Source organism: Vicia villosa, linkage group LG5 (assembly GCF_029867415.1).
Source record: "Vicia villosa cultivar HV-30 ecotype Madison, WI linkage group LG5, Vvil1.0, whole genome shotgun sequence".
Taxonomy (NCBI): Eukaryota; Viridiplantae; Streptophyta; class Magnoliopsida; order Fabales; family Fabaceae; genus Vicia; species Vicia villosa.
In genome coordinates this window covers 170088214-170160302 of record NC_081184.1, presented here as the reverse complement: position 1 = coordinate 170160302, position 72089 = coordinate 170088214, and the positions used below count along the sequence as shown (strand labels likewise).

The 72089-nt window shown below is 35.2% G+C and overlaps 4 protein-coding genes across 7 annotated transcripts; 2 read left to right on the top strand and 2 right to left on the bottom strand.

The window, feature by feature from the left end:
• The first annotated feature begins 33984 nt into the window (after positions 1–33984).
• On the top strand, positions 33985–36510 carry LOC131608193 (protein WALLS ARE THIN 1-like). Its single transcript, XM_058880119.1, has 5 exons — positions 33985–34272; positions 34448–34510; positions 34797–35361; positions 35446–35597; positions 36115–36510. Exons 1-5 carry the CDS (start codon positions 34052–34054, stop codon positions 36326–36328), a joined length of 1215 nt encoding a protein of 404 aa, XP_058736102.1. The 5' UTR covers positions 33985–34051; the 3' UTR covers positions 36329–36510.
• A 2071-nt stretch (positions 36511–38581) lies between these two features.
• LOC131603880 (uncharacterized) lies at positions 38582–46230 on the top strand. Of its 3 annotated transcripts, none has more exons than XM_058876326.1 (13): positions 38582–38840; positions 42787–43025; positions 43306–43379; positions 43612–43771; positions 43859–43883; positions 43986–44075; positions 44347–44518; positions 44613–44686; positions 44817–44886; positions 44965–45036; positions 45113–45246; positions 45534–45607; positions 45708–46230. In XM_058876326.1, the coding sequence occupies exons 2-13, from the start codon at positions 42833–42835 to the stop codon at positions 45770–45772; spliced, it is 1203 nt and encodes a 400-aa protein (XP_058732309.1). In that variant the 5' UTR covers positions 38582–38840; positions 42787–42832; the 3' UTR covers positions 45773–46230. The 3 variants fall into 3 exon arrangements, with proteins under 3 accessions (XP_058732309.1, XP_058732308.1, XP_058732307.1); XM_058876325.1 differs by having other exon boundaries at positions 42739–43025; XM_058876324.1 differs by having other exon boundaries at positions 42734–43025.
• Positions 46231–55648: 9418 nt separating this feature from the next.
• LOC131603879 (leucine-rich repeat extensin-like protein 4) lies at positions 55649–58302 on the bottom strand. Of its 2 annotated transcripts, XM_058876323.1 has the most exons (2): positions 56461–58302; positions 55649–56403 (listed from the first exon to the last, which is right to left on the bottom strand). In XM_058876323.1, exons 1-2 carry the CDS (start codon positions 58142–58144, stop codon positions 55982–55984), a joined length of 2106 nt encoding a protein of 701 aa, XP_058732306.1. In that variant the 5' UTR covers positions 58145–58302; the 3' UTR covers positions 55649–55981. The 2 variants fall into 2 exon arrangements, with proteins under 2 accessions (XP_058732306.1, XP_058732304.1); XM_058876321.1 differs by having other exon boundaries at positions 55649–58300.
• A 1749-nt stretch (positions 58303–60051) lies between these two features.
• On the bottom strand, positions 60052–60507 carry LOC131606005 (uncharacterized). The gene has a single exon (XM_058878293.1). The coding sequence runs from the start codon at positions 60505–60507 to the stop codon at positions 60052–60054; it is 456 nt and encodes a 151-aa protein (XP_058734276.1).
• Between the last annotated feature and the right edge of the window lie 11582 nt (positions 60508–72089).

Here is a 72089-nt window from a genome sequence, read left to right as displayed (position 1 = left end):
ATACTCCTTGAACGATTCTCTTTCCTTTTGAGACATGTTTTGAAGTTGACGGCGATCAGGAGCCATGTCCAGGTTGTACTTGTACTGCTTCATGAAAGCATCAGTCAGATCTTGGAAGCAATGGATACGACTCTTCTCCAGTCCCATATACCACTTCAGGGAAGCGCCAGTCAGACTATCTTGAAAGCAGTGAATCAGCAGTTTGTCGTTATTGGTATAGGCAGCCATTTTGCGATAGTACATGGTCAAGTGACTTCTTGGACAAGTGTACCCTTTATACTTTTCAAACTCAGGAGTTTTGAACTTGGCAGGTATGACCAGGTCGGAAACCAAACACATGTTCTCAGCAGCAACCCCAAAGTAATCAGCGCCTTCCATAGCTCTAAGTCTTTTCTCCAAGACTTGATATTGTTCTTTGACTTCATCAATGTCACCAGCTTGGTACTCGAAGAGAGGATTTTCATAAGTGGTTTGGCCAGCAGCGTGCACGATTGGCTGAGACTCAGTCATGATTGGAGCTTGGAATATTGGTCGTGAAGTTTGACCAACCATAACAGCAGTAGCGTGAGGTGGAGAATAATCCGGAGGTAAACCAAACTCAGGCCAAGTAGTGGCTGGCCTTTGAATAGAAATAGGGTCTTCAACATTGTTGGCGACCTCTTGAATAGCAGTCCTTTGAGGTGGCTCTCCTCTAGCAATCAGAACTTGCAACATCTCGGTGAGCTTAGTCATTCCTGACTTCAGATCCTCAATCTCCATTCTAACTTCAGCATTGTGTTGCTCTTGATCCGCCATTCTTCGTCTGACGTTGGCTCTAGTCTCGTACTCGTGTGGAGGAACCAGTTTGACAGTTGACAGATAACTGAATGAAAGAAATAGTTGGAATGAGGTACTTGCGTGATGCAAATGATATGCAATGTCATGCAATGTTGGATGCAAAGCGTGATAACAAAAACAACCTATTGAGGAAGGCTCCCTAAGTTAGGACAGTTCTAAGTTCTTTACCCAAGAATCCCCTCACAAGGTTAGCTCTAGAGTTTTTGGATATAACATAACCTCTACAGATGGAACGGGTTCTAAAGGTCCTTGGAGTTAACGACGAAATCAGATTTCTGCCATGCGATGGGCGAACCATCTTATGACAAATTTCATGACTAAGTCTCCTCCAAGTGGGGTTCTCGTATTAGCCATTCAAGGTGTTCACCTTGGGGACTAGCACTACACAACCACCTCCTAACTTATGTTTTTCTCTTGTTTTTCAAAAGCTCGGGTTGAGAGCTTCACTCAAATATCATTCCCATACCCACAATTAAGTATATACAGAAATAAATAAAAAGCGGTAAAGCAAGAGTAAAGAAACATAAATAATACAAGAATAAATATAAAGAACACAAGCATAAAAAACACAAGAATAAACAAACAAAATAAAACACTCAAGCATAAAACAAACTAAACTAGGGTTGACTCTCTTAGGATCTCCCCAGCAGAGTCGCCACTTTCTGTAGCGGTAAAAATGTGACTCGACGCGTTTTCGCGCATTCGAAGTACAACAGAGTCGCCACCGAACTTTATTTATTCCGAGAAGGAAAGGGAAAATATCGATAAAACCCACAAAGAGAAAAGAAAAGGATAAGATGGTCGTTCGTAACCAAATTAGGGTTCGGGAGTCGGTTAAGCAAGGGGAAGGTATTAGCACCCCTCACCTCCATCGTACTTGATGGGACCCATTTAGTTAGTTTCGTGTTTGAGTGTTAGTGTAATGTTTGCGTTCTTTAGCTTATTGATCGAGAAAAGATGAAAGAAATGTTTTTCAGGGTTTTTATTATTATGAGGAAAAAAGAAAAGATTTTTCTTATTATGCTCGCCAAGACGTTTGTATCTTGTGCCTACGTATTCCCTAGTGCAATGGGAAAGTCAGAGCAATCGTAGTTCGGGCAAAGAACCACGAAAAGTTTTGTTGGTTGATTTTGGCGAGAGGTACTCGATCGCTTTCAAATGGAAATACTACGCGCACATGGATATGAGATCACTACAAGAATGGATAACTAAATCAAGATAAGACATGATTTTGGCCATCATCGCATTCGAGTGGAAGATATTCGATCTTCACATGTGGAAGTATGTTCGTATTGAAAATTGACTAAGTGTCTCGTTTATGAGAAAGAGTTTTAAAAGCCCTAAGGCAAACAGGTTGAATGAAATTGAGATTGTGTTTTAAGCGGACATTTAGCAAAGGATTGAGCATAGGTGTTCACCTAGCGCGTCTTTACCCAAGGTATTGAACAGGAGCTAGCCCCATTTTCACTTGTTGTCCAAATTAATTAATTTTGGTTCGAAAGATCAGGGTATTCAAGAGGTGTGCACTTCTTGTCACAAGATCTTTCGGTTTGATTAATGTATTTTAAATCAAAAGATCAAGGTATTCAAGAGGTGTTCACCCCTTGTCACAGGATCTTTTGGTTTGATTAAGTGTTTTAGATTCAAAAGATCAAGGTATTCAAGAGGTGTTCACCCCTTGTCACAGGATCTTTTGGTTTGATTAAGTGTTTTAGATTCAAAAGATCAAGGTATTCAAGAGGTGTGCACCCCTTGTCACTCAATCTCTTGGTTTGATTGATGTATTTTGATTCAAAGGATCAAGGTATTCAAGAGGTGTGCACTTCTTGTCACAGGATCACTTTGATTAATTAAAGAGTTTTGGTTCAAGAAAATCAAGGTATTCAAGAGGTGTGCACTTCTTGTCACTTGATCTTTTTGATTTTATTAATGTGTTTTAGTTTCAAAAGATCAGGGTATTCAAGAGGTGTTCACCCCTTGTCACAAGATCTTTCGATTTAATTAAAGAAAGGTTTTAAAAAAAATGTGTTAGTCCAAAAGAATCGAGGTATTCAAGAGGTGTACACCCCTTGTCACACGACTTTTCGGTATGGTTTAAAGAAAGTTATTTTGTAAAGAAGAAACTCGACGTTGGATCGAGAAGTTTATTGTAACAACTTGGCGTTGGACCAAGTTTTATTGATTTTTGGATTGTGATTAATCTAAATATTTATTGGTATTTTAATAATAAAAGAGAAAATTAAAAAATCTAATTAAAACACTTTTTTTTGTATTTTTAACAATAGAAGAGAAATGAAAAGTCTAATTAAAACATATTTTTGTATTTTTTAATAAACCTATTTTAAAAAAAAATAAAAATAAAAAGAACATAGAAATATACATAACAAAAATATAATTAAATGGGCTAGAAAAAAGAAGTAGCATGGGGGGTGTGAGTAAAAAGCAGTTCGGTTGGGCTTTGATAGCTGAGCCCAAAAATCAATTGACTACAAACATCCAATGAGGGGTGCAGGCGCAGAAGCGGATGTGCTGAATGGAAAATGGATTGGGCCGCTCCAGCTTTGGCCCAAGACAGAATATAATAACATAACAAAAACCCTAGGAGGGACTTCAAGTCCGCCTCCCTCTCTCTTTCTCTCACTCGGCCTCACGATTCTGCACTCTCTCTGTTCATCTATCTCTCTCGCGCTCTCACACGAAAACAACAAAATCCATACACGGCAGAAATCAAAACAATATCATAACAAGTTCCAGATTGAAGAACATAAGAGCATGGTCATGGAATAAACAATCATTATAGCAACATTTAACACACATTGGCAGCAAAATGCAACAAACGGTAGAACGTCTAAATCATCGACTAAATGCAACAAGTATACGGTTACCGTCCGGAAGTTACCGGGAGAAGGAATCCACTCAGATTTTGGTTGAATCTCGCGGAGAATTTGTCGAAGCCGTCGGAAAAATGTTAACAAATGTTGCTGCTCTGCGTGAAATCCCTCGAGCAGCGTCAGTGTTACGTTTTGTGATTGGAGTCTAGAGTCGATGTCGCGAAGCTCGATTGCGTTTTGGTTGGGTTGCGCTGTTCGATCTGCTTCTGCTTCGTTGCTTGAAAATCGATGATGCGTTGTTGTGATGTGATGAAGTGATTGTTCGTTGAACGTGACTGAGGTTCTGAAAGTGGATGAAGGTGTAAGGTATGATGTGAGAGTTGAGATTGAATGAATGTTGAGAAGGTGGGTATTGATGTGGTTTTGAGTTGATGGGAGGGATTCACATTGGTTTAAGTATGGTTTTTGGTGAAAGTTCTGGTAATGAAGGTTATAGTGTTGGTAGGTGTTGAAGGTGAGGTAGGCTGCTTCTGTATGAAGGGCAGAGGTTATATGAAAAGGTATTTTTAGGAAGGAGTTTAGGTTGTTGTGGTAGTTTAGCGAGACTGTAGGTTTGAGCTTGCAGAGGCGATGTTAATGGAAGCTAGGAGATCACGGTTTGGTTGGATTGAAGGAATTTTATGCAGAGTTTTTCTGGAGAGTTTTTATGTTAGTTTTCCGGTGGTTCCCCCTTCTATGTTGTTGAATGTCTGTTTATATAGAATAGAAGATTAGGGTTTAGATGAAAATTGGGGGGGAATTTGGTGAGGATTTGAACATTTTTGGTTAACTGATTTTGTTGCTTTTTGTTGCAGGTTAATGTATGGACATTTTGGTGAAAATTTTGGCCTGTTTTGCAATGCTTTTGTGCAGGTTTTGGAGTGTTTGAAGCAGCATAGTGGTAGCAGGACAGAATAAGAAGACAAGCTATTGTGCAGAATTTTTGTTTGTATTGGATTAGGGTAGCAGAGAGATTGCAGTGTGAAGATGTAGTGGGAAATGAAGAGTTATTACTTTTTTGTTTGACTTTTTCATGTAATGGGCTCTAGTAAAAGAGAATAGGCCTAAATTAAAATAATAATAATAAAACAAACTATCTATTTTTTTGTTTCTATATTTTTGGACTAAGAGAAAAAAAGATTAATCTAAATATAATAATCTAAACTACTATAGTAAATATAAAAATAAATAAATGAATAATGTTAATAAAATAAATAAAATTTAAAACTAAAACTTAAAACTAAACCTACATTTTTAAAATAGAATTAAACTAAGAATTAAAACACCTATTTTTGATATCTTTTTAAATTGAAATGATGTGAGACCTAAATCTAAATGAACTTAATGAAAGACTTAAAAAAATGAAAGGATGAATAAAAATCGAGAAATGTACAAGAAATGCGACGATTAAAATGGAATGGGAATGCGGCATGACCAGATGAATAAAATGCGCAGGTCAAAAATTGGGGTGCGACAGAAGCATGTCAAAAGGGCAAGTTCTCCAGACCAGCATTCAAGTCTAAGAATGTTGTTTCTACCTCAAGGCCGTTAGAACTCTTGCACATTGATATGTTTGGCCCAGTCAAAACAGCATCTGTCAGAGGGAAGAAATATGGATTAGTCATCGTTGATGATTATAGCCGCTGGACATGGGTAAAGTTCTTAAAACACAAGGATGAGTCTCATTTAGTGTTCTTTGAATTCTGCACTCAGATCCATTCTGAGAAAGAGTGCAAAATCATAAAGGTCAGAAGTGATCATGGTGGTGAATTTGAGAACAAATTCTTTGAGGAGTTCTTCAAAGAAAATGGTATTGCCCATGATTTCTCTTGTCCTAGAACTCCACAACAAAATGGAGTTGTAGAACGAAAGAATAGGACTCTACAAGAAATGGCCAGAACCATGATCAATGAAACCAATATGGCTAAGCATTTCTGGGCAGAAGCAATAAACACTGCGTGTTATATTCAGAATAGAATCTCTATCAGACCTATTCTAAATAAGACTCCTTATGAATTGTGGAAAAACAGAAAGCCCAACATTTCATATTTCCATCCTTTTGGATGTGTTTGTTTTATTCTAAACACTAAAGATCATCTTGGTAAGTTTGATTCTAAGGCACAAAAGTGTTTCCTTCTTGGATATTCTGAACGCTCTAAAGGCTACAGAGTATACAATACTGAAACATTGGTTGTAGAAGAATCAATCAATATCAGGTTTGATGATAAGCTTGGTCTTGAAAAACCAAAGCAGTTTGAGAATTTTGCAGATTTTGATATTGATATATCAGAAGCAGTAGAACCAAGAAGCAAAGCTGCAGAAGCTGGCAATCTCAGAAGCAATGGATCAGAAGATCAAGTTGCTGCATCTTTAGAGAATCTCAGGATTTCTGAAGAACCAACTATCAGAAGATCATCTAGACTCACATCTGCTCACTCAGAAGATGTCATTATAGAAAGGAAAAAGATCCTATCAGAACAAGAGCATTCCTCAAGAACAATACTGAATGTCAATTAGGTCTGGTTTCTCTGATCGAGCCAACTTCTGTTGATCAAGCTCTAGAAGATACAGACTGGATAATTGCCATGCAAGAAGAATTAAATCAGTTTACAAGGAATGATGTTTGGGATCTTGTTCCAAGACCTAAAGGATTCAATATTATAGGAACAAAATGGGTTTTCAGAAACAAGCTGAGTGAGAAAGGTGAAGTGGTAAGAAACAAAGCCAGACTGGTGGCTCAAGGTTATAGTCAGCAAGAAGGAATTCACTACACAGAAACCTTTGCACCAGTGGCCAGGTTAGAATCTATTCGTTTATTAATTTCTTTTGCCACTCAACATAACATCACTCTTTATCAGATGGATGTCAAGAGTGCCTTCTTAAATGGTTATATAGATGAAGAAGTTTATGTCCATCAACCTCCTGGTTTTGAAGACTCCAAGTCTCCAAATCATGTTTTTAAATTAAAGAAATCATTATACGGATTGAAGCAAGCTCCTAGAGCTTGGTATGAACGTTTAAGTTCTTTCCTTCTGGAAAATTGTTTCACTAGAGGAAAAGTGGACACTACTCTCTTTTGTAAAACCTTTAAAAAGGATATTTTAATATGTCAAATATATGTTGATGATATCATCTTTGGAACATCTAATGCTACACTTGGAAAGGAGTTTGCTGAGTCTATGCAGGCTGAATTTGAAATGAGCATGATGGGAGAACTCAAGTATTTCCTTGGGATTCAAATCAACCAAACTTCTGATGGAACATATGTTCATCAAACGAAGTATGTGAAAGAACTTCTGAAGAAGTTTAATCTTTCTGAAAGTAAAGAAGCCAAAACTCCTATGCATCCAACATGTGTCCTAGGTAAGGATGAGGTAAGTAAGAAGGTAGATCAGAAGTTGTACAGAGGTATGATTGGATCTCTTCTATACCTAACTGCTTCTAGACCTGACATTCTCTTCAGTGTTTGTTTGTGTGCTAGATTCCAATCAGATCCGAGAGAATCTCATTTAACTGCGGTTAAGAGAATTCTGAGGTATCTGAAAGGTACTACTAATGTTGGTTTAGTTTACAGAAAATCCAAAGACTACAACTTAGTAGGATTCTGTGATGCTGACTATGCTGGAGATAGAATAGAAAGGAAGAGTACTTCTGGAAGTTGTCAATTTCTTGGAAGTCACCTAATCTCCTGGTACAACAAGAAGCAAGCAACCATTGCTCTTTCAACAACAGAAGCATAATATGTTGCTGCTGCTGGTTGTAGCACACAAATGCTCTGGATGAGAAGTCAGCTAGAAGATTATCAGATATATGAGAGTAACATTCCTATTTTCTGTGATAACACTTCTGCTATATGTTTATCTAAGAATCCTATCTTACATTCAAAAGCTAAACATATTGAGATTAAACATCATTTCATAAGGGACTATGTTCAGAAGGGTGTTATATCTTTAAACTTTGTGGATACAGACCATCAATGGGCTGATATCTTTACAAAACCCCTTGCTGAAGATAGGTTTAAGTTCATTCTGAAGAATATCAGTATGGATTTATGCCCAGAATGAGAAGATCTTATGTATGAGTATCTTCTGAAATGTGATTAGATTTTTTTTAAGAAGTTCTGATTGTAATCAATTAGAAGTAGTGATTTTGTTATTACTAACGTTTCATTGTCTAAGTTGATTCAGAATCTCTTTAAAAGTAAAACAGCTGTAACTGGCTATCCAGATGGTAAACACGTGTTCACTATTTCTGGACAAGCGTGCGTGCAGTTGAGGGGACGCCTACTTAGGTATCTGTGCTAATCACTTCTTTTGTCATTATTATCTCTCCTCACGTCATGTAACATTAAATGCTATCCATCATTTCCTTTTATTTCTTTTTCTTTTAATACTCTTCAAACGTTTCTTTTCCCTCTTATATTTCTCTCTCTTGCATTCAGTTTCTTTTTCTCTCTCTCTCTCTCTCTCTCTCTCTCTCTCTCTCTTTGCATTCATATCATAAACCCTAGCAGTTTTCACTATCTGCAACTTCATCATGAATCCCTCGTCAAGTTCTGCAAATCAAGAAAATGATCGTAAACAAAAGAGAAAGGCAACTGATGAACCAGAAAACAAACCAAAAAGAGTAAGGATCACCTATGACCCTCTCAAGGTGAATCCCTTTGAAGCTATGATGTCTGGAAACTACTCTAGACGTGTGTATCAACCCCTTGATGGTATCCCTCAATCACCTCCCTCTTCACAGACTTCCACCACCTCTTCCTCTTCTTTCACCTCTCTGGAACCACCATCATCACCATCTGATATCCTTTCTCCTGCAACCCATCCCACAGATATCTCCTCATCTCTCTCACACCCTTTTCCCACCAGAACACCTAACCCCTACAGTTTTGTGTTTCCTGACTCCAGATTCATAGTCAACCCTCCTACACCTACCACTCATGCTTATCTAGAGCTTTTACACTCAGATGTAAATAGCTGGTTGGAGATTCTGAGTGCTGCTCACCTTAATCATCTGGATGAGTACGCTACCTGCAACCTCTGGGACACCTTTCGCCAGGATTTTCTGGTTAGGGCTACGGATGTCCAGAGAATGATCATGACTGAAGCACCTGGGGCTCGTGGTCGTCTCTTGGAAGTTGGTGAAAGCAGCTATCACCATCTCATCAGGAACAGAAGAGTTCTTGAAGAGAGGATACCTGCAGATGAGATGGTAGAAGAAAATCCCTGCAGAGACATCGTGGTATGGAGACCAAGGTATCTTGTGCTGACTGGAGATTTTCAATGGTTGTTTGATTGGTTCAGAATGAACCCTTCTGAAAGTGCTCCTCACATGGTCTTTCCAGAAGTGGTTTATCCTGCTGAAGTTGCTGGTCCTACTCCTCCAACAAACCTAGCAGCTATTCTTCAGGCGTTGGAAGTTGGAGCTTCTGAGTTGCCTGAACCAGAATATGTTGAGGCTGCTCCTGAGTTAGACTCAGATGTTGAGATGGAAGGTACAGAAGCTGAAGACCTTCCAGAAGATCGTCCTGCTGAGATTGCTGTCCCTGTTGGCAGAAGTTCTGGTGTTTCTTCTTCTGGTGAACCCTCAGCTCTAATGAAGACCTTGGAAGCTCTGCATCAGAATCAAGCTATGCTGACTTCTCGTTTGGACGCGCAAGAAGCAGCCAATGCTGAGTTTCACTCCTTCATGGCAAGGCAAACTACAAGCACTGACGGGGTTCATGACATTCTGGCGCAGATTATGTCTAAGCTAGGGTCTTAGTCTTTGGTCTTTGTAGTTTTCTTTCCTTGCTGCATCTGTTTTCTACATACATCTTTTGTAATCCTGTTTGCTTAATCAATGAAAAGTTTAATTCTGTTTCTTTCCTTTGTCGTTTTCTACACCTGAATCTTTTATATTCTTTTTGATGTTATGACAAAAAGGAGGAGAAATATGTGATAAATGATTTGATTTAATCAGTTGCTTTACTAACAGAACTTGCAAAGTTCTATGCTTTTAAGTTGTGTTGTTGCAGGAACTGAAGATCCTCTTTAAAAGATCAACATAAGAAGCAACAAGATGAGGAAAAGTAATTCTTTAGAGAATCAAGTTCTTTGATTCATGAAGCAAACTGAGTGCTATGAAGCTTCAGGATCAGAAGCAAGAAGGAAGAATGTTCAGATATTCTGATGATAGAATATGATTTGAAACATTATGTTTATGTGTTCTGACACATACCATATGGCTCTGATACACAATATGTGTTATGAAACATACTCTATGTTCTGACTCATTCATGCTGACTTTTGTCGTTTAGTTTTGTTCTGTAACATTTCAGGATGTAGAGATGCTCTGATGATGCTCTGGTACATTCAACAATGTTCTGATACAATCTAGCATGAAGTGATGTAAGAAGAAATTCAAGCTCTGAAGCTGTCCCAAAGGAAGCAGAAGTCAGAAGCTGTGAATGTTCTGAAGATCAAAGAAATTCAAGTTCTGAAGCTGTCCTAGTGGAAGCAGAAGTCAGAAGCTGTGAATGTTCTAAAGATCAAAGAAATTCAAGTTCTGAAGCTGTCCGAATGGAAGCAGAAATCAGAAGTTGTGAATGTCCTGAAGATCAAAGAAATTCAAGTTCTGAAGCTGTCCGATGGAAGCAGAAATCAGAAGCTATGAATGTTCTGAGGATCTAAAGAAATTCAAAGTTCTGACGCTGTCCTATGGAAGCAGAAATCAGAAGTCATGAATGTTATGAAGATCAAGCACATGTGAACGTCTCTACTGAAATACTCAAGGAAGTCTTTTATTTATAAAATTCTTCTAGTATTAATTTCAGGGGGAGATCATTCATCTCAGGGGGAGATTGTTAATCTCAGGGGGAGACATATTCACATGCTTATGCTATAGCTGTGTAATTGTCTTTAGCCGTCTGCTCTTTCTGATCGCAAATTCATATCATTTATATATGTTTTTGTCATTATCAAAAAGGGGGATTTTGTTAGAACAAGATTTGTTCTGATCAATATTCTTAGTTTTGATGATAACAAGGATATGAATTTTGTGTGAGATAATGTGGTACTCTAATACATTGCAATTTCCCTTTCAGGAAATATATAAAGAGTATGCACAAATCAGCGCTCAGAAGCTTTGTCTTAGAAGGTTCAGCATGCAACATCAGAACATGGTCTGGCAAGACATCAGAAGATGGTCAAGGCAGAATCAGAACATGGGTCTATGAAAGCATCAGAAGAACTTGAGATCAGAAGCAGAAGCACTGAAGTTCTCATGGTATCACGCTCAGAAGCACTTCAAGGTCAGAAGACAAGAAGATGCTATGCACCAAGCTGTTTGACTCTGATGATATTCAAACATTGTATACACAAACATCAGATCAGAAGAAAGTACAGGTGGCAGGCTACGCTGACTGACAAAAGGAACGTTGGAAGCTATTAAAGGCAACGTCAGTAGACACAGCGTGAACAAGGCTCGAGGTAGTTGACAAAAGCGTGAAACATTAAATGCAATGCTGTACGGAATACGCAAAGCATTAAATGCTCCCAACGGTCATCTTCTCAAAGTGCCTATAAATATGAAGTTCTGATGAGAAGCAAGGTTAACCAATTCTGAAAGAACTTACTCTGAAAAACTTGCTGAAACGCTGTTCAACTCAAAGCTCAGAAACTTCATCTTCATCAAAGCTCACTACATTGCTGTTGTAATATATTAGTGAGATTAAGCTTAAACGTTAAGAGAAATATCACTGTTGTGATTATAACTTTTCAGAAGCATTTGTAATACTCTTAGAATTGATTACATTAATTTGTAAGTAACTAGAGTGATCAAGTGTTGATCAGGATACTCTAGGAAGTCTTAACTTGTGTCTAAGCAGTTGTAATTAGAGTGATCACGTGGTGGTCAGGATACTCTAACAAAGTCTTAGCTTGTGTCTAAGCATTTGTTCCTAGAGTGATCAGGTTGTGATCAGGATACTCTAGAAGACTTAGTCGTGGACTAAGTGGAAAACCTTTGTAATCTGTTGCGATTAGTGGATTAAATCCTCAGGTGAGGTAAATCACTCCGTGGGGGTGGACTGGAGTAGTTTAGTTAACAACGAACCAGGATAAAAATAACTGTGCAAATTGTTTTTATCGTTCAAGTTTTTAGATTACACTTATTCAAACCCCCCTTTCTAAGTGTTTTTCTATCCTTCATATATTTTCTATTCATGAAACAAACACACCCAAAGACATTGAATTTGCAGTTAAAGAGTCTGTAGTGGTGGTTAAAGAGGATGAAGTGGTAGTTGTAGATCCTAAAGTGTTAGTTGGAAATGACGAAGTGGTAGTTGTAGATCCAAAAGTGGTGGTTAAAGAGGATGGTTGAAAATGATGATGTTGCAGTTGAAAATAAAGGTGATGCAGATAAAAATGGTAGTCAAGATGATGGATATATTTTCAATAATCAAGATGATACAAGTGAAGATGATGCTTTGATTTAACCTAGTAAAGTTGATATTGGAGTTGATAGAAATTTAAAATGAACAGATATGATAACATCTCAAATTGAAGTTGTAAATTTTTCGAATGGATATTCTAATATTGTAGCAGATTTTGAAGGTGACAATGGTGACTCGGATCAATTAGAAACTCTTCCAGTATGTGAAGTTGATGAAGAACCAAGGTCTAAATTTCCAGATTTTAGGATGCCTGAAGGTGATAATGGTGAAAGAGACGGTTACTTCATATTCTATGAAAAGCAAGAAAAAGTTATACTTCAAGAAAAACGATAAAAAAAATAATGGCTGTCAAATGCATGAAAGACAATTATTTTCATATGATGCTTAGTATGAGGACTGAAAGTCATTATTGGCAAGTTGAAAATTTCAATGAAGATCAAATAGGCAATAGTTATCAAGGAAGTTCATACTGTACCTTTTTTTTGGGCATAATTATGATATTAAAAGAAGGGATTTTTTTTTATAGACCTCTTAAACTTCTGAGCGGCCTCTTATAAAATTTCATTTTTAATTATTGTTTTTGGAGATGCATTTTTAAACGAAATACAATTCATTTTTTTACGGAGTTTTTTGAAGATGCATCACTGAAACACAATTTTTTCAAAATCAAAACTGTTACGAAGATGTATCTCCGAATTAGGGTATATAGATTAAATTCACGATAGAAACCCCTCATTTCTGTCTTTTTCAAACCGTCACTCTCAAATACCAAAATACTCTCAAAATCTCAAATTTCATCAACTCTAAGTGATTTCAACAAGCGGTAACTCATTTCAACTCCTAATAGAAACTCATTTCAACAAATCTCAAAGCTCCAAATATGAGTAAGTTTCTCAAAATTCATTTTTCTACTTTGAATGTTTATAATAAGTTGTTTAGAATCATTTTGAGTTAATAGGTTGAAGTATAACCGGTATAATATGGTTGTTTGGTGCAAAAAATAAGGTTTTTTTGGTGATTGACGGTGAAGTTCAAAAATAAATGTCGTAAGTGTTTTCAGAAGTGCATCACCGAAAACACCTATGAGAAGTTTCGGAGATGCACCTCCGAAATGATGCATGAGTTGTTTTTTTTTTTTAAATTTTTTTCTTTGCTCTTCTTATTCCTTCCCTTTGAGTACTAATTATTTTTTCTAAGGAACATGGCTGACAACCTGAACTGAGTTAGACTCGGCAGGCTAACCCAAACTGCTTCCGTTCGACGTGAGAGAGTAGAGCAGGCTGCTAGGGGTCGAGAACACGGTCGGGTACTGCAGAAGGAAGTAGAGGGAGCATCCACTTCTGCTCCCAGGAGTCGTCTATCCCGTGCGTCCTCATCTAGGGATAATGAGGACACACCATAGTAGGTACATGTTCCTGCACCCGAGGAGGTTCGAGTTCAGCACCTATGCATGTTATCCCAACTTACCCAAGAGGGTCCTCTAACACCTTCCTATTGATATATTACTCTGATCATGTCGGCCGACATATTTCTACTAGAGAGGTATATTTTTTATTACACTTTTTTATAACACTTTTACTTTTTTTATTACACTTTTTTATTACACCTCCATCTTGATATTAATTTTTATTTTAAGGAAAGGACGGTACTAAAGTCCGTGAACCGCGCCCGCAAAATATTCACTCTGCATCATCCTACTGCGAATTGGTTCAAGGATGTTTTTATGGCCTCCAGACTTTTCGGGCTTTGTTGTTCCGATTACAACACCATTAGCCACGGAATTCAGGGGGCATTCGTAGAGAGATGGCACAAGGAGTCGTCATCTTTCCACTTTCCGGTTGGAGAGATGACCATCATTCTGGATAACATCGCCTGTCGACTACACCTTCCTATCAGAGGGAGGCTTCTTAACCACTCATGCATCACTCGTGATGTTGCCATTGAGTGGATGATTGAGTATTTGGGTGCTCAACCAGAAAATGCAATTTAGCAGTGTTCCTCGACTGATGGGGCACATGCAAAGTTCTCATTCTTGAAGAACCTTTATCACGACCATCTCATTGCGGCTGCTAATTTCGAGAATGATGGCGATGACTTCTTTGTTCAGTATCACCGTTAGTGTGTTTTGAGGTGTTACCTCATGTTCTTGGCTGACACATCCCTTTTTATGGATAAAAGGGCTAACTACGTGGATGTAACATATCTACGGTACTTCATGGATTTGGATACGGTGAGGGAGTGGAACTAGGGGCCCGACTGTTTGGTATACCTATACCAATAGCTGAATGAAGCCTCTAACTGGAGGACGAGGCAACTTACAAGCTCTTGCACATTGCTGACAATACCTTTCATTCCCACTATTAAATTTATTTTACTATTAATATTTTTTTCTTCCATATCTCTTATTTGTTTTCCAGGAATGGATCATTTTTTACTTCCACCGCATTCATGGCTATGCTCTTGATATTGACTATACGGAGGAGATGCCGAGGGCTGCCATGTATCTCCCCCACAGAGGGAATCAAAATGTGCAACCGTTCCAGGTGTATCTTGATCGGACTGTTCATGATGACATCCAATGGACGGCGTTCAAGGATCACAAAGAGATTATCCCATTCGAATCTATCTCTTTGTACTCCGGGTGATTGGTATGTGGGACCGGTACTATGGTTCGGTATCTTTCAGAGCAATGCATGTGGTAGCTTGACTATGTCCATACGATACCCAAATCTCCATCTCAGGCTGCTCCCGACATCTTTTACCGCCGGGATCTCGATGACATCTTTGATGATTGTGAGCGTTATATGGTGCCACATGACTATCGGTTGATGCTGGCATATAGCAGTTGATATTGTGTAGAGGGATACGTGACATGGTTCTACATAGTGTCACACCCTATCATGACACCGAATGCTCTTGGATGTCCACCTAGGCCAGCTCATTAGGAGATTTTAGAGAACCAACAGGCTGAGGATGATCATGCCACTGATGTCTTGCCGATCTGCCAGCGGATACAGCCGATTGGGCAGGAGGCTTTGGACTTAGGGATCATTGAGAGGGTCGAACTTAAGGCGGTGGCCATCATGGAAAGGGTGGTTAGCAAGGCAGCGACTGCAGTGGGATATAGGAGGCAAGGATGGGTCAGAGGGTGAGGATTAGGCATACGCAGTAGGCTATGTTTCTTTTTATTCTAGAATAATTTATGTATTATATTTTACTATTTTCAAAACAACATTTTGTGCTTATTATCATTTTTATTTCTTTTCATTTTCTGTTTACTTTTTATTATCGTTTAAATCTACTTCCGTACCAAAACTTGGTTGATTTTTAAAAAAAAAATCACTGTCAGGAGTGATTTCAGAGATGCATCTCTGAAATACCTTTTTCACGCATTAAGGGTACCTTCGAAGATGCATCTCTAAAAACAACTCTTTTGTTGTGCGGAGATGCATCTCCAAAGGGTATTTTATAGTTTTCAGCGGTTTTTTCCACCCCTACAAGGTGGAAAAAGAAATTCCCTTAAAACAAAAGGTCTAATTTTAGAGTCTTCAAAAATAGGATGTTGATTTTTCTCATAATCAAACATACATGGACAAGAGAAGATGAATTGAAATGACACAACCCTTATCCGGTTATTCATTTTAACGGTGATTTGATTCCCCAATTTCTAAAAAAGAAAACAAAATATGTGTATCAAATAAAGAATTTTTAATCGGAGTAAATTGAACAACTCTAAACTGGTTGTTATTCCTAAAAGTTAGTTTATTCCTGAATCATTGTATAAACATAAACTTTTCTTACCCGAAGCACTGCATGTATATTGTGAAACATGAGTAAAAATATATAAAATGTTTTATTGTAATCATATGTGTGTATGAAAATAAAGAGTTAGGTAGAAAGGTTTAAGGTCAAATTTACACTGGAGTTGTTATTTTTGAAGGAGGCTCTAGAACGCATTTTTACAAGACCTTTAGCACTAATCGAGTATTAGAAAATTTGACCTTAGGTTTAGTGAATCCTGAATTTTATTGCGACTACATCTGTTTACGCTTTCTTAAATTTTTCTTTGAAAAATGACAGTGTCCAATTCTTTGAATGCAAACAAATTGATTGAGGACAACCAATATTTTAAATATGTGGAGATTTGATCAATGGTATTTTTAGTGTTTTTAGCAACACATTTTTATTGTCTTTCTTAACATTTTTATCCATTATATTCGTTTTTACTGCCATATTTCCATTTTGTGTGTGTTTCAGATACTCCAAAGGTATAGAATAAATTACGGATGTTTAGGACAAAAAGCCAATAAAAATCAGGTAACAAAGGAAATTATGGTTAACACGTAATCCTATATTATGACTGTAGTTTATCTTTCTTCAGGATTTCATTTATGAGCTAATTACGCTATGGGCGTAATAGGGAATACGACCTATTGCAATAATTACTGTCAGTTTGTAATTTCCATTATGACCGTAATTCTTCTAGTAACAAGCGTGACTTTTCATGTTTTGCAGTTTCTTTTGGCGACCTCTGACATTTTCACTCGTTTCTCTTCATGAATAAGGGATTTTAGTTGGAAATTTTTGTCTCAGGGTCTATATATTTGGCTTGTAACTCAGAACAAAATACCAGTTTTACATATATACAATCTTTCTCAATTTTAAGAATTTCATGCTTTATTTTTCTTTTTGAAAAGCTAAGTTTTTGTTGTGTTAGAAACCTCTACGCAGCACATGTATTACATTGTTCACTAAAATTTATAGGTTTAATATATATCATTTATCATGTTTATCTTTACATAATTATTATGTGTGTTTTGATTTCCTTCACGCTTGAGTATATTTTCATAGGATTTAGGGTTCACGAAGATTGTCGTATAAAAGACCTCATGTAGATTTTCAGCCATTCGGTTACGTGAAAATCATAAAGTTTGTTATGGATTTCTGTTATAGATACCGATCACATACTGAAAGAGTATGAATTGATATCCGAACGAGAAATACCAAACTACTAAGTTTGAGCTTTCAAAAGTGTCTCAAACTCAATTGATAAAGGTTCATATTTAATATATGCGTTTAAAATTAATACTAAACAAGCAAGCTACATTGACAAAAGTTGATAGTTTGTTGGTTTAGGACAAAACAACACGCTAATGAAAGTAGGACAAAACAAAACGCTAACGAAAGCGTATAGTTTATTGATCATCTTAAATTAACATAGAAATAATATAATTCAGTAATCAAACTGGTCTATGAGGACGATAATCTTTTACTACTTTGATATAACCATACGCTTGTGACAGGTTACATATTTACTTGAGAGGTGTTTGGGCTATAGTTTGGCTATGTTCAGGACATTCCGGACATTCCTAAATCAGTCATTGTTGTACCATCTAAGGGTATTGATTGATAACTAGTGGTTGTTCTTTTTGTGTGTCATGTTTTCCGGCACTTCTTTTTTTTTGTGTTTGTTTGGTTTTCCTCCTTTTGTGATGCTTGGTTTCTTCTGTAACTTTTGTCTTTGTTTTTTGGTTTAGTGAGTTGCCTTGTAGTTCTTACGCACTTCCGGTGCTATTAGGTACTCTTATTATCGGTGTTACTTTTTTTCCTTATTAACATATTTGATTCTGCTTTGCTATTTAAAAAAAATGGTTTAGGTCTAACATTATGAGTAATTCTCGTGCTATTAGAAAAAATAAATTAGACGTGTCTTTTCTTGGACGGTATTTGGATGATTACTTAGAGTGCTACTTAAGAGTTTTTGGTATATCAAGTGTGAGTATGAGTCCCATATTGGATGGAAAAACGAATGTTAAACACTTTATAAAAATGAGATGACCCATAAGTCCAATGCCTTAAGGTTTTGGGTTAGTATGTGGTGTCCAACCCATTTAAAGTGAATGTTAAAAGCCTAATGTGATGATACCCAGACCCCCTAATGACTCAACAGTGGTATCAGGGCCTAATTTGACTAGGACTCCTTGTATCGAAAGTCATCCTGACATGGATTTAAGCAGTGTGTTCTGTTGACACCATCCAACGGCGGTGCAAGTAGATATGGATGAAAAAGCTTCTATTTGAGAGGGAGAATACCCATAAGAATGGATGGACTCGCACTTGAGGGGGAGATTATCTGTATATCAAGTGTGAGTATGAGTCCCACATTGGATGGAATAGTCGATGTTAAACACTTTATAAATGAGAAGACCCATAAACCCAATGCCCTAAGATTTTGAGTTAATATGTGGTGTCTAACTCATTTAAAGTGAATGTTGAAAGTTCAATTTGATGATCCCCCGAACCCTTTCATGACTCAACAAGAGTATCATACCATTTCATCATCCCACTTGTTGAGCCTAGAGATGATACTAGACATTTGCATAATGATATTTAGATGACATGCCACCGTCTCTACGTGGTGTAACTTGCCAACAACAGATGCAAATGATAACACTACTTTATGATAACCTCATGGTTTGATAAACTCAGATGGTGAGGTATATGTAGGGTTATTGTAGATATTACATATTGCACATGGTAAATCAATTTTCCCTTAAAATATTATTTTGGATTATTTCTACTATTTTATATGGTATTGAATTATTTTATTTTGTTGAGACTTTAACTTAACATTACATTACATGAAAATTAAAATTACATCGCAACATGAACATAACTTGACCAATTCAAGAGGTTTCATCATCTTCCAAATATCGTAAGTAGATCGCTCAAGCTTCACATCCATCTCAATTGAATCATTTTTGCATAATAGTGACATATACTCCACATAACTCTTAGATATTCATTCGTCTTCAGCTCAAACTCACTGAACTTAATCTTCACTTGATTATCAATTAATGGTGAACTGTAATACCCCAGATTGCTTTCAGGATGGTCGACTAACCCCACAGACCAACACAGGTCTTTTCAGCATGATTTGTCCTCACTCACAAGCTTTTCGGGAAACTTCCCAGAAGGTCACCCATCCCAGAATTGCTCCAAGTCAAGCACGCTTAATTGTGGAGTTCTTATGGAACGGTCTACCGAAAAGAAGATGGGATGGGTGACCTTCTGCGAAGTTTCCCAAGCGCGCGAGTGAGGTCAAAGCATGCTGAAAAGACCCGTGTTAGTCTGTGGGGCCAGTTGATCATCCCAAAAGCAGTATGGGGTGTTACATGAACGATACTCGATCTTAACCACCCTTCAACGATACTCGATCTTAACCACCCTTCAATTGTTTGAGTAATGCAAAAGATTCCCCCGTTTGAATTTCAAATCTACAAGATAGGTGTTTACTGTGACCCTAAATTCAAAAGGAGGACTCACGTCGTTAAAGTAAACAAATGTGACATGTCAAAATTTAGACATTGCGAGGTATATTTGTTAGCAACATATCATGCATATTTATAACCAAACTTATATAACCTCCATATTTTCAGGGGTGGAGAAAATAATTAGTATATCATATTTTTTATAAACCAAAAATACGCACCGAACATTTTAAAAAATTTGATAAAAGCTCGCATCAAATTTTTAAGAAACCCGATAAAAATGTCTTTTTTTTATCAGTAAAAATTTACCGAAATATTATTAAATTTTTGTGTTTTACTGGTTTTTTAAGATTTTTTTTTTTTTGTATAAAATATAAACTTTTAGAAAAGTATTTTTAACATTATTGAAATATGTGAGGGTGGCATAAGTAAATAAGGGAGGCGGGTAGATTTTTCATGAGGCTATGATTATGTTTTAGGATCTCAACTCAAACAATTCGACGATAAAAAAGAAAGGGTCATGCTAACATGTGCCCTAAGGGCACATGTTAAGAGCTAAATGTAGAAATTATTTCTAAGAAATTGTGCATTGTTTTCATAAAAAATTTATAATTAATGTGTTTATTACGTTTTCCAATACAAATTTACTATATTTAGGTTTTTTAACATGTGCCCTTGGGGCACATGTTAGCTTTATCCAAAAAGAAATTCTCGTGCAGTAGCAATTTCTTTTTTCTTTTCTAGGCAAATGGCAAATGTTAGTGGGGGTTATGTTAGTTTCGAGGATTTAAATTATGAACCTCATGATTAATACTCCTTGGAGGTCTAACAATTCACCAACCAAATTGTCTCCTTTAGACATTGAACAATTTATTTGTCTAAAGCAATCATTCATATTCCTCATTTTCATTTTGATGTTCATACTTGGCCTGTTGCTATTTTTGCTATTATTGACAATGATATGTTATAGGTAGTCTTTTTTTTTTTTTTAATCAAATGTTATAGGTAGTCTTTAATATAAGAAAATAAATTATTATTTAAATTTATTAAAAAATTAATGTTTATATATAGTATACATAAATTAATTCTTCAATAAATATATGTAAGAAGTTAGTAGAGAATTGTTGGTTGGTGGTTAAAATTTGTAAATTTGTATTGTTCTAAGAATTTTTTGGTTCTCTACTATAAAAAAAAATTCTCACAAAATTTATGTTTTAATATATAATGACACTACAAAATACCCGTACGTTTGTACGGATAAATTTATTCAATACGATATAAAATTTATTTAAATGCGTATTTAAAGTTAAAATTAACTATTAATTTTAAAATAACTAATGATTATATAAATTAAATTTTACTCATCATTAATTCATTACGGTGTCAATACAAACCATTACTATACCTCCCCCCCGGTTACATTTATAAGAAAAAAATGGTTTTCATGATTATTAAGAAATTCAATCAAGTATACTCCTTTTTAGATTTTATACAATTTTTTTTATTAAATTTACTATAATATCCTCTTTATTAAATTAATGAAGTGTTAGAAAATAAATTGAGTTTTGAATGGGGACGCGCGGGAAGCGAGGGCGAGGGAGGCCAAAATTGGTGCCTTCGTCTCCGGCAACGCAATCTTCTCCGGCTCCGTCCACGGCGGAGAAGGATCAAGCTGTTCAGATTGAGGAACCTGTTGTCCCGTCGGGAGAACATACACAGACGTTGAAGACGACACCACCACCGTTAGGCGATGAAACCCTAGTTTCAGACGATGACCGAATTGTGAAGGAGAAGACACAATCGGATCGCAAACTCTGGGTTGATGTGTTGACTGAGAATCGGAATCCTTCTAAAGGTTTATCAATCCAGTACGTGGCTCCGAATCTGGTTGATGGCGAAGTTGAAATAGAGATAGAGGAAGAAGATGTCCAATCGGAGATTCGATTTTGGGAGAATGCTCTTATTCTCTATGCGCTGGGAGAAAATTTCAGCATGAACATGATCAAGAACTTTATGGTGAAGACATGGAATTTTGTCAAGATCCCTGATTTGTATTACAATGATGAAGGCTATTTCATCCTCAGATTTCAAACGCATGAGGATCTTGATGCTGTGCTAATGAGAGGGCCTTACACGATGAGGAACGTTCCATTGTTGATCCAAGAATGGCGAGCTGACTTCAATCTGAAAAGGGATATGCTGAGGACGCTTCCAATTTGGATCAAACTTCCCCAACTCCCACTGTACCTATGGGGGGCTAAGAGTTTGAGTAAAATTGGTAGCGCCATTGGAGTTCCACTGGTCACGGATGAATGCACGGCAAGTAAACATAGAGTTTCTTATGCCAGAATCCTGGTGGAAGTAGACATCACAAAGGAAATGGTTAAGGAAATAGCCATTAAGGATAATGAAGGTAGAAGATTGACACAATATGTGGAGTATGAATGGAGGCCTATGTTTTGTGACAAGTGCAAGAAACTTGGACATCAATGCAAGGAGCCAATGAAGAAGATAGAGAGGAAATGGCAACCTAAGCCCAAGGAGCCTAGTGTGGCAGTATAGGGGAAAGAAGGTACCACAGTTCCTGAGGAGGTTACAACACCTAAAACTCTATTTGTGCAGCACACTGAGGAATCCAAGGAGGATGAGGATGATACCTGGACCAAAGTGATCTCTAGCCGTGATCGAGGTAAGAAAGCTGTGTCTGCTAGAACCTCTGCTGTGATTAATTGCCTTAATGGGTTTGAAGCACTAGGTATTTCGAAGGATTCTCTAGTGCCTTCAGATGGTGACCCATGTTAGCTTCTTGGAACGTTAGCGGGCTCAATAATTCAGGTAAGATTCGCGAGATTAGCTCCCGTCTCCGACGTTTACAACCTGATATTATGATTTACATTGAAACTCGTGTTAAAGAGAATAAAGCTAAGTCTATTAGAGAGAAGCTCAATTTCCATAATAGCTATGTTGACAACTATGATAAGCACACTAACGGTAGACTGTGGATCTCGTGGAATGCAGCCAAATATGATATCCAAATTGTTAGGTGTTCTGATCAAGCTCTTCACTACAAAGTGTTTGATAATCAGGGAGTTCTTAGGTTCTATCTCACTGCAGTCTATGCCCATAACCTGTTGGCACAAAGGAAGGTACTTTGGAATACTTTGGAACAGATACATGCCACTATTCAAGGACCTTGGTGCATCCTTGGTGATTTTAATAATGTAATGACTGCACAAGATAGAATAGGTGGCAAACTTGTTTGTGAGTCTGAATACAAAGATCTTCATGAGATGATGAATCAGACTGGCCTTAGTGAAATAAGCAGTAGTGGTGATCACTTTACTTGGAGCAACAAGCACACCACAGGGACTATCTATTCTAGGATGGATAGAATGCTTGGTAACACTGTCTAGTTTCTTAATAATTCTGATAAAATTTTGAAATGTCTTGCTCCTAATGTTTCTGACCATGCCCTTCTTAGTTTTGAGGAGGAAAGGCCTAAGAGTTCTAAAGTGAGAAGATTCAAATTTTATAACTGCATTACTGAGATGCCAGGTTTTCAGGAAGTTGTTATGCAGAGTTGGAAAAAACCCATCACTGGTAATGCCATGTTCATTCTTTGGAACAAATTACAGAGATTGAAACCTATTCTAACTCAGTTTAGTAAAGAGGTGAACAATTTGAGTGCCCAAGTTAAGCAAGCTAGAGTTGATCTTGAAGAAGCTCAATCTGATCTTAGCCAGAATAAAATGGATGCAGCTAGAATCATGAAGGTTAAGGATATAACTGACAAAGTTATTCACCTTAATAACTTGGAGGATAGCATGCTGAAGCAGAGATCTAAAGTAGATTGGTTGACCAAAGGGGACTGCAACTCTGCTTACTTTTATGCTACCATAAAGGCTAAGAAGCAACAAAGGAGTATGGACTGTTTAAAGAAAGAGGATGGAACAATTCTTACTGAGCAAAGGGATATCAAGAATGAGATTCTCAATTTCTATGGTAGCTTGATGGGCAGTAAAGCTGGAAATTTGAAGAATGTGGATATTGAGGCTCTTAGGAAAGGCAAACAGATAAACATCCATCAAAGAGAAAAGCTTGTGGCACATGTTACTGTTCAGGAAATTGAGGAGGCCCTCAAGGGTATTGGAGATCTTAAGGCCCCAGGCATTGACGGCTATGGAGCTAAGTTCTTCAAGGTGTGCTGGCCCATAATTAAAGAAGATGTTATCCAGGCTGTTCAGGAGTTCTTTCAAAAAGGCAAGCTTTATAGAGCCTTTAACAGTACGATTGTCACCTTGATCCCTAAGCATGCTAGAGCCAGCACCATTAAGGAGTACAGACCTATAGCAGGGTGTACTACCTTCTACAAGATCATCTCAAAGATTATGACTCAAAGATCAGGTGATGTTCTCAAAGATATCATTCATAATAGCCAGGCTGCTTTCATCCCTGGCCAGCAGATCCACCATCACATCCTGCTAGCTACTGAACTCATGAAAGGTTATGGAAGGAAGCATGGACCACCAAATTTCATGATGCAGCTTAACCTTCCGAAGGCATACGACATGGTTGACTGGAGCTCTCTTGAGTGCATCCTGAATGAGATAGGTATGCCCAAAAAGTTTGTGGATTGGATCATGCTTGTTACTTCCACTGTTACTTATAGATTCAACATCAATGGTGATTATACTGAGATATTGGAAGCTCAAAGAGGACTCAGGCAAGGGGATCCAATCTCCCTCTTGCTTTTTGTCATCATTATGGACTACCTTCATAGAGTTATGGTGAAGATGACTAATAATACTTCTTTCAAATACCATACCAAATGTGCTAAGTTGGGAATCACTCATCTTGCTTTTGCAGATGATGTTCTTCTATTTAGTAGAGGAGATCCAAACTCTGTCCATCTCATGATGCAGGCTTTTCAATCTTTTCTGAATCCACTGGCCTTTGTGTGAATCCCCAAAAGTGCAAGATTTTCCATTGTGGAATTGAGGAAGAGGTGTGCAATAGAATTCAAGAGATTACGGCTTTTGGGAGAGGCTCACTCCCAGTCAAGTATCTAGGAGTTCCTCTAGCTAGCAAAAAGCTTAGCACCATTCACTACCTGCCTCTGATTGAAAAGATACTGAGTAGAATTAGTCACTGGTCCTCCAAACTCCTTAGCATTGCAGGCAAAATTTTACTGGTTAAGAGCATCTTCCTTGCTATAACTCAATACTGGATGATGTGCTTCCCCATCCCAAAGCATGTCATTCATAAAATTGAAGCTATATGCCGTGCTTTTGTTTGGACAGGTACTGATAAAAGTCGCAAGAGTCCCATAGCCTGGTCTCGTGTTTGCAGTCCCATTAAAAATGGTGGCATGAACCTTATTAACATGGAGGTTTGGTGTAAAATTGCCATGTTGAGATGTCTTTGGAATCTTAGTATCAAGAGGGACAGTCTTTGGGTGAAATGGGTTCATACCTATTTTATTAAGCATGCTAATATCTGGACTGTTACTCTGCCTAGCACTGCATCTTGGATCTTAAAAGAGATCATGGCCCGGAGAGAAGATGTACAGGTTCATAGGCAATTCTGGAGTGAGATGGAAAATCGAGGTAGATTTACCATGAAGAAGCTGTATGATAAAGTCTTGAAGGAGGATGCGGAGGTGACTTGGAGTCACCTGATCCAGCACAATGCTGCCAGACCTAGGGCAGTTATTTTCTTGTGGATTGTCTGTCATAATCGACTTGCAACTAAGTGTAGATTGAAGAGACTTGGGATGTTGCAAGAAGACACGTTCAGTCTGTGTATGAATGGAGTGGAAGACACCAACCATCTGCTGATTGAATGTCGTGTGGCTAAGCATATATGGCAGGACGTGTTAACCTGGCTAGAGGTGCAACATTTACCTGTTCAATGGCATGAAGAGATTGATTGGATTTGCAAGCATTCACGAGGTAAAAGCTTCCTTTCCCATGTGCTGAAAATAGCTATAGCTGAAACCATTTACGGTATTTGGCAATATCGTAATGGAAGGATCTTTGGAACTGATACTCATGAAGATACTAGCTTTGTTGTGAATAGAATTATAGATACTATAGTGTTTAGAACTTGGCTTAAAACCAAGCATAGGAAAAACATAGCTTTGCTTATGTTGTGATTGTCCTTGTTTGGAGGGACTAGTTTGTACATGTACATATATTTTTTTGAAATAATATATTCTTCTTTCAAAAAAGAAGTGTTAGAAAATAAAATATAAGAATATATATGAAATTACAGAATTAAAGGATTCAGTAATAATTGATTTTTTTTCTTATAATAGTGACCAATAATTAAAACATTTTTTTACTTTTAATAGTGACAAGAGGGTGTACTCATTTTCCAAGACAATTATTAGCCTAAACACATGGCAAACATGAATCTCATTAATCATTATTATTGGAACATGTAAATATTTTAATAGGAGATAAATTTTAAAAAATGTCTAAAATTTCACGTTATAAAAAATAGATTTGAATGCAATTTTGACCCCCCAAATTTCTCAATTGTTTGATTTTGGTCCTCGTGTTTCAATTGTTTGATTTTGGTCCCCAAGTTTTATAATTTCTTGATTTTGGCCCCTAAATTTCAATTGTTTGATTTTGACCCCTCAAGTTTGTCCCCTTTTGCATTTGATAGTCCTAGGGCCGGTCCCGATTATTTAGAGGCCCGGGGAAAAAAAAACCCCTAATAAATAATTATTGAAAATAAAAATCTCAATTTTAATTGATTATATAAAAAAATAGACCCCTAACCAGAAAATTGGCTTGATAATAAATAACTATTGAAAATAAAATTTCTTTAAAAATCTTAATTTTAATTGATTGTATAAAAAAATTTATAATTAAAATTTGAGAAATATAACTGTTTATGTACAAAAATTAATAATTAAAAGGGAAAATACCCTTTTTCATCTCTTAACTTTAACTCGGGGTCCATTATGGTCCCTTAACTTTTAAAAAGTTCAATCAATCCTTTAAGTCTTAAAAACGGAGCACGTTAGTCCTTTCCGTCCATTCTGTTAGTCAAAGTCAATTTGTAAGCCCATGTGGCACTGACGTGAATGACACATGGGTTAGATCAATTCTATGACGAATTTAGCGACGCAAGATCCATCACTATTTTTTTCTGGGTTTTGATAATGATTCTTCATCTTCTTCCACAATTTTTTCTAATTTTCACTAACAATTTTTCCATTCTCACCCACATCCACGTACCAATTTTCATCCACCATGTACATATCACTACCATTAAATTTTCACTAATTTCAATCCCTCATTTACAATAACAAATATCATGGTGAATAATCAAACAACTTCCTCGTTACTCATTAACACAAACCAAACATAATCCATGAAGCTACAACATAAAACCAAACTCAAAATCACCAATCAAAACCTTAAATACAAATTCAATCTTTCAACAAACTAACTGGTAATTTTGAAGAATAAAACAAGTGAAATAAAGGAAAGAATTGGAAAAGAAGAAAAAGAGATCGAAGCAAGCTGCCGCAACCCCGACTTATTACCGAAACGCGGCATCTGCGACAGCGATAACAACACCAATCTAGCACCTCTTGTTTTTCGATGAAACACCATTACAATTTCAAGTTCCAATCTCAATTGAATCAAATATGTGAAAGTTACATAATAAAAACGAGAAAAGAAATTTCAGGATAACAAAGAATCCCAAATTTTCGTTCTTTCACAAATCTGTGTTCTTCCCCAAATCTGGGTTGATGAATGTGATGAAGTAGTGCTTTATGGGTTTTTCTTGATTGAGTTCATATAAAGCATATACAAATAAATAATACAGGATATTAAATTGGGATTTTTTTCAATCACAACCCTAAATCACCAACATCAAGCAATCACGACAAGCCATATGAAGAGTTCAGAGAGAAAGAAAAGGATGTTTATGGAGAAGAAAAGGCTGTTTATGGAAAGAAAAGGATTTTTTTCAATCACAACCCTAATTCTAATTTTATTTTTAACAACATGGGTTCTGGGTTGATTAATATGAATTTCTAGTTTTTGTTGGCATTGAAAGGAAGAAGATGATGACTAGATGCAAACCAGAATGTCACGTATGCAAAAGTAAACACGGTTAGTTGAAAATGAACGGAAAGGACGTAAATGAGACGGTTTGTAGAATTAAATGATCTAATTGGTCTTTTTAAAAATTAAGGGACCAAAATGGACCCCGAGGTAACATTAAAGGACGAAAAAATGTATTTTGCCTAATTAAAAATATCTGAGTAGTAGAGTTTTGAACCAGTAACAATAAGCTTTCTAAGCAAAGTCTTAACCACTGGATTAGAATCAATGAATTGTGTATTCATTTCGGTAATAAATATATATTTTAATATTATTGTATTGTAATTTTTTAATTATACCTCCCAAATTGAGGTCCCCATTTTTTTAGACCCTGGGCTCTAGGCCTGTTTGCCCTGACCCAGGGCCGGCCCTGGATAGTCCCCTAATGACATGTGGGCTAAATTTTTTTGTTGATTTTTCTCTTTTCTTTTTTAAAATTTTCTTTTCTACTAATAGTTAAACTTTGAATGTAATATTTAAAAAATCTCAAATATTTCATTCAACTTATGCGTAATGGAAAATTATTTTGACAAAATAAAATAGACCACTACCTAATTAAAATAACAAACTCTTTGGCCAATAACTCCCTCATAGTTAAGCATAAAGTCCAAAAATATAGCAATTCTATAATTCTATTAGTCATATAGAATTTCAATTTTTTATAAGGGATATTGCATGCTTGTCCGTATATTCTAAGTTGAATGAAATATTTAAGATTTTTAAAATATTACATTCAAAGCTTAACTATTAAAAAGAGAAGAAAAATAGAATTGAAAAGAAGAAAATTAAAAAAAGAAAAAGAAAAAAAAGAAAAAAAAAAGAAAGAGAAATTTAGTCTACATGTCATTAGGGACTATCAAATGCAAAAGGGGGCAAACTTGAGGGCCAAAATCAAGCAATTGAAATTTAGGGGGCCAAAATAAAGCAATTAGAAAACTTAGAGGACCAAAATAAAGCAATTGAAATATGGGGCCAAAATCAAGCAATTGAGAAATTTGGGGGGAAAAATTGCATTTAAGCCTAAAAAATAAATATTATTGTGTTAGTTTAAAAAAGTTATTAGTCTCTTTAGATTAAATATTTTGTCTAATTTATTTAATTATATAAGAGAATCATTTGTTTCATTCTAAAATACACCAAAAATTTCTGTTGAATTTTTCCATTTTCACTCTCATAACTCCGCGTCTTTCGAATTGTCGAAGCGCCAACTTTTGTCTCTTTCTTTCTACTCGTTGAATTTTAAAAATATTTTCTTGAATTCTCTTTAGAGAATTATGTTAATTTCTCCTCGTTTGAGTTGAGAAATTATCAAGTATTACTTTTTTGGATTCTCTTTGGTCAATTATTTTTCTCTTTGTTTGAGATATTATTTTTATTGATCAAATGACCATTATTGATTTCTCTTTGGAGAATTATCTGAATTTCTCCTCGTTTAAGAAATTATTACGATTGGTCTTTATACGAAATACAATGACTGATTTTTATACCATATTCGAATGATCTTTGAACCATCAGAGGATGTATTTCTAGACTGATTATCTACCGTGCAAGTAGTAATCGTACAATATAGAACTGAACTATTTTATCTTGGAGGCGTCGTGGTTGAGTGACTGTTTTGCATAATTTTGGGCAGCACCGCGAAACGTCTTAAAAATAACGACCCAGTCTGTGACTTGATCTAATAATTTCTTCTGTAAAAAATTTTCAAAATCGTAAAACAATAATTTTAAAACGTTCCTAAAACTACCATGACTACCGAAGAATATTAGGAAACAAGCTAGCCAGATTTATAGAATAATCAATTAAAAGGGCTCCTAATTGATTAGGTTGCGATATTGCTCCATAATTTATTAGATAAATGTTCTAATCAATAAGACAACGAGATTTCACTTTCCTAATAGAACAAAATGGCCAGTTAACAAATGGCCATAAATGATTTTAAAGAATATTTTGAAAGAGATAAAGTTTGTAAAATATTTTTAAGTTAGTGTGTGTTCTGGATTGGGCCGACGCTTGGCCTAAATAGGTTGCGAGGCCCAAATCAAGCCTAGCCAAGGATAATATCCAATCAAGCTCCTGCTCGCATGAACCTGCACCTGCCCGACCACCGAGCAAGAGCCACACTAGGTTAAAATTGGTAAGTTCATGCCCACACTCGTACTCGCCTACGAACGAGCATGACCACCTTCGGGGTGTCAGACCGACTTATCATGAGAAGGCATCTACCCGCCCGACACCCACGAAGACCCTCATCCTTGTAGGGTTCCTTCATCTTCAACCCTCCGAATAATATAGAGTCTGTACACCTCGGAGAAGACCGCATCTCCCTAATACTTCAGAGCAGTTGACCCAGGATGGAGACTATGTGCTGGTCTCCGCTACACATGTAGATTCTGGCAGTCTCTATATTGGGCCTGGGCATCTAGTCCAATATGGAGATCTTGGCCCAATGCTGGGGACTATAAATACACTCTTTCGCTAAAGGGACAAGTATTCATTCATTCTTACTCTAACCTTTATACTTGCAATCTAATTGCTCTTTCTTCTCACTTTGGCATCGAAGTACCTTGCAGGTACACCCCCCGTTCTCAGAAGTCCAACAGTTTGCATGTCATCGACGATCCATTTTGATTAGGTACGATCAGTGTATATATTACTTTACTACTATGATAGCTAAGCCTTTATAAAGGAGAAGAAATTTTACCAATAAAGGAAATATTCCATGGGTCGAGGCCTCTCTAATCGATTAGCCTGCGATGCTAATTGATTGAACCTAGATAATTAGGAAACAAGCTAACATGATTTAGAGAATAATCAATTAAGAGGGATCCTAATTTATTAGGTTATGATATTGCTCTATCATCTATTAGATAAACGTTCTAATCAATTAGACAATGAGATTTTGCTTTCCTAATCGGTTAACAAAATGGCCAATAACTAATGGCCATAAATGATTTTAAAGAAGATTTTGAAAGAGATAAAGTTTGTAAGATATTTTAAGTTAGTGTGTATATTACTTTAGTACCATGAGAGCTACTCACACTTAATTACACATTATTGATCCTAAATAGGTAACATTATATTAAGGCACAAGATTATGATAACTTTCATACACTATGGTTCCTTTGATGTTGATATTTTCATTTGACTATCTTTGCTCTCACCAACGAATTATTCTTAGCTTCTATTTTTGACAACTTTAATCCTTTTATACTTTGATGATTTTCATGATTACATTGCAATCTTTTTGTTATCACCAACATAAACATAATCTTAGTTAATTTCACATAGAGCAACATGATATTCCAAAAGGTGTAAAGATAATCATGTGTAGTCTTCATCTGAATCATATGGGAAAACAAACTAAGCATATATGGTTTGTTGTTAAAAAACATACCCTTAAATTGAAAAGAGTGCAACCCTACTACTTTATTTATGTTTCAAACCATAAGTACAAGAAATTAAGTTATGGTTATTTGCATGCCCACCTTATTAACATGAAATTAAATGTTAAACTAAAAAGCAAGTGTTAACTATAGTAGTGTCTCAAATTTAATGAGTTCCAAGACCTAAGGATGACCTCGATTTTGAGTTCTTCCAATTTATAGGAAACATGCGACAACTTCTCGCATATTCTATAGGGACCTCACCACTTGAGAAATAGTTTCCTGATTATGGTCGATGCCAATATATGCTATAATACCAAGACACCTTCGTCATTTCTCTTATAACTACATGAGATTTGTACCTCATCGAGGATATTTGTTTTTCTGTGACTTCTGGGATGTGGGTCATTTAGCGAGCTTTGTCGAGTAAATCTGCATCATATTTCAGGTCTATTTTGTTCTCTTCTAAAATGAAATGCTCATCACGCAAAATGGATGTGTCAATTTCCAATATCACCATGGTGTCTAATCCATACACCATTCTGAAGGGTGTCTCATTTGTGAAGGAATGAATTTTCATGTGGATTTTCCCATATTATATGGTTTACTTACGACTAGAGTGTATTTTTAGCTATCGTTTTACCTTCTTTGCCTTGTATTCATCAGATGGAAGTTGTTCATTTGCCAAGTATTTCATAATGGGTGTAATGCAGCCTTAGCGTCTAATGTGTCTATGGTGTTGAAAACTCTATTTTTTTTGTTCGGGGAATAGTATTTCTTGTATCACCATCTTATTGTGTCTTGGATTTTTGGTGCTAGCATGTTTAGTCGTAAAATCAACTCTAGAGTTTTCCTCCCTAGGCACGTAAGTTACTTAAAAGAAATTGAAATGCTTTGCTAGTTCTTGAACCTTATGCAAATATTTCACAAATTACTGTTCTTTATTTTGGTAATCTTTGACGACTTGACTGGTTACAAGTGGAGAATCACTCCTAACTTTGAGGTTGAAAGCACCCACTTATCTAGCCAAAGTTATTCTTAAAATCAGAGAATCATACTTCATTTGATTATTACTATCTTTGAACTCAAATCTTAGCGTGTACTCGATAATGATATCTCTCATGCCATATAGTATAACTATGGCCCTATTTCTCGTTATATTAGATGCTCCATCCACCTATAGGGTCCACTCGTAGGGAGTGTTTTCTTGTTGGGGAGGTGAATTCGGTCAAGAAGTTAGCTAAACTTGGGATTTTGTACTACCTATGGGAAGGAAATGTATGTAATATTCTAGCAACTCTATCGACTACAAGATCATTCTTCCTGCTAAGTTTGGCTTTTTAACACTTGGCGCATTGGGTAATTGGTTTTACCATGATTTTATGGACTAGGAAGTAAGGCCTTAACTTCCTTGCCTCGTGTTTGGTTTGGAGGTTAACCCATGTAAAAATCATGTTTGGTTGTAAGAATGATTATGGGCATAACCTATTAAAATATCACATTTAATATACTAGAAACTCTCTTGTCACCCATTATCCGCAACTCTCGCTCAATTTTCACATCACTCGTACCCTATTATGCTTGGGTCAGACCGTCCCTCATCAACTTACGAAGCATAGGGAATATCGCGTCCTTAGGAACTAATGGACTGTAAAGATCAGTGAAAAGTGGGAAATCATATTCTATTGAAAAATAGGTGGAATAACAGTTTCTACGTCCCACGTTCTTAAGAGGTGGAAAACAGGCATGCCCACCCCATTTAGACCCGTCCCGAGAAAGCCCATAAAAAATGGGACGTGGAATACATAGTAGAGGATGCAAACCTAAAACCTGAGACCTCTTGCGTGCATTGCACATTTTAAGTCTAAAAATGCATAAAATTATGTTAATACTCGTGCCCGCAAAAGCCCACAATAAAAATGGACTGGGGCGCGACAGACATATTAGAGGTTGAGGGTCTAAATCCTTTGTCTGCCCCGCACTAAAGTGCGGAAAAAATTGGCATGCCCAACGGGCCGGGCCTGTTTTGCCACCCCTAATATATATTATTAGTCTTATTTTTTACCAATGGATTTGAACATATATATGAGGCTTTTAAGACATATTAATTGCCATAATTAGTCTGTCTCATACAAGATAACAATGAACTTGATTTTCATTAATTAGTAATATGCAGACAAGTAGACATTGTTCTTAATGACCATTAATTGATCTTGATGACACATAATGTTTAGGTCCTATATATTTTGTTAATCATCAAAGGAGTAAGGGGAAAACTCATACGCATTTCACCAATTGGAATCTAGTCCTACACTAGTGAAGTAACAATGATTTACTTTTGCGAGCATATTTGACGCCCACCATGGAGTCTTTGTAAAAATGACCTAGGCTTCAAGTTCAAGCCACATGACGCTACTACTAATGGATATGATTAAAAATAAGCTATTTTAGATGACAATTGGTGACGATGATAAAGAAGATGATGCGGTGATGATGACGTATGAAAAGTATTTGTTACTCCATCTAAAATCACATGTTTGTTCAAAAAAAATCTAAAATAATTGATCAAGAAATTAATTATTAAATGAACATTCAAATAACTTAAATTTTGCCGGTATATATCTATCACTCACTCATGAATATTTATTCTTTAAATATTAATTTGATATGACTTGTTATTAATTAATAGAGGAGAAAGTTGTAGGATGTGTATAGTCTATATCAATTTCAACATTTTTATCTAGATACATTGTCATTTATTTACAATAATGCTATGAATGAAACAAATTCTAATTACGACGTCTTTTTAGTTTAAAAAAAATACCGGAAATGAAAACTATAATATGATTTACCTGTTAACAAGTTTTAGTTTTAAAAACGGTAAAAAAAACCTGTTTTGGAAAACAATTTCTTAAAGGAAGTTCATTGAACAAACTCTAAAGTTTTTATTTTTTAAATATAGAGAAAAACAGTTTTTAAAAAACCTTTCAAACAAGCCTATATATTACCTCTACTTTCATCTTCTCTTCACCACCTTCTACCTTTATTTTACTAAATCTAAATTAATTGTTCCATATTCTATATACTTTTTATTGATAGTGTGACAATTATTTTTCCAACAATGGCTGATTCAGGTTCAGTTTCTACAAAGAGAATGTGGTGTTCAATTCCTGAAAAGTTTCAGCTGCATGCAGCCATGTTGGCTTTACAATTTGGTTACGCTGGTTTTCATGTTGTCTCAAGAGCTGCTCTTAATATGGGAATTAGCAAATATGTTTTTCCTGTCTATAGGAACATTATTGCTCTTCTTTTACTTCTTCCCTTTGCATATTTCTTCGAAAAGTTAGTTCCATTAAATTTTTGTGTATATTAATTATATTAATAAAATGATAAAAGTTTGTCAAAAATACAGTCACATGATATTAATATAACATATGTTTTTTTAAGTATTAGTACTATATGTTTATTTTATTATAATCTATAATTCTAACCTTTTCTTTCTTTTTCTTTTGTTCAGGAAGAACAGACCACCGATTAATTTCAACTTTCTCTGCCAATTCTTTTTTCTAGCACTTGTTGGGTATGTCTATATATATTGCAATGGTAAAAGAGTATATATATATATATATATATATATATATATATATATATATATATATATATATATATATATATATATATATATATATATATATATATATATATATATATGACGTATCATATGAGAATGACATTTTTATATGAAAATATGAGAATGAATCTGAACCATTAGATTTTAAAATAAATGATGTAGATTATGTGTCAATCTTTTTTTCTCTCTCCTCCATCGTATGTTTGATAACAATTTTGTATGTTGTATAAAATAGGATTACAGCAAACCAGGGTTTTTACTTGCTTGGTTTGGAGAACACAAGTCCAACCTTTGCATCAGCAGTACAAAACTCTATCCCTGCCATAACATTTCTCATGGCAGTAATTCTAAGGATAGAACAAGTGAAACTTAACAGAAAAGATGGATTGGCAAAAGTAGCAGGAACAATATGCTGTGTAATTGGTGCAACAATAATTACATTATACAAAGGTCCAGCAATATATACTCCAAGTAATCACTTAAATAACACTTCAACAATGATAAATGAAGTAACAACAACAACACCAATGATTGATTTTTGGAAAATGTCACTTGGTGATGCTAAGGGAAAAAACTGGATACTTGGTTGTGTTTATCTTTTTGGACATTGTTTATCTTGGTCTGCTTGGCTTGTGTTTCAAACACCTATCCTTAAGAAGTATCCAGCTCGTCTTTCTGTCACTTCTTTTACATGTTTCTTTGGTCTCTTGCAATTTCTTGTTATTGCTTTGGTTTGCGAAAGAAATGCTCAAGCTTGGTTATTTACCTCAAGAGGCGAAATTTTCACTATTTTATATGTCGTAAGTTATCATTATTATTATTATTATTATTAAGTTTAAATATAGTTTTAATCATCCAGTTTTAACATCTATTGATAATTGCAGGGAGTGGTGGCATCTGGAATTGCATTTGCAGTACAAATTTGGTGTATTGATAAACAAGGTCCTGTATTTGTTGCTGTGTATCAACCTGTTCAAACTTTTGTTGTTGCTTTCATGGCTTCTATTACTTTAGGAGAAGAGTTCTACTTGGGAGGGTTAGTCTTACACCTAATTAAGTTTATTAATTTGAATATTTATGGTAAATTTACATATCAATTATACAATTTATCATAAAAACTATACAAAATTTTCATCTTATACAAATTATCTATTATTTGTTAAAGAGGCTCACATAAAATAAGATAAAATATAATAGGTATATATAGTTGATAACTTTGACCATACATATTTGTTAAGGTAAACACTTTGGTATCCTTAACGTGTTTGATTGGGTAGTTATCCATAACTTTATTAAAATAAATTAGAACTCTAAATAAATTTCGCTTACAGGTACTTGTACGTACTAACTAAAACTCATAGATAACTAAGAATTTATCTTCTTTTTTTTTTTTAATGATAATTTTTGTTCAATTTTTAAAACATTGACTCATATATCATTTTGTACAAGTTTTTTTTACCTTCCATCTATATCTATTCATTAAAATATACTTTACATTTTCCCTATTTATTTGTTGTATTTTATTCATATAATAATGTTCCTTTATATTATAGGATCATTGGAGCAATATTGATAGTTGTTGGACTATACTTTGTTTTGTGGGGTAAAAGTGAAGAGAATAAATTTGCAAAGGAACAACTTGCAATTGGATCATCCACTACAGAACATAGCAACATTAGGTCCACAAGTGATGCTAAAGAACCACCACTTAATGAACCACTTCTCTCTTCATCATCGGAAAATGTTGGAATTAAGATATTAAATTAAGCACTACTTTTTTTGTCATGAAGTTTGTGTGTGATGTGATCCAAAGCTTTTTATTTAGAATGTGAGTTTTAATGGAAATATTGTAAGAGTATAAGTCAATTAAAATGGGGCCTTAGAGCTTTAGGAAACTAGCCTCATATAAATTTATATATGTTAGTTGATAAATTTATGGTTTGATTTAAGGAAAGAAATTGTTTGAGATTTTCATATGTTGTTCATAATTATTATCATGCATGACGTGGATAGGATGACCATAGTGAGGCATATAGTTTCGTAAGGCTTTAATTGGTTACTAGTCTAGGCTGATCACAAACCCAAGAATAGAGAAGTCCATCCATGGTAAGGCTCAGTCTAAGAGCATGCATATTAAGAGCTCATTGCCACTACGAACTTAAGATCCACACTCAAGCATCGCCCAGCTCAGAGGATTGTCCATTGTCAAATATAATCGAATGGTCTCTGGCGTGTCATATTTTATCGACTTAGACGTTGGAGTAATAACCTTATAGGTCTTCCCCTTTCGGCCCCACCATAGAAAACATGTCGTCACACCATCCAACCTCACACATGCACATCTATTATTTATAGTTCTTGATCGGAACAGTGGCACTGTCTATAAGATTTAACTTTAGTTTCTCGCGAGTTCCCACAATCAAATTTTTCTGATCCCAAAGTCACAAATCACTATAATTATCTCCCTTAAAAGATGATGAAGACGTTTGATCCAGCTGTTGAGATAACCATAGGTTTCCCAACTCCAAGATAATCCCTTTTTGTTATTGTCAATCCAATTGACATTGGATCATCTAGCAAGAAAGAAATGGACAAAAAAATCCACCATAAAACTATTTGGAATCACTAATGTTAACATGGAAGAAGGAAGAGTACATACCTATGTTAGGGTTTTGAGATAATGAGAAGATGGATGTGATTCCCAATGTGACGCTTCCATTGGTTATAAATGTTAGGGTCTTGAAAATTGTGTACATCGACATCTTCATATAGCTAGGGTTACATGATCACAAATGTTTTTACCACTCTTATTTGTTTTTATTTTCACATTTTTCGTATGTTTTTATTTGTATTTTATTAGGCATGGCAACAGGGTTGGGCCAAGACGGGTATAAACATTACCAGCTCTGCCCTAACCCCAAACCAAGGCAGGGGTAACAATTTATCTCCCGCCCCTAATAAAGAACGGGTTTCCCCGCCCCGCCGCTAAACAAATAAATTATATTTTTGTTTTAAAATGTATATTTTTTTATAACAATAAAAATCAATAGTTAAACTAAATATGTTTTCATTTTAAGAATAATCATAATACTTGATCATTTATTTTAATGTGTATTTTAAAAAATTGAATAATAGGCGGGGTAGGGCTGAGGCGGGTGCGAGGCGATTACTAGTATCCATCGCTCCGTCCTCGTAATTATAAATCGAGTTTTCCCTGCACCCGTCCCAACCCAACCCCTAATTAAATCATTTTTCAAAAGTAAATTTTTTATTAAACTATTATTATTTTATTTTAATTGTGAGACTCGTGCATTGTAAAAAGAGTTATTGCACATGTAATGTTAACTAATAGACCTACAATTTTTTCTTCGTCAAATCGAAATTCCTATTAAAATAAAGTCCATTTTAGATAAAAGCATACTTAATGCTGCCGATTATATTTGAAATAAATTAATTAAAATATAATGACACGGTGTAAAACTTTTTTACACATTCAATAAATTTCAACTCTTGATTTGTTAAAATTATTTGATTTTCATTTCAATTTCTATTAAAGTAATCCATTTGAATGATGATGATTCATTGATGATCTATACTTTTTTACACGGAAAATCCATACTAATTAATCTCTATTTAAAAAGGCATGCACACATGATTAAATTGATGCAATTATGCTTTTTTTGGAATATAATTAACTTTATCATAATTTAATAGAATTTATAAATGATGATATATTTTTTTATGAGATTAAAATGTTAGTGTAAAATAATTTTAAACCATCATTCAATAGCATTTTATTATTTAGACATATTATATAAATATTTTAAAAATAAAAGAATAATTTAACAAGATACATATCCTGCAATGATTAACAATTAGTGCATTTTTTTTTCTTCTTATTTTTATTCTACTCTAAATGAAACTAAATTATTTAGTAAGTTGTATATATAAAAAAATTTAAAGGATAAAAAAAAAACTAGAAACACATAAAGCTTGCAGCGGGAAATTAAAAAGCGGAGAAAAGAAGAAGAAAAAAAAAAGAAAGACGAAACCAAAAAGCAAAGCAATCAAGTTTAAATCATTTTTTAAGAGCCGAAAGCACAAACAAAGAGTTTCCAACTATTTCTCTCTGTTTCCATTTTCCGTTTTTCTATTTCTCAATTTATAATTTCTTTTCTCTCTCAAAAGAGAAAAATGGTACCAACCGCTTCAGGAAACAGTGATCCATTGTTCACTCGTAAATAGATCTGCGTCTTCTCCACCATTGCCTTCATCTCAGGTACTTGCATTTCTTCTTTTATTCGATTCTTCACTTTTATCATGTCTTTGATTTCTCTTAATTTTCCGCCATTTGTTTATTACTTGTTCTAATTCTAATGTAGAATTTGTAAGCATTATATGAAAAATCTGTTTCTGTATGTGTTCAATTTTTCACAAATTTGTGGTTGGATCATAGAGTTCGTTTACATTTTCTTTCTAGATTGAAACGTTGAATGCGTTTGCATAATCGGTGGTTTTTGTACTTGTTTGCCGATAGGATTAGAAAAGAATAAAAAAAAAATGCAAAGTTGATGAGATTGAGAGATGGTTACTTTGAAGTAAAGGAAAGTGAATTACTCTATTCTACTCAACTGCTGCTTGAAATAATAATAATAATATACAATAGAAAAGAACTCTTGGACGGATAAACGAGTTTCACTTTTATTTCCCTTTTTAACACCGGAAGTAGATCGTACATTTTTTAATCCTGCATTGTTTGTTTTTTGTTATTACAAAATTGAAAATTAACAAAGTCATGAGTTATGCAATAAAAAAAACTGGTTAACTAGTGATATTTCATTTAAGGTTTAAACGGTTAAAATTTTAAAGTATAAATTAAAATTATTATTTATGATTTTGATCAAACGATCGAAAATAAATGTCGTACGCATGATCCGTCAAATTAAATTGACTAAGGGAATCGGATTTCAAATATGAGGGTGGGGTAGATGCGTTTTAAGTCAATACATTCTCATTATGCTTTAATCGAGGTTGCGAATCCCAATACCTGCTTAATAGCTGTAATATTAGTACTAAGTATTTTCTTATAAGTTTAAAGTGGATGATATTTAGTTAAAATTGATTAAAAAAATATTAATTAGTTAAATAATTGAAAAAAATAGTTATGTTGATTAAAACTAAAATAAGTCAGTTATTTTATGGCAATTTTTTTTCACTAAATTATTTCAGGATAGAGAGAATAACTAAGACTATTTTAAAATATTTTTTTGTCTTTCAGGATAGAGAGAATAACAAATTTTTAGATATATTTATTATTATTATTATTATTATTATTATTAAATATACTGTTATTAATACTATCAATTTATTTTGAAATGTGAAGAATAAACATTGAATTCATTTATATGCAAAAGATAATTGAATAATATTTATATACAAAATACACATTATTTAAATTACTAATTTTTCATAATTTTTGTAAAAAGTGTTAGATGTTTTATACCCAAAGGTCAAAGGAGAAAAATATTAATATTTACATTCTTTCATTTATTTACAATTTTTTTAATATAACTAAAAAATAATTAAAAATTGCTACATTAATTTGCGCGCAAATGCAGAGACTAATCTGCATGCCCAAGACCGGGATCGAACCCAAGACCTCTGGTTAAGAGGGAAGAGATCCTTGCCATCTCACCCAAGTGCTCTTGGGTTATATATCTACCATTTTATTTACAACATTTTTAAATATTAACCTTTTGAATAATTAATGATACAATTGAAAAAATGTCATAAATATAAAAAAAATAAGGTAGCTTATATATTTTTGGTTAATATTGGCATTACAAAAAAACAAATACAGTTGTATTAAAATTAGATTTCATTGAGTATTAATTTATGGGTCATGCTAACATGTGCCCTTAGTAGAGCTGTCAATATGGGCTAACCGGCCGGCCTGTTTAGGACTGGGCCAAAAAGGTCTTGTATAATATGGGCTCGAGATTTACTACCCAAGCCCGGCCCTAGATGGGTTTCGGGCTACCCGGCCTTAAATGGACTTTTTTATTTAAAAAAATTAAAATAAAAACTCCATAATATTTATTATAAATAAAATTAAAAATTATGTTATTTTAAACGTAATACATTTTTAAGTACTATATTATCTCTTATAAATACAATATATGTCTAAGAGTTCGTATGGCCCAACTTTTTTAAGTCTTAAAAGTTACTTTAAAGTTAAAGTTAAAAATAAGAGCTTTTAAAATAAAGTTAAAGTTGTTTGGTTATAATTATTTTTTAAACTTTAAAATTATTTTCTAAATTTGACATTTTGATGTCATTTGATCCTGACCTCATATATATTTTGTTGTATTAACATATATAATTTAGTGTATAGTATAAGAAATTAATAATATTATTATTGAAAATCATTATACAATAAAAAAAAGATATAATATACAAAATGAATAAAAGTTAAAAAATATTAGTATCTACAAAAATGATCATGTAAACAGAAGAAGAAGAAGAAAAATATATAATTCTAAATGTTATGAACCATTGAAAAAATTGAAGAAAAGTGTCTTCAATGAGATTCGAACCGCGACCACATATTTTAAGCTTCTAAAAAGTTGGTTTCAACTCCTTTTTTACAAACTCCTTTTAAAAAAATGTGTTTGGCCCTCCATCTCCTTATAAGGAGAAAAAAAGTAGATAAAAAGTTGGGCCAAACAGTCTCTAAATTGTATAAAATAATACTTGAATATTTATTATAAGAGAAAAACTAATATAATATGATGAAAAAATGTTGATTATAGTAATGTATAATATTTAAAAGAGAAATATTGAATAAAATAGAGATAAAATTTAGTGAAGTGAGAAAAATCAATATACTATTTTGGAATAAGATAATATAAATATTAATATATTTTTTTTTTAATTTATAATTATGCGGGCCTGATGGACTACCCACGGTCCATATGGGCTAGCCCTAATGGGTAGCGGGCTTTTCAGGGCTGGGCTAAAAAAACCCTGAAAAATATGGGCTCTAATTTTAAGACCCAAACCCTATGATTTTTCGGGTCTGGCGAGCCGGCTCATATGGGCTAGTCCATTTTGACAGCTCTAACCCTAAGGACACAGGTTAATATACTATAATTAGAAAAATTAAAGTGTAATAAAATCATATTTAATGTTTCAAAGAATTGAATATACGCGTTCCAAAAGAATATTTTTTAATTAAAGTATCATTAACAAACACATGTTAACATTTTCCTTAATTTATTTATTTTCAAACAAATAATTTTTTTTCTCTATAAATATAACTTTTTTAAGTACATTTTTTTTAAAGTCCTTTTAAAAATAATTTTAAACAACTTTCTTCAAATATTTTTTATGTCAAAATTACTAATCACCAATATCGGTTGCACAAACGGCATTGTGTAGAGACTAGAGAGACAAAAAATTAAAATTTTTTTTTTATAAAATTAACATATTAAAAAAAATCATTTCCATAAACATATGGTTTATCTTTAATATTGAGTGTCAATTTTAATTTATTTTATGGAACTTAGGAATTGAGAAAATTGTATATTTGTAGGTATACAAACTTATTTAATCGTTATTTTTATTTTTTTTTAGTTCTCATAAAGAAATTTAAAAACAATAGAATTGAAACGATGAAATGAAATTCCCCAAGGAGAACGATCAGAGGCATCAAAGTATGATATAGTAAAGGTAGACAATCCATTCCCAACCACCAAGCCTTCTTAAGAGAATATATGTTGATTTTCATATAAGAAAAAGCCATGACTAAAAAAACTATAAAAAGTGAAACATCTACTATTCTTCAATCACATGATTACTTTTAACCACGAAAGCTGCAAACCTCCACAAAATTTAAATTACTTGTTTTCTAAGCATCACTACTTTTATAATGGTGCATTATATATACACCGTACTTCTGGTGTTTTATTTTTTCTAATAATGTCTTTTGAATGAAATTTCTGATTTTATTTTTATCTAGTTATTTTAATAGTAAGAATTTATCCTTTAAAATTGAACAAGTGTAAAAGTCTTTCAAATTCGAACTCGGATCAGTACAATCAAATGTAGTCTTAGTCTTAGTTAACTGTAATTAACCTCTCATGACAAAGATGATTCTTTCCTGCAATCCAGTACAGGGGAATAGAATAGAAGATATTAATTGAATGACGGCCATTTCTTGTCAGCACCATTCATTCATGACCTGCGTAGCGTTGCTGTATTGAAGAAGTTATGGAATCTGGGGAAAGCAACAATGGTAGCGAGCGGTGTATCATATCCAATGATTCTTCATGGTTCAGTCAATTCCGAAATGCCTCCAATCCTTGGATGGCAAGATACGCCTATGCCTTGATTTTTCTCGTGGCTAACCTCTTGGCATGGGCTGCTCGTGACTATGGTCATGGTGCTTTAACAGAAATGGAGAGTAAGTTTAGAACTTTCTGTTCTTATGCTTAAGTTTTGCCATTTAGTTTGTTAATTTTGAATAGCATAGAGGCTTGTATGTTCATCTAATCTACTTTATAAGTTGATCTTTTTCAATTTTGGCAAATCATTCAATTTAATCAACAGATATTCTTGGGTAAACCTTATGTACCTATATTAGGCGAGTAGATCGAGTTCCGTTCAATCTATAGTTATTTTCATTGGGCATGTTACTTTTGTAAGATGCCACTGGCTTTAAATCTAATATGTTGGTCCAACAGGATTAAAAGGATGCAATGGTGGAAAAGACTGTTTGGGCGCTGAAGGCGTCTTGCGTGTGAGCTTAGGTTGCTTTGTATCCTTTTCGGTTATATACATGAACTTGGACACTACAGGTTTTGTTGTATAATCTCTGTTCAAAAAGAAAATTAAGAATTTAATTAGTTAGCCTTTCATATTCATTTATAGTGATTAAAAACAGGTGACTTCTCTTTGAACAAAGTGTTATATCCTAACCAAGTCACTTTTCATGTAAAGTCAGTCGCATAGTCCTACAATGTATAAAGTGAACCTTAATCCAAGTTCAGATTTTTTATATCATAATGTTTTTGTCAACTGCGGGCACTTCTAAACTGAACCAAATGAAAGACAGATGGCACTCTGGATGGTGGTTAGTCAAGATTCCTTTCTGGGCTGTCATGACTGTCATACCATTTTTTCTACCTTCTGGCTTTATTCAAGTTTATGGTTAGTAAACTTTATCTTTCAACATGTGATATATCAAAAGCTTGATGTAGTAAGTTAGCCATTCCTTTGATACATTTCTTTTGCCAGGAGAGGTAGCCCATTTTGGTGCCGGGTATAGTTCTGCATCTTAATCTTATAAATTATTTCATCACACTTTTTTTCTTCTTCAAAATAATAAGTGATTGTTCAAAGTGTTTCACTAATTCTATTTCAGGGTTTTTCTCCTAATTCAATTAATAAGCATAATCAGCTTCATCACCTGGCTGAATGATTGCTGTGCTTCTGAAAAATATGCAGCACGTTGGTAAGATTTTTTTTTTTTTTTCAGTTAGAGAAAAATAGAAGCACTCAAGAGTCTAGCGGGGTATAACCAATTGTTGTTTGATCGGTGTTATTTGAGCTAATCTACTAATTTAGTATCAACCTAATATTGTGCTTGTGCATTTGATTCTTTTTTACTTGTAAAGCTTTGATAAGCCTGACAAAACAAGTTGATCAATATATTTAAGATGATATTAGGTGTAAGATTCTGTTTTTTTTTTAAATGCTTGCATTAATCATCAAATTCCATGCAGCCAAATTCATGTGATGTTATTTGCAACTACTGCATATGTTGTCTGTTTGGTGGGGATTATTTTGATGTACATTTGGTATGCACCAGAGCCTTCTTGCCTTCTCAACATTTTCTTCATTACTTGGACTCTAGTACTTGTCCAACTCATGACCAGCGCGTCTCTGCACCCGAAAGTATGTGCTATTTGTGGTCATATTTTACTTGCTCAATTCATTTTATTGTACAAAAGTGTAACTTGATTTGGAATTTCAACTCTATATGCAATAGATTAATGCAGGTATTCTAACTCCAGGCCTGATGGGGCTTTACGTTGTCTTTCTTTGCTGGTGCGCTATTCGAAGGCAGGCCTACCTATTTTTTGCTCAACAGTTTTGTGTTTGGCTTTGTTCAATTTTTATTTATGCAACCTCTCTTAATTTCCCCTTGTTCTACGTATTTTGAATTTGAGCGTTCGAATATTTTTGTATACAGTGAACCTGCTGGAGAAAACTGCATCAGGAAGTCAGACTCTGCAACCAAAACAGACTGGCTAAGCATCATTGTATTACTTCTCTCTTTTTGCTTTGGAAATTAAAGCATTTATTTTAATTGTTGGTTGACAAATGAGTGTTGTTGGCAGAGCTTTGTTGTAGCAATACTTGCACTTGTTATCGCGACATTTTCAACAGGCATAGATTCCAAATGCTTTCAGGTTAGTTATAAAACTTTGAATTTAGCTTGAGTTTTATCCATAGGTTCTCCAATAAGTATCTTATATATCCATGCAGTTCCGGAAAGACGATACACCAGCAGAAGATGATGTACCATATGGTTATGGCTTCTTCCATTTTGTTTTTGCCACGGGCGCTATGTATTTCGCTATGCTATTGGTTGGATGGAACAGTCATCATGCTATGAGAAAGTATGATCCTCTTACCCGTTGTTCTCATAATGAAGTTTTTTATGTGTCTTATTTGCACGACAAAATATGAATATCTCGATCCCCGACACCGAGTAATTCAATAAGCTAGCACTGAGCAGTGCCACCTCAAAAATATTGTCACTGAGATTAACTTTTTACAGCTTCTCATTTGTAGTGCATGTATATAGTAGTAGTTCATTGGAATTTAATAATGTTGTTCATTTGGTGCACACATAAATGTTATAGCAAGTTGATGATATCATTGGTATGCCTTCATTCTTCTACAGATGGACAATTGATGTGGGCTGGACCAGCACTTGGGTCAGAATAGTAAATGAATGGCTGGCAGTTTGTGTTTATTGTAAGAAAATCAATGTCCTCTCCATTATTTTTTTTCATTGTCAGATGCTTAAAAAGTAATTTATTTGGCTTATTATTCTTACAACAATGTGTTTTGATAGTATGGATGCTGGTAGCTCCAATGATATGGAAGTGCAGACATGCTGGTTCTACTGGAGAAAGTTGAAACACAACCATCCTAGTTATGAAATTTTGTTGAGAGTTATTATGATCTTCAGAGAGTCCCAAGTCTCAGCTGTACATATAATGGACTCCAGCTCTGCAGATAGGAAAAAGGATTGCAATTATAACATCCAGGAAATTTCTTAAACAGAAAAAATGATTATTCTTTAATGGGCACTAAATGGAAGCAGTGTTCTGACACGTATGGTGGTTGGATTGGATTTGTGTTATTTCTGCATGAAGATATATAGTACTTTCACTCTATGAAGGGATTATTATGAAAGAAAACTACACTCTTACCTGTACATGTATCAATGAGGGAGGAAAATGTTATGTAAAATAATTTAATAGATGTATTTTTCAATCATAATTTTTTTAATTCTTAGACTCATTGATAGAGAAGTTTTGTGTTAGACTTTTCATTTAGCATAATAGTTATGCTTTTAAATGGCAATTACTATATCAACGAGGACAGTTAGGTGGAAGTTATTATATTATTAGGAGCAGTTAGGTTTTATTAATTATGGGTGTTTATTATCTTGAAATTTGATAGCAAAAGGGAAGGTGCAAATCCTCATCAAAGTTATGTGATTATCTTTATGTAATGAAAGAGATTATTCATATTTACTACTTCTCAATATTAGTTGGTTTCATTGAACTATTATTTGAGCAATTCTGATCCAAGATTTTATGGGTGTGCTAAAAATTTTGGCATGAAGATGTATGTAAATTTGATTCCAAGATTTGATGAAATAAAATTTATTGGTGATTGATTTAGAAACAACAATATTTTGAGGATTTTGACTAGCACCTTTTTCGGTTGTTCTTACCATCCCACATACTTTGATAATTTGATAGTGTAAAAAATATTTCTTTCATTTTTTCTCTCTCAAAATTTAAAGTTTTAAAAAAAAAAACTTAAATAGTCTTTTTTTTTTCCCGGTAAGTTGACAAGTTATTGGTTTTAGTCCTTAAATCCTTTCCTCGTCGTGAAATGAGCAATTGAGTTTTCACTCAAATCTGACCATGATTCCATGTTCTCGTTGGACACAACATAAAAATTGAGCCTAGCAGATCCTATCAATGATAGTGCAAAGAGCTTACTCTTTGTTGTCTAATCAGTGTGGTAGTAATTCAAGTGGCCATCAACGACTGCACATGTTTGTCAGAATCCCCTTTTTCGTCGTACTTCTACAACTTTGGAGTTTTTTCCAGCAATTTTGGTATCTGATTGTCAAGATACTAACACAAAAAGGATGTTTCTACTAGTTCTTCAGTCTTGTCTAGTGGTTCTCTATCTGTTCCTTCTGGGTAGCATGACTACCTCGACCTACTCCAGGACTGGGAGGTGGAGTTTGCTTCCTCTGGCTCCTTTGATAAGTCAGGGATCTCGAAGGTGCATCTTTGTAAAATGTTACTGGCTCATGTATGATTGTATGACTCCTCTAAGAGGCTTCCTCTGGAATTTATGTTATGTAGGATTTCTTCGAGGCAAAGCAACCTTTCTTAACATACTTGCAACTTTTGTTGTCGGGCCATATTATACATGTTGCTTAACAGTTCATCCGCACCTTGCACGCCGAGGTTGGCTTAAAGCAACTTGAATCCATGTAGCGATTCTGGCGCAAGTACTAATGCGGTGCCAGTGACCTAAATAATGGTTCGCCTTGGTGGATTAGCAAAATATCACTTATAAACATTGGAGGTGGAACGATAATTGAATGTGGTGGAGTTCTCACAAAGATCTGATTGCCTCCATTTTAAGGATGTGATTTCCAGTGGCTTGAGCAGTAGTGGCCATTTTGGGCAAGACAACAGAGCGAGTGGCTCTAGATCCCGCCTTTATCAGAAGATCCTGAAGTTATAGATTTGTAAATTGAAATTAGGATTTAATTTGCTACTATAGTAGATCAAAAATAGAGAACTGGTGCTTCGTTTGAGGAAAACTGTATTCTCTAGGTTACAAGAGCTTCAATTTGATGAATCAAGAGTTAGGTATTTGGACGTGGAAAACGTGGGAATTAAATGTGGATTCCAACAGACGGCACCAATGTTCAGTTAAAGAACCACAATTAATCGGAGATTAGAGGTTGCGAGAAGTAATATTGGAGTTAAGCTTCCAATGCGGGAAGAGAGAGATTAATGATCGGTAAAATAGCAAGTGTACTATTTTGCCTCTGTATTAATAAAGGGGAAATTCCCCGAATGTCGAATCTCAAGGACTGCTTGACGATACAAAGTTTTATCAGTATTTCAATTAAACAAAAGTTCAAAAGGGGTTTTGGTTGGTTTTGCAAATAAAGTAAATATACAGAATAATAGAACGATGAACAGAGTTGAGTAGGTTTCTAGGGATGGTGAATGATTTGATCATGTAACAAATATAACTATATCTTGCAACAACGGTTTGTCCAATTGACTATCAGTTCTTAAAGTTTATTATTCCCAAGTCCTCAGGTAATAATTCTTTAATCCCTCAACCTAATCACTATGTCCATAGAAATTACGGTTGACATTAAGCTTTCCAATACCAAGAATATTCTAATTATTGAAGGGTATTCCTAGTCCTAGGTAATATCTACTAAAATATGTTCTCAGACAGATCATGAACAACAGCTTGTCCGGCTTAATTGTATCACACAAAATCAATTTCCGTTTGTCCGACAAAAAAGTCAATAAAACAGCCAGAGAACAAATCAATATAGAACAAACCAAATTATCATTGCAAAAATATAAATTTATTCATTACAGATCAAAATCGGGGTCACCCCCTAGCATTGGGGGGTTTAGCTACTCATAACAATAACAAAAATCATAGTTTGAATTGTAGACATTACAGATAAACAAAGGGGATCAGATCTTCAATCGCGAATGCTCATGGAAATCTTCAATCCTTGCTTAGAATCTTAATTCTCCAGCTTCTTCAATGTATTTTCGCACCCAAAACTGTCCATCCCTTGTCCCAACGCGTTTTCCTCCTTTTATTCCAGCGTTTCTGGGCTTTTTAGACCAAAAGGCCCATGACAGTACGTGCACACGCGTGTGGGGACGCGTTTGGGACAGTAGGACACGTCCCGGGACGCGTTTGGGCAGACGGAACGCGTGTGGGGACGTGTTTGGGCAGACATGCATTTTTCCTTTGTATTTCTTTCTCCTGGGACGCGTCCCGGGACGCGTTTGGGCCAGTGGTACACGTGTGGGGACGCGTGTGGCATGCATGAACAATCAGGGACGCTTCTGGGGACGCATTTGAGACAACGGGACGCGTCTCGGGACGCGTGTGGGCAGCAGATGGCACTTTTCACTTCCAAATGCGTGTGGGGCGCGTTTTGGCAGCTGATTGCATTTTTCTTCTTCCACACGCGTCTGGGAACGCGTTTTGCCAATTTATTCACTTTTCTTCAATTTTGCACTTTTCTACCCCGATTTCTCCCATTTTATTTACCTGAGCCTACAAACACTATAACACACAACCAAAGCATAAAATGACGAATAATGAAATAAAACACTAAATAAAATAACTTAAAGATAACTAAAAACAACGGTAAAAATACGTGTGAAAACCACTGATCAAACTCCCCCGAACTTAAACCGTTGCTTGGCCTCAAGCAACAGTTATAAAAGTTAATGACCTTCAAGGTACACCGGTGTTCATACGTGAGATATCCGTTTGTATTGATCAAGAAATAGTTGGTCTGGCATTCACATGACGCGATGAGTTTCTGCTACAACATTAAACCTTAAGCTCCCCTTTAGGATACCTCTCCAACTATGCTTTGCACTTAAGTCTCTTTCCAATTTTTCCTCCTCTTTCATTCAGACAATCACATTAAGGCACTGCATTTCTTATAATAATCATCACATGCATGAGACGAATTAAGTTTTTTTTTTCTTTTTCTGGCACTAAACGAGCAGCATTTGCTCTTTTTAATTACCGATGAAATTTTCAAACTTTGCAGTTGTATATTGTCCTTCTTGGACGATGTTTGGGGATCAATCTCCTTTGGGCTAAATAACCGGGTGAGGGTTACCCAACTTAGCGAGCCGATTGCCTTTTACCGCTTTTTCTTCATCTAGTGCCGAATTTATATATTTTTTCTCAACCAGTCATCATGCATGTGAATCTGAATTATGGCAGACTGTATCAATAAACTACTCGAGGAGTACTTCTCAGGAGACAAGTAATATGGTGCAAATCTACACGTTAGACTCGTATTTCTTTTAGGGAACCAAGGGTGTTTAAACAAACCTCTTCTTGTCACATTATTCCGAACTTCCTGTCCTCAAACAATCCTCCCTTCATCTCTATATATTATTTTCGACCGCCCTTTAAGATCAAAACTCTTTAAAAAAATGAAAAAAATTATAATTTCAGTCAAAATTTGGGAAGAATTCACTTAATAGTTTCACATCATACCAATAACATAAAAATAAAATGCAAAGAGAAGAGCCTCCCCCAAACTTGAACTAAACATTGGCCTCAATGTTTCAGCACGAGCTCGAGAGAGGTGACTCACAGAGGGTATTGCACTCCAAAGATCACTTCTGAGCTCTCACTAGAGACGCCCTCTTTTATTACATGAAATAAAACAAACAAAAAAAACAAAGTAATTATTAAAAGTATGGGTTGCCTCCCACGAAGCGCTTCGTTTAACGTCGCATGGCTCGACGGTCCATTCCCCTTGTTAGGGTGGCATATATGACACAAAGAACACATAGTCTTTTTTCTTTCTTTTGTTTGGTAGCAATCCCATGAAGTTAAAGTACTGATGATGTTGCTTCCAAATCCTTTTTAGCTTGATTTTATTGAACAAGGCATAAATGTCTTCCAATACTTTGTCAATTTCTTGTCTTTCATCTGCCTTGTTGTAAAAATAGTTTTTAGGGATACTCTTTTGTTGAAGATTTTCTTGTTGGATGTCCACATTTTCACAAATTGTTAAATTCGTGGTTTCATCCAAAACTAGATCATCTTCAAGTTTCCTTATTTCTTCTTCCCCATATTTCTTTCTTACCTCAAATTCTTCTATTCTTACTACATCATCTTCTTCTGGTTCCACATATTCTTCTTCCAACCCTAACTTTCTCCAAATAAACCTATCTGAATAAAAGTTAGCTTCCTTACATTCATTCATAAGGATTCTTACCTCCCTCTTATATGCTTTAAAAATTTTAGCCGCCTCTTCCAAAGTGACTCCCGAATCAGGCGACCAACATGCAGGAGATACATGTGGCAATGTATCAAAACAATACATGGCTACAAAACTCAGACACTTGATTAGTAGCAAAGTATAGAAGAATTCATGAAGCAAAAATAATCTAACTTTTTTTTTCTTTTTTTTTTATGATAAAATCAAATTCAAATAAACAAAAACAAAATTTTAGTTGACAAGCAACAAAATTTCAATTGAAATAAATCTAAAAACTCTATAATCTTCGACAGTCCCCGGCAACGGCGCCAAAAACTTGATCGGTAAAATAGCAAGTGTACTATTTTGCCTCTGTAGTAATAAAGGGGAAATTCCCCGAATGTCGAATCTCAAGGACTGCTTGACGATACAAAGTTTTATCAGTATTTCAATTAAACAAAAGTTCAAAAGGGGTTTTGGTTGGTTTTGCAAATAAAGTAAATATACAGAATAATAGAACGATGAACAGAGATGAGTAGGTTGCTAGGGATGGTGAATGATTTGATCATGTAACAAATATAACTATATCTTGCAACAACGGTTTGTCCAATTGACTATCAGTTCTTAAGGTTTATTATTCCCAAGTCCTCAGGTAATAATTCTTTAATCCCTCAACCTAATCACTATGTCCATAGAAATTACGGTTGACATTAAGCTTTCCAATACCAAGAATATTCTGATTATTGAAGGGTATTCCTAGTCCTAGGTAATATCTACTAAATTATGTTCCCAGACAGATCATGAACAACAGCTTGTCCGGCTTAATTGTATCACACAAAATCAATTTCCGTTTGTCCGACGGAAAAAGCAATAAAACAGTCAGAGAACAAATCAATATAGAACACACCAAATTATCATTGCAAAAATATACATTTATTCATTACAGATCAAAATCAGGGTCACCCCCTAGCATTGGGGAGTTTAGCTACTCATAACAGTAACAAAAATCATAGTTTGAATTGTAGACATTACAGATAAACAAAGGGGATCAGATCTTCAATCGCGAATGCTCATGGAAATCTTCAATCCTTGCTTAGAATCTGAATTCTCCATCTTCTCCAATGTATTTTCGCACCCAAAACTGACCATCCCTTGTCCCAATGCGTTTTCCTCCTTTTATTCCAGCGTTTTTGGGCTTTTCAGGCAAAAAGGCCCATGACAGTACGTGCACACGCGTGTGGGGACACGTTTGGGACAGTGGGACGCGTCCCGGGACGCGTTTGGGCAGACGGGACGCGTGTGGGGACACGTTTGGCCAGACAAGCATTTTTCCTTTGTATTTCTTTCTCCTGGGACGCGTCTGGGCAGCAGATGGCACTTTTCACTTCCAAACGCGTGTGGGGACGCGTTTTGGCAGCTGATTGCATTTTTCTTCTTCCACACGCGTCTGGGAACGCGTTTTGCCAATTTATTCACTTTTCTTCAATTTTGCACTTTTCTACCCCGATTTCTCCCATTTCATTTACCTGAGCCTACAAACACTATAACACACAACCAAAGCATAAAATGATGAATAATGAAATAAAACACTAAATAAAATAACTTAAAGATAACTAAAAGCAAAGGTAAAAATACGTGTGAAAACCACTGATCAATTAACCTACAAGGTTAATAGTTCAACCCTCAAGTATGCATGTGAGTAAGATGAATGAATGAAGTTTGAATTTGAATTTTGTGTCTGGAAAATGTTGTGATTCTCCTTTATATAGCGGGGCAGTTATAACAACCCGTTAATTTTTAGGTGAAGGACACGGGGAGTCGTTGGATTGATTCTTGATCCTGATCTCATATGCTATACCCCAGGATAACACTCATACCCTACACGTGACTTGGTAGATTATTGCCTTCTCTAGGCTGCAGTTGTCGGGTCTTCTAGATGATCTATAACAAGATCATATTTGTGAGGTAGGACTTCATTCGTGTCTCTGTTGGGAAAATTAATTTCTAGAAAGGTTTGTTCTTTCCACGGGTTGGATACTAGAGATATGCATTACTTGACAGACATATCTCTTTCTTGACATTCTAGTTGTTACGCATCTTGCAAAACCTCCCACAATCATATTCAAAGTGTGTTTTGTTTGGCTAGAGTTGTGTCTTACTCCACAACTCTGACTCCTTCTAGGTTGGGGTGTTCTCTGGCAGTTTTCCCTCTTCTATGGTGCTCTTATTTCATAGATCTAAGAGCTACTCCGTACATATATCAACATGCGGTCTTCTTGAATTAGCTTCCTAATCTCTCCCTTAAGGTTGTGATAATCATCGTGAGGTGACCACAAATATTGTGAAACTTGCACCATCTCTCTGGCTTGCTCTCCATCATATCTCCTTTAGGGGGCAAGGGGTTTGGGAATGACATTGGTGAGGTATATGTCTTGGATGATCTTTTCCATCCTTGTCTTCAATAGGGTTAAAAACTCTAGCGACCTCATGGCAGGTTTTAATGCAACTTTCTCTCGATCGAATACTTTGAATACTTTAGAACTGGTATCATGTTCTAGTTCATTCGTTGGTTGAATACTTTAGATTTTCCAATGCCTCTCTCTCTGTTACATCTTAGGCTCTCTTTTCGAAATTGCTTTCTCTCCCTTTGATATAATATTCTGCTCTTGCCATGATATCTTCTATCGAGGTGTCGACTTCTTGACCAAGGACTCGTTGAAGTGATCGGCCTTGAGGCAATTCTAGAAAGCTTTAACTGACATCTCTTGATTTGGATTGACAACCTTGATGGTTCTCCTCGTTGACTTTGGCCAAATACTCACGCAAAGACTCGAAATAACCTTAGAGAACATTGAACAGGATCGTCATGAAAATCTTTTTATGTTGTTAGATGATAAATGGTGAACCTTTTCTTTGTCAGATCCTAGTAAATTAATATCAAGAAGGCTCATATACAATCGGATGGAGGCTTCTTTCAACGTCTCGGTCATCAATTTTTACTTTAGTGAGTAATCCACTTAAATAATAGTCGTCTAGGGGTTGATGGTGATTATCTCATCTTAAGCCATCAAATCATACTAAAAATGGTGGTTTGAAATTGTCTAAAACAAGAATGTCCCAAATCTCTGCAGCCTAAGGCCTATCATAGGCTATTCAACGTGATTGTCACTAGTTTGTGTAATCTCTTAGTGGTAATTGACAATTAAACTTGGTTGTCAAATCCTAGACCACAAATTAGGAGTGTTCGCGATTCGGTTTGGATCGGTTTTAAGGCAAAAATTCATCCGATCCAAAGATAAATTTACTTGCGGTTCGATTTGGTTTTGGATGTTATATTAAAAAAATCGATCCAATCCAATTAAATGCGGTTTAATTTGAATTGGTTTTTGGATATTTAATTTTTATTAATATTATAAAAATACTAATAAATCATAGATTTGATATAATATTTAACATAAAGGATATTAAAAATTAATATTACAAAATGAGAGCGATCGATTATGGTTGTAATAATAAAAATAAATAGTTATCATCTAATAATAAATTCACATCACATTGCATATAAATAAAAAAATAAATATGTATAAAATATATACATGTTGTTTGAATTGGTTTTGAAAAATCAACCCGAAATCCGATTTGAACCGAACAGTTTTCACAAAATGACATTCAAACACATCCAATAAATTTCCATTTTTTGCGATTTTTGTTTTTTTTATTGATCGATTTGCCGTTTTTATTTGAATTGGTTTGGATCTGTAAACCCCTACCACAAACAATGTTCTCAATCAACCATAAATGTGTTATCTATCATTTCTCAATTAAATATTGCATCCGTATTAATCTTGGGCGAGCTTTGTTGAGTCTGGATTGGAGCCCAACCCACTCGATATGACTCGGTCTAAGAAATCAAACATATACACAATTTCTCAAGTATGAGCTGTGAGGGACGAAATGTTTTAGTAAGACTCTAAAAACCGGAAATGTACATCGAGCAGTAGAGCATGGGAAGCATAAAGCCAGCAATGTTCCATACTTGTATGCCAAAACACACATCACTTGGACAAGAAACTCATTTGTTTTAGAAAAACAAATCAATGACAAACTTTTTGCTTTGTTGTAATATTGTTTTAAATCAATGATACTGTTATTTTACACTACTTTAGAAAAATCATTTTTTAAAGCAATAGCAGTTGAGAACTGATAAACAAATACAGTTTATACAAACATCACTACCATCAAAATTTCACTGCAGAGAGACAGTGCCTTGAGAAAGAGTTACATGGATACTATTTTACCCAACAAGCTTAACAGTTCTAACGTTAACAATGGAATGGGAAAATGTGTAACTCAAATCTCAAAACTAAGAACACAGTGAGCACATGGATGGTGGGATAATTTTAAACTATACTGCTACTATTAATCAAATAAATTGTTTCAAAAAACTATTATCTATATCAAGAGCAGGATCTCCCTTCATTAAATAAATTGACTCTTGCTGGATCTCCCTTGGGATGTCATCCACCACCATCATCATTGTATTGTACTATTGAATATAATTTCCATCTACAAACATGTTTTTTGGCAATACTATTATTCCCAAGAAGACACGCAATTCATTCATTGCTCAAAAAATTTTGAACACTAATGCAGCATCATGTTGATGATGGCAAGCAAGGAAAAATATTCAAAACAAATTTCACAGCATAGCATAAACATTCAAAATCCAAAATCTGATTACATAAGATCAATAAAAGTGAAATGGAATGTTGATTAACTATAATAATACATTACATGTACTAAATTGGAAATGAAAAGTTTCCATGACCATGATAATTTGTTCATTCCCATACATACATTTTCTTCTTCTCTACAAACTATTCTTACATTTCGCAACTCAGAATATTCATAATCATAACAATGCAAAATTAATACTTAGAGCCTTTCTTCTCTAACATAGTAGCATAGTATAATAGAGGTGGTTCTCATATTCTCAGATTCTCAGCCACAATAACAAAAACGTGACTAATAACTTGTACCGATTGTAGAGGAAAAGGGTAAAAGGAAATAAGATACTAAAAGGATTAATAGTATGGAGGTGGTGGAGGTGACGCGTATGGGAGTCCGACGATTGGTGGCAAAGGTCCTCCATATGTAGGGGTAGGTGGTGGAGGTGGCGAACTGTGATGAACAGGGGAAGGAGGTGGTGGTGATGGAGATGTATGTTGAATTGGTGGAGGTGGAGATGCATATACTCGTGGTGGTGATGTGGAAGATGAAGATGGTGGAGGTGGAGGTGGATTGTCTTTACAAAATGGTGGCGGTGCCTGTGACGGTGGATGTATAGAAGGGAATGGAAATTGAGAAGGTGGTGGTGGTGGTGGTGGTGAGGAGGAATGAACAGGAGAAGGATGAGGTGAATGCGGTGGTGATCGGCCATGATGAGAACCTGTAGGTGGTGGTGAATTTAATGGTGGAGACGGTGGTGATTGGCCATTATGAGAACCTGTAGGTGGTGGTGAATTTAATGGTGGAGACGGTGGTGATTGGCCATTATGAGAACCTCTAGGTGGTGGCAAATTTAGTGGCGGAGACGGTGGTGATTCTAGAGGAGGTGTTGGAGATGTAGATGGAGGTTGTGAATGTACCGGCGGAGAAGAGTGCGTTGGTGGTGGAAAGGAAGGTGTTGATCCCGGTGGTGGTGAATGGACATGGGGAGGATGGGGTGACGGTAGAGGTGAGTGAGCCTGTGGCGGCGATGAGTCATAATGAGGAGCATGTGCTGGTGGTGTATTTAGTGGCGGAGACGACGGTGATGGAGTGTGTGACGGTGGTGACCCCACTGGAGTTGTTGGAGATGTTGATGGAGGTGGTGAATGTCCCGGTGGAGAAGAGTGAGAATGTCCCGGCGGAGAAGAGTGCGAATGTCCCGGCGGAGAAGAAGGTACTGTTCCTGTCGGTGATGGAGGGGAATGTGCCACTCCTGGGAGTGGTGGCGAAACTGTTGACGGTGGAGGGGAATGTGCGGTTCCCGGCAGTGGTGGAGAGGTTGGTGACACTATCGACGGTGGGGAGGAAGGTGCCACACCCGGCATTCCTGGTGGAGAGGTAGGTGACACTCCCGGCGACGGTGAATTAAAAGAAGGAGCAAAGGCCTTACACTTAAACGACTTACAATCCACCTTCTTAGACAAATACGCCACACATTCTCCCGGAGACTTCTGAAACGGCCTCGCCGGCAAACAATTCCTCTTATCATCCGACGCCGGCAAACTCAAACACGCCGGCGGCTCACCAGTGAAAAAATTATTCGAAAACGTAAAGTTCTTAAGATTCGGCAACATACAAATACTCGCCGGAATCTTACCACACAACAAATTATCCGCCACATTCAGCTGCTCCAAACTTACAGCACCTCCAATCGCCGCCGGCAAAGTCCCCACAAACTGATTAACACTAACATCAAAAACAGTTAGATTCTTCAACAATCCAATCTCATCAGGCAAACAAGACTTAAACAAATTGTTCATGAAACTAATCTCATTCAAATTCGACATGTTGCCTATACTCGAAGGAATGCAGCCATGGAACTTATTGTTCGCCAGAACAACAACAGACGCCGGCAAGTTACCAAAATTATCCGGCAACACATTCGAGAATCTGTTATCATTTATGAACAGTGCATCTATCTGTAAATCAAACAACTCTCTAGGAACATTGCCTTCAAACTCATTAAACCTTAAATCCAAATATTTAAGGCCTGGAATCCGCAACAGAACTTCCGGAAACTTCCCAGCGAATCTGTTATTACTGAGATCCAACTCAAACAGAAGTTTCAGTTTCTCAAACGTGTGAGGAACTGTGCCACATAATCTGTTAGAGTTCGTATGGAAAAGTGCTAGATCTTGTAAAAGGCCAAGCTCATCGGGTAAATGCGCGGCAATGTCGGCGTCGTTGAGATCAATACCGGCGACAGTGCGGATTTTAGGGTTGTCTGGTGCTGGAGCACAGTAGATACCGGTGTAGCTGCATACATTGGGTCCAACCCAGTTGGTTGTGAAGTTTTGTGGATCAGAGAGAATGGCTTGTTTCCAAGCTTGTAAGGCAATGTAAGCGTTTCTGAGACGGTTGTTTTCGAAGGTAAGAGATTGGTCATTGATTGTGAGAGTTGAGAGGGAGAGTGTGTTTAAGGTTAGACATAGAAAGATTGTAACCAGAAGAAGTGTTTTTGTTTGAGTTTTCTTCATTGTGTTATTAATGCAATGCACCAAATAATGTAGCTATTTGTTCACTTTTTCATAGCATTTTTATAGGAAGATGAAGATTTGGGAGAAAAAGTAAGATGAAGGGAAATATAAAGAGGTTATTGGAAATTTGGAATACCAAGTTTTGAGTATACGCGTGACAGCGAGATATCTACTCTACTGCAAATAATAATGGAGTAATAATGAGATTTTTGAATAATTGTGTTGTCCTTGTGATGCTGTTGCACTTTTGTCTACATAGTATTGTTGATTTGAATTTAAGTAGGTGAAATGTTTTTTATTATATCACTGTTCGATATTAAAATCACTACAGTATATAGTACTAACTATTTATTTAAGGATGTAATCTAATGGTACGGTAATATATTTAATAGGAGTATGGTTATTTCAACAAAAATATCTAACAGAAAGACATCGAATATAATATTTATAAAAGAATAAAATAATATAAATTTTTGAAAACCAAATAGAAATACGGGAATCCAGCTTAAATGATATGCAAGTCAAGTCAAGTCATACTAGTAGAAGATTCCCAAAACAAGTTTGAGGTAGACCCAGAAGGGGATTTAGACTCTAAGATCATCTCCTCCATAAAAGTGATTTCATGGTAATTAAGGTATAATATAATGACTAAGAGATCTTAATAGATTAGATTAGATTTGAGAAGTTAAGTTGATATCTTATATTGAGATGTTTTCAAAGATTAAAATTAGGTTTGAACGTTCTTCAATCTTTCAGAGGTATTTTGATTGGTTTCTTTAGCGAACATGTATAGGTGAAAGACTATATTATTTTAAAATGGTGTTCGGACTAAAGAACACTAAAATGATAAAAAAAAATCAAGTATCTCCTAATAGATGCCTCATTTTCATACAACATAATCATCGGGTGACCTGCTTTTAATATCCTAGGGGCCGCCTTGTCAACGCTTTACTTGAGCATAAAGTATCCGCTGCAGAACGGCCATATTGTTGTGATCCAAGGTGATCAAGAAATCACCCGTGGATGTTACTATGACAATTTGAGGATTAGAAGGGATACTTTGGTCGTTGCCTCCACACCATATCCAAACATTAATAAGGTGAACTTTGTGGACTTATACTGCAAAGTAGAACCTAAAAGAAAGAGGTTTATGCCTACAGAAGGCCTAAAAGAGGTCCAGATTGGACGCTAATAATTCTACACCACCAAGATAGGTAACTCCATGACGGAAGTCGAGGAGGAAGAGTTTCCTCGCTCAAGAAGAACATTGATTTATTTTCCTATAATTCCTCTAATATGCCAAGAATCGGCATCAGGGTTGTTTGTCACCGCATTGTTATTAACTCCATAATAAAGTCAGTGGTGCGGAGAAAAATCAAAGTATATGAGAAGAAACAAGCGGCCATCGATGAAGAAGTTGTAAAACTCAAGGAAGTTGGTTTCATAGTTGAAATCAAATATCTAACTTGGTTAGAGAATGTGGCATTGGTTTGGAAGTCATCTAAAAAATGGTGAGTATATGTAGATTTAACTTATATGAATTTGGTGTGTCCTAAGGACCCTTACCTGTTGCCAAACATTGACAGGTCGAACGATGGATCGGTAGGGTACAAGAATATTGTAGCGGTAAAAATTTGAGACTGAGGCCATTGGATTGACCCAACTCGTATTGTAGTGAAAGTCGTCACTTCGCTTTATTGTTTCCTCATTGTGGAAGCTTACTTTTTACATTGATGATAATGTAGCCAAAGCGTTTGCCACCTGATTTTCCTTTCTAGGAATGTAATGAAAAGTATTTTCATCAAAGTGCTTCATCAATTCTAGGATGTGATCACGATAAGGGATTAATTTAGGATGACAAGTTTCTCATTTTCCTTTTACTTGGTAGATGGCTAATGATGCGTCCACTACACATCTAAGATCTTGATCCTTATGTCAATGGGAGCTTCAATACCCATGATGTATGCTTTGTATTCTCCCATATTGTTTGTGCATTCGAAATACAACCTCGTTGTGAAGGGAGTATAACTGTCTCTTGGAGAGATTAAGAGAACTCCAATTCCATGCCCCATGGCATTTGAGTAACCACCGAACGTGAACTTCCATTGAGATCCAAGTTTGAGCCTTTCATTGTCACCTATGAACTTCTCAGCAACTAGGAACATGATGTCTTCATGTAGAAACTCAAACCGCATGGGTTGGTAGTCTACCATTGGTTGATGCGATAGATATTCTGATAATGCACTCTCTTTTATTGCCTTTTGAGTAACGTATTGAACGTCGTACTCAGACAACAGCATCTGCCAACGAGCAATTCTTCTAGTGAGAGTGGGTTTCTCAAAGATATACGTGATGGGATCCATCTTTGTTATCAACAAAGTGGTGTGGGTCAACATGTATTGCCTTAAATGTCGGGAAACTCATGCTAGTGCACATCCAGTCTTCTCAAGTAATGAATATTTGGATTCACAACATGTAAACTTCTTGCACAAGTAATAAATGGCATGCTCTTTTTGACCCATCTCATCGTGCTGCCCCAATACACAATCCATTAATTCATCAAGTATTATTAGATACATAATGGGTTCGATCCCTAGCAACTATATTTTATGAATTTTCAAAAATGCGCTACTTTTTTTTCTCGGTTTTTAACAATAACCGAGGAGTAAAGTCTTGTTTACAAAATTTAAATTTTAACATGTTTTTTTTCTTCGTTTTAATCTGAAAAGTACTAATTTTTTTGACAAATTATAAATCTTCATCATCAACAACAACACCTATAACAATAACAAAAACAAAAACAAAATCAATAGAATCCTTAAACATTAAATCTCACAACAAAAACAACAACAAGAAGAACAACAACAAAATTCATGGAATCTTTAAATGTTAACACTACTACAAAACACGCATACGACAACGCCAAAGTCACCACAGTTCATCAATACACTGTGGTGACATATCTAAACTAAGGCGCTAATAATTTCTTTTGTTAATTAAAAAATGTTAGCATATAATAACGATGGATGGTTTAACAACGGTGATAAAATGAAACTTTCATGGGTCCGAACCTTGTTGTAGCGGTAAAGCGGCAAGCAACAAAAGTTTTGGAAGTATTTATCCGGGAATTTATCGTGTCCACAGAGATTAGTGCTATCGAACTGCCGTTCAACAGTTTTCGCAATTATGAGTTTGGATTGAATTTGTTAAAGATAAAAACGGAAAAGTATAACATATGAACATAAAAATAATTCATTCTTGATAGAGAATAACTTATCTGGTTTGAATCTAAACTACTCCTCACAAACATAGATTTATCACTCCTTCATACTCAATCTACAATACTCATCAGAATCACCACATATCCCTCATATCAATGTCCATTTATGCAACACCGACGAGAGTTCAACTAAATTGCTCTTTCGACGATGTCTCAATCCTATGTGGATGTTAACCCCAATCCTATGTCTAGAATCTAGAACTAACAGGTATTCTCCTAATAAAGATTTATGATGCCTATTTCTACAACAACACAAATCCAAAGCATTTAAGCAAAAAGATCAAGGGAACACCGATTAAGATTTGTAAAGCAAACTTTATACAACTAGTAGAAAGAGTAACAAACATACATAGGTTTAGAGTAAACTTACAAACAACCCCAACAAAAGTGGTTACAAAGAGAAGAGGAGGAGAATAAAACCAAATCTTTCATGGTGTCAATCACGAGCAAAGAAGCTTCGACTCCGGATCATCCGATTACAACCTCCAATGGTGTTTTCTAAGTTATCTAGACCAAAAAAATGAAGGTTTGATGGATTGGGAACAAATACCCCAAAACCATAACCTAAAAATGTGTTTTTTTGCCCCTTTTAACGAGTTGCTGTCCCAGGCGATTTCGCTTAGCGAGCTTAATCTCACTAAGCGATAGCAGAAGAAAAAAACCAAATTTTGTTTTCGCCATAACTTGAGAACCGTAACTCCGAATTGCGTCTGGTTCGAAGCGTTGGAAAACTTATTCAATGCTCTATCTAACAATGAAAAAATGGCACCCAAATTGATGATTTTTATCATCCTTATTTTAAGCCTTATTCTTTGATGAATTGATTCCATTGCTCAAAATCGCGCGTTTGAAGCCGTGTTTTCGGCACTTTATTGTCCATGCTCCAAATACGCCTTAATACCTACAAAATGAATAGAAAACTATCAAATGGTACATAAAGGAATCAAAACACGAGTATAAACAAACTAAACGTATTTACACACAAAACGGGGGATTATTCAACAGAATTTACACAAAAACACTATAAGTGCCACAAAAATATATATACAAAAGCACTATAAATTGGCACTTATCAAACCTCAATGCCCTCAAATATTTTATTCCTTTAATGTTAAAACGCGCCTTTTTTTTAAATAAATAATAAAAGGGATATTGCTACAGTTGATAGTTTTAATCGTTGTGAAATAATATACCCATAAATAAGCGAATTAACTCTCACTTTTTGACAGTAGTGTCGTATCCTTCGTAGGTAAATCCTAACACCCATTTTTTCTCTTCTTCTTCGTCATTAGCCGTTATCCTTGTTCTTCATACATAAGGTATTATTCTTCTTACATCTTCTTGTTAGATAGTTCCTGATTATCTCTTTTGTTGCATCTTGTTGAATGTTCTTCTTTTTTTAGATTCGTCTTCCCGAACATAACATGAATAAGTACAAGAAGTATGAAGCTATGTTGAAAATTTCATCCACCTTGTACTTCTTATTCATATATTCATAAACAATATGAACTTCATACTTGGTTACAGTTCCGCGACTTCATGTATATCTATTTATGATGTAATCTGTTAGTGTTTTTATTTTGTTGCATGTATTTGTTGTTGAAAGTTAAGTTTACAGTTTCACATCTTGATAAATTTCATGGGGTTTGTAGGACTCAAAACAAGAACAATACATTGTTAAGTCACAAGAAAGGTAAATGAAGAAACAACAGTCTATATGTAAAAGAGATTATGAGTGATGATGACGAGACAGATTATCCAATACCTTGTTGTTATTGAAATTTAACTATAATTGAAGATATCAATGTATCAAAGGAGTTAGACCAATAAACCATAGTTTATATGTAAAAGAGCATGAAATAAACTATGAGACACATGCAATCAGAAAACAATGGTTTGTTTAAATTGGTTTTCAAAAATAGTTAATTTTTATATTATAGAGTTCTTCATCAATTTGAATTCTTGTATTTCTTTAGTGAGGTGTTTGGGAAAACAAGCAATCTACATATTATATAATAAACTTTGAGTACTTTCAACAACGGTTCTCTATTGTAACCGTGATCAAATATAATTTATGTTTTAAATTATTTGCTACTGCTGGGTTTTGAACCCAATACCTACGTGTATATATCACAACGGTTTATAAGAATAATCATTGTTATATGTTGCTGTCTTACAATAACAGTTTCTAGATCGGGGTGGAAACAATGAATTTACAACCACACCCTACCTAACAACGGTATGGCGCGCGTGATGGTACCCCTTTTCCAACCGTTGTGTAAGGGGTTTCCGTAGTAGTGTAAATCTCAACAAAAACAACAACAACAACAACAACAACAACAACAAATAAACAAAATCAATATAATACTTAAATATTATATTTCAAAACAGAAGTAACAACAACAACAACAAAATTCATGGAATATTTGAACATTAAATCTCAACAACATCAACAACAATGATAAATAAACAAAATCAGTAGAATTGTTAAATATTAAATTTCCACAACAACAGCAGTATTAAACATTTTACTTGATACAACTACAATTAACATTAAACAATTTTAACAAGGAATTACTAGATAAAATATTACATTAAGAAACTAACCTTGAAATATTTTTTATCTTGCTTTCATTATTATTGTTTTCAATATGTAAGTTAAAATTTTAGCACTTTGCATCCACGATGAATAATTGTGGTGGCATTCACGTTTTGATTGGCTAGTGAGAGTTTCACGTGGATCATTAATGTTTCATGTGGATTAATGAGTTGGCAATGTCTTAACCAATGTTACTTTATAAATGGACGACAAAGATTCATTACTTAATTTTTTTCATCAAATTAGTCATAAGTAACAAAATTTAAAAAATACGCTACTAACCGAGGTAATAGGTCATAAAAAAATTAAAAGATAATATTGGTCATGGGTTTGATCCCTAACAACTGCATTTTTTTCAAAATTGCGCTACTCTTAACTTCGATTTTTAACAAAAACCGAGGGGGTAAAGTCCTGTTAAAAAATTTTAAAAATCAAAAAGTGATAAAATGTAATTGCTGAGATTCGAAGACTTGTCCTCTGAATACTATATCCCCTTGGTTTTCAGCAAAACCGAGGTAATATGTCATTAAAAAAATTTAACAAATTAAAAGGTGATAAAATATAGTAGTTGGGATTCAAAGATGCATTCTCTAAATATTTTTCCCCTCGGTTTCTAGCAAATTCGAGGGGAAATATGGTATTTTTCAAAAAAATTAAAATGTGATGCATCTATGATTTACACTTTGAATTTTTGTTGGGTGAGGTGAGATATTATGTCATAAAATGTATTATTTCTTGTAGTGTATCCTAAAATTCATAAAAATACCAAAAAAATGAAATCTTAAAAACATGTTTCGTTTTATTTAAATTACAAAAAACAAAAATAAAATAAAAGTAATTCATTTAATTAGAGAAAAAATAAATCAAAATAAAATTTTCTTTTTCAAAATAAACACTAATGATAAGTGTCAAATTGTAGTTATCTGTGTATATAGTTTTATTGTCTCTTCTTCCTCAACTTATGCGTGAACGCGTATATTTTCGTTATATTTGTACATATTACATATTCTTTGCATTTTTTACTCATTTATGTACCATTTTATAGTTTCCTATTCATTTTATAGGTATTGATGCGTATTTGGAGCATGAGCAATAAAGTGTCGAAGATACCGCTTCAAATGCGCAATTTTTACCAATTCAACAAAGACTAAAGCTCAAAATAAGGATGATAAAAATCATCAATTTGGTTGAAATTTATTCATTGTTAGATAGAGCATGGAATAAGCTTTCCAATGCTTCGAATCGGGTGCAATCGGAGTTACGGTTCTCTAGTTATGGCCAAAACAAGATTTCTTTTTTCTATTGAACGGGCTAAGCGCGGTCTGGGAGCATTTCAGACAAGTTAGACAGAAGAGGGCCCGCTTAGCGCGAACTTTGGCGCTAAGCGCGGTCTGGGCGGTTCGGAAAATCATTAAATAGGGAAAAATCATATTTTTAAGTTATGCTTTGAGGTATTTGTTCCCAAAATCATCACAACCATTTATGAGTAGGGAGAGCTTGAAAACAACAATGGAGCTTTCCTTTTAATGATCCGGCAGATTTGGATTGCTTATCAATCGGAGTTGACAAACCGGGAGATTTGTGATTCTTCTTCTTTTATCTCTATGTATTCTCTATTTGATGGGTTTGTTTGTAAGTTTACTCTAAACATATGTATATTTGTTACTTTATTGTTGTATAAAGTTTGCTTTATAAATCTTTGTCGGTGTTTCCTTGATCTTTTTGCTTAAATGCTTTGGATTTGTGTTGTTGTAGAAATAGACATCACAAGTATTGATTAGGGGGTATCTGTTAGCTTTAGATTCTAGAGATAGGTATGGGGTTAGCATTCACATAATATCACAGTTTAATGCCTCTGTGTTGTTCGATCGATTGAACCATCGTCGAAAGACCAATATGGTTGAACTCTCGTCGGTGTTGCAGAAATGGACATTGATGTAAGGGATATGTGGTGATTCTGACGAGTATTGTAAGTTGAGTGCAATAGAGTGATAGGTTTAAGTTTATGACGAGTAGTTTACATTCGTGTCAGATTAGTTTCTCCTCTCGAAAGTGCATTTATTTTCTGTTTATAATTTACTTTTCCGCACTTTACTTTAAAACCCATGTAATCTGAGCTCGGAAACATAGAAACCGTTGAACGGCATTCTAACGACCATCTCTGTGGACACGATAATTCCCAGATAAATATTTCCAAAAATTTTGGTGCTTGTTGCTTTACCGCTCCAACAACTAACAAAAGAGCATTCCTTGGACGTGTATCCTTGTGGATTCCTGGGTATTTGGATATGATTCATATAGCTCTCAATTTGAATATTTTTCTTCAATTCAAAATACGATAAATAAACAAATTCAGTTCATTTTTTTATGGATGAAAAAGGATCTCTTGGATGTATATCCCTGTGGATTCTCGATTATTTAAATACAAGTCGTATAGCTTGTCGTTCGAATATTTGTCTTTCATTATAGAATCATGACCCAATTTTCCACATATATTTTTAACAAAAATGAATGAAAAGGATCTCTTAAATGTATATCCTCGCGGATTCCTGAGTATTTGGATATGATCCGTATAGCTTGCCGTTTGATTACTCGTCTTCCATTCAAAAAAATTAAAATTTGACACGTCTATGATTTACACTTCGAATTTTTGTTAGGTGCGGTGAAATGTTCCGTCATGAAATGTATTATTTATTGTAGTGTATCCTAAAATACATAAAAATCAAATACAATTAAAATACCAAAAAAAAATGAAATCTTAAAAACATGTTTCATTTTATTTAAATTACATAAGAATCCAAAAAAAAACATGCAATTCATTTATTTAGAGAAAAAATAAATCAAAATAAAATATTCTTTTTCACAATAAATATTAATAAAAGAGGATCTCTTGGACGTATACCCGTGTGGATTCCTGGGTATTTGGATACGATTTGTACAGCTTGTGATTCGAATATTTGTCTTCCTTTCAAAATATGATAAATAAACTAATTTAGTTCATTTTTTCGCAGATGAAAAAGGGTCTCTTGGATGTATATCCATGTGCTTGAGTATTTAAATACGAGTCGTATAGCTTGTCGTTCGAATATTTGTCTTTCATTATGGAATCATGACCCAATTTTTCTCATATATTTTTAACAAAAATTAATGAAAAGGATCTCTTGGACGTATATCCCCGCGGATTCCTAAGTATTTGGATACGAGTCGTATAACTCTTTGTTCCATTACTCGTCTTCCACCTTAAACTAAATTAACGCCCACTTATCAAATGTCTTTTTTTCCATGCATTCAAAGAAAACTTTTTATAAAAAGAATAATTTTAGGTCATTTCAACACGAAATACAAACAAGCGTTTCAGCCTCCATCGTGCGAGCTAACAAGCAAAAATTTACTCGTTTGAATGCGACTTAAACCTTACTCTCTAAAATCAACTAACAAACATTTCTTACTATGAACTACGAGGCTCTGAGTTTCTTATTACACGGGAAATACGTAGGCACGGGATTTTGAAAATATTATCTAACACATTAATAAAAAACTAACTTTTTCCCCTTTTATGTGAATATTCTAATAGAAATAAATAAAACCACAAACATTCCTTAGCTAACATTTCTTCTAATTAACTAAACGGTTCCTGTTGAATACACCAGATGTCGTAGGGTGCTAATACATTCCCTACGCATAACCGACCTCTGAACCTAAATTTTGTTGCGACAACCAACTTTTCGCTCTTTAAGAGTTTTATCGATGTTTCCCTTTAAAAATAAAACTTCGGTGGCGAATTTGTATTTCTTTTGAACGTTAGTACAGTCAGCTATTTTTCATGCAGCGACACTTGGCCAATGGCTACGAATGCCAAAATAACCGACGAATGACGGGTATGGAAAGCCAACTCGGCCAATTCCGTTTTCCATGTTTCTTCGGAACTACTAGAGAAATAAATAATAATCTTCATCAGAAACCAAAGAACAAAACTTTTTATCCCTCTTTGGACTCAAACGAACTAGCAACTTCTGATTCGACTCCATTTGAGCAAAGGATTGCCCTTTTGCAGTCCTTGAGAGAGGACGCTTATGAGAAAGCCTCTTCGCCTCATCCACCTCTGATGTGCGTCTTGACTTTCCCATCGCGTTTTGGGAAAGGGAAGCTCAAACTTCCACTCAATGGGGAGGTGTAATTGTTTGAACAACCAATGTGATGACCAGACTAAAAGGTGTTCCATTAGGTGATATGACTAGACTGAAAGGTGTTCCATGTTAGTGTAAGCCCTGGAGGACAATACTTTTGGACTTGTATCAAATTATTTATTAATAATAAAAGACATTTCTTTATTATGTTTGTTTTTCCAAAATAATAAAGTCCCTAGAATAGCTAGTCCATTTAATGAAATGTTAAGTGTGACTTAATCATGAGATCCTATTAAACATAAGGATACTATTCTAAAAGTATTCGTAGTCGAGCTTTATTGTGAAGTGGGATAACATTAAAGCATTGAGTCTATTATGTATATAGACTGATAATCACATCTCATAGATCATGGATAAAGATTTATCAAATCTTAACATATGTATGAATATTAGGATTAGTATTTAAACTGGATTGACCCGCTATGAGAGAACTACATAGAATATTATGCAAAGTCTCATAAGTTATTCTCATGGTGATAATTGTGTATACCACCTTTCGACTCTTGAAACTACTATGGACCCTAGATATATGTTGAAAATATTTTGGGTAAATATTTTCTAATATATCGTATCCACAGAGACTGAGTAATATTGTTGTCGTTCTATAGTCGAATTATAATGAGTTAGTGAAAAGTATTGGTTTTGATTGTTTGTTCTTGAATTGTATATAACAGAATAATAATTGAATGATAAAAATCTTAAAACGAATAACAATGGTGAATGAATATGTTGAGTTCTAGGGTTCATCAACCTATTCACATGCAATAATCAATTAATCCACAAGTGAACATTATCTAAGTTATTATCTTCATTCATCCTCAAAACTGATATTATGTCTAATGATCAATCTAGAACCACCTCTACCGGTATGATATTCGATCTCTCAGAATAACTATAAAGATAAAGGGAATTAACCACGATGATTTATGAAAACTTCTTCAAAATCTCATCTCTGAGTATTAATCAACAAGTCAATGTAAAAACCTAGGGCAAAAGTATAAACCCTATCTCTCAATTGATAGTTCAACAATGATATAAAATAAAAGCAAGGTTTTTCATTGATAATAAAGCTTAAAAAATTGTTCACAGGAATTAATCAAAGTAATTGCATCTTCATAGGTTAACCACTACCTTAAACTCAACACAATGGGGTTTAGTTCTCCATAGCCATGAAGAACATACAAGATTTCATGGAAGGATTCATCTTCATCAAGGGAATGTCTTCAATTGATGTTGAATTCTCCGTCGGAAGTTGTTTTTCGCTTTGGAATAGGATTTCTCTCTAAAATTCGTTCACCAAGGATCTCCCTCTTATGAGGATTAGGGCTTCTATTTATAACAATTTATCCTTGTAACGCAACCATCGCGCCTCGGCACGTATTGGCGCGGCGCGAACCCAAGTCAGAAGGGATGGCGCGTCTCACTCCTTATTGGCGCGGCTCGGCCTTTGTTTCACCTTCCTTCTTTGTGATTCTTCCTCTCTAGAAGCTCTACACCTGCGTGTTTCTTCGCCTTTACTTCTAAACTTCAATATCTGCACAAATAACACCCAAAGTGACGTAAGTTGTTCCACAATTAGCATCGAACCTCTAAAGTTCAATTCTAACCATAAAATCCTTAAAAAGCACAAGATATGTTCACTTCCAGCTCAAAAGGTAGTTAATTTGACAAATGAAAACACTACTAATTCACTCCTAACAAACTCTCCCCAACTTAGAGTTTTGTTTGTCCCTAAACAAAATTACTCACCTCAATGAATACAACAAAACACACCAACAATCATGCAACAAGTTTTCCAAAAAAAAAGTTTTTCAAGTGGTTCAATTCAGTAACCAAGTCAGATACTCTTCCTCTCCCTGCAAACTCAGAACATACACATGAAACAGATTTTGAAAGGAAATTACCTCCAGAAGTTCAAAACACTACACAACCACAGTTGACTCAGCACTAATCACTCTCATCAAAAAGTATGATGAATAAAAGAGGGGTTAAACACTCATCCAAACAATTAAATCAACAAAAATCCATATCATACGTTCACCATATTGTTAGCATCAAGTCCTGTGGAATCGGAGAATCAGAAGGTCTTTCCAGGGTTGTAATGTGGTTTAGATTCAAAGAAAAGAAGATAATCAAGGGTTGTTCATATTCTAGGGAAGCATCCGAATCATAACTCCTTCCTTTTTCTTTATACCTTTAACTTTCTCACTCATTCCTCTTTTTCACTCGTAGCTCGATGTTTCTCTTTTTTTTTCCAACAACTGTTTACTTTCAAACGTTGTTCTTCTTTTGTTTCTTCTTTTTTTTTCAAGCTACGAATTTCTTTCGTTCTTTGCAAATCACCGCCTATACTTACTCTTCTTTTGATTATGACTCTCTCCAACTTGGAGATCAACTTGTATCTAGATTCTATGAATGCTCCCCTACTTTCTATGAAGGTCAAAGAGAAAACACATCACCAAAGTTTATGGTTGATGGTCCAAAACAAAACTTTTTATTGAGATCAAAACTCACCCGGTGTTTCCTTGGTGCATATTATGAACTTTATCTTGACCTCAGGCTCAAAGAATGGTTAGCAAAGGATCACACTCTCACAGAAGAAAATAAGTTTTAAGATGGAATCGGCTCAAAGAAACTCTCAGATTCAAACAAGTTCCTAAATCACTTCCACAGATTTCCACAAACGATGTGACAAACGGTTCAGCATAATACAAACAAGTCAAAATAATCGATGGTCTCCTGCATATAGTAAACAATGGAAAGCTTTCCTCACAATGGTTAAGGCTAAGCTGATCCAACAAAAATTATGTACCATAAAGAACTTCTGCCAGTATTTACTAACAACCTATGTTTCATGCACATACTAAGAGTTTGAGTTCAAAAATTCATACCTGCCTTGTCACTTTTATTGAAAAAGAAAGTGAAAACTTAAATTTTTTTGAAAAATTCACTCACTACCACTTTTACGCATGTTGCTCCATTGTTGGTACTTTGCTTGAGATTTTCATTTTGTTGTGGTAGTACTCATTCTAAATTGGGGACAAAATAATAGAAATCAAATTATTTAAACAGAAATATTAAACTACTGAGTCATGGTGATATAAATACCACCTAAGATCCATAAACAAGAACTAATACTAAATGACAAGAAATAAAATATCATCAGTCAACAAAAACAAAAGAGAAGAAATCCATAATATTCTCTCATTCCTCACTATCACCACATGTGATCCTTATCATCTGACAAGCTGTCCTCCTCATGCACCTGCTCAGTCTGCCCTGGCTGCTCAACTCCACTAGTGGCCCCACCCCCCACAGGATAAGGATCGGACTCCGGCCATCCACAGTACGTGAAATAGCTCTCACGAGTGGGAAAGGTACGCTCCTCAGGGGCACAGATAGAGTTCGTGTACTGCTGTTGCATTGCATCGTGCAGGAAAACCTGAGACCTTTGACTGGCTTCCCACATGGAGGCATAATAGCGATGGGCTACCAATGGATCAAAGGTGGGAGGAGGGCCTGCAGACGGTCCTGCCTGAGAGCCTGTTGCCGCAGCTTGCTGGTCCTTCTCAAATGGGGTCTTGCAAAACCTGTCAATATAAACATCATCAATGGTAGAGTGAATTAATAAATGTCCCTTATTAGAACAATCCACTCCCTCAGCATGGCACAACCCCATAATCAGACAAGGAAATGGCAATACACATTTGTCATTAATCCCGTGCTCAGTATCACTCAGAACTGCTCTCCTCAACTCTTATGCCATAATCAGTGTTTTAAAAACCGGACCGGACCGAGAATCGGCCAGGTAATCGGTTTGGTTCAATAGTCGGATCGGGTATGCCATCAAACCGATGGGAACCGGTGAAAACCGGGAAA

Excerpts from the sequence above, each read along its gene's own strand:
- LOC131608193 (XM_058880119.1), top strand. The coding sequence starts at position 34,052 with ATGGCTGATTCAGGTTCAGTTTCTACAAAGAGAATGTGGTGTTCAATT. Across the intron at positions 35,362-35,445 it reads TTTTCACTATTTTATATGTC|GGAGTGGTGGCATCTGGAAT; the intron begins GTAAGTTATCAT and ends TGATAATTGCAG. Across the intron at positions 35,598-36,114 it reads GAAGAGTTCTACTTGGGAGG|GATCATTGGAGCAATATTGA; the intron begins GTTAGTCTTACA and ends TTTATATTATAG.
- LOC131603880 (XM_058876326.1), top strand. The coding sequence starts at position 42,833 with ATGGAATCTGGGGAAAGCAACAATGGTAGCGAGCGGTGTATCATATCC. Across the intron at positions 44,519-44,612 it reads GCGCGTCTCTGCACCCGAAA|ATTAATGCAGGTATTCTAAC; the intron begins GTATGTGCTATT and ends TATATGCAATAG. Across the intron at positions 45,037-45,112 it reads TAGATTCCAAATGCTTTCAG|TTCCGGAAAGACGATACACC; the intron begins GTTAGTTATAAA and ends ATATCCATGCAG.
- LOC131603879 (XM_058876321.1), bottom strand. The coding sequence starts at position 58,144 with ATGAAGAAAACTCAAACAAAAACACTTCTTCTGGTTACAATCTTTCTA.
- LOC131606005 (XM_058878293.1), bottom strand. The coding sequence starts at position 60,507 with ATGGATCCCATCACGTATATCTTTGAGAAACCCACTCTCACTAGAAGA.